The 72,089-nt window shown below is 35.1% G+C and overlaps 2 protein-coding genes and 1 pseudogene across 6 annotated transcripts; 2 read left to right on the plus strand and 1 right to left on the minus strand.

The window, feature by feature from the left end:
- The first annotated feature begins 20,940 nt into the window (after nt 1-20,940).
- LOC141660921 (uncharacterized) lies at nt 20,941-21,664 on the plus strand (annotated as a pseudogene).
- Nucleotides 21,665-23,503: 1,839 nt separating this feature from the next.
- Nucleotides 23,504-26,779, plus strand: LOC141725136 (putative glucose-6-phosphate 1-epimerase). Of its 3 annotated transcripts, none has more exons than XM_074527562.1 (9): nt 23,504-23,635; nt 24,342-24,506; nt 24,958-25,032; nt 25,253-25,309; nt 25,391-25,548; nt 25,648-25,779; nt 25,969-26,071; nt 26,204-26,303; nt 26,418-26,779. In XM_074527562.1, the coding sequence occupies exons 2-9, from the start codon at nt 24,429-24,431 to the stop codon at nt 26,630-26,632; spliced, it is 918 nt and encodes a 305-aa protein (XP_074383663.1). In that variant the 5' UTR covers nt 23,504-23,635; nt 24,342-24,428; the 3' UTR covers nt 26,633-26,779. The 3 variants fall into 3 exon arrangements, with proteins under 3 accessions (XP_074383663.1, XP_074383661.1, XP_074383662.1); XM_074527560.1 differs by lacking the exon at nt 23,504-23,635 and adding an exon at nt 24,115-24,132; XM_074527561.1 differs by lacking the exon at nt 23,504-23,635 and adding an exon at nt 24,115-24,132 and having other exon boundaries at nt 26,505-26,779.
- Nucleotides 26,780-28,810: 2,031 nt separating this feature from the next.
- Nucleotides 28,811-32,710, minus strand: LOC141725138 (BTB/POZ domain-containing protein At1g67900-like). 3 transcript variants are annotated; one of them, XM_074527565.1, is made up of 5 exons: nt 32,167-32,710; nt 31,506-31,593; nt 31,352-31,421; nt 30,017-31,255; nt 28,811-29,551 (listed from the first exon to the last, which is right to left on the minus strand). In XM_074527565.1, exons 2-5 carry the CDS (start codon nt 31,562-31,564, stop codon nt 29,069-29,071), a joined length of 1,851 nt encoding a protein of 616 aa, XP_074383666.1. In that variant the 5' UTR covers nt 31,565-31,593; nt 32,167-32,710; the 3' UTR covers nt 28,811-29,068. The 3 variants fall into 3 exon arrangements, with proteins under 3 accessions (XP_074383666.1, XP_074383665.1, XP_074383664.1); XM_074527564.1 differs by having other exon boundaries at nt 31,506-31,597; XM_074527563.1 differs by having other exon boundaries at nt 31,506-31,740.
- Nucleotides 32,711-72,089: the final 39,379 nt, after the last annotated feature.

Consider the following 72,089-nt stretch of genomic DNA (forward strand, 5'->3'; position numbering starts at 1 on the left):
AGGAATAGAGCTACTACTAGGTTCCACCCCCACATTTGTCATCTTTTCCACATGATCAGGAATAGAACTTGATGTGTGAGTAGGATCTTCCTCAGAAGTCGTTTCAGGTATTCCAGTCTTCATAGGGTAGACATCCTCAAAGAATGTCGCATCTCGAAATTCAACTATCGTGTTTGCCACTATACCATCTATGTTAGATTTTAACACTAAAAATCTCATAGCTGTAGTGGTTTCAAGATAGCCCAGAAAGATACAGTCAACAGTCTTTGGACCTAGTTTCTTTCTCTTGTGTTCAGGAACAAGCACCTTAGCAAGGCACCCCCACACACGAAGATACTTAAGACTAGTCATCCTGCCTTTCCATAACTCCAAGGGTGTTTTATCCATGTGTTTCAGAGGGACTCTATTCAAAATATGGCAAGCCGTATTTAGAGCCTCTCCCCACATGTATTTAGGCAACCCAGAGTTAATAAGCATACTATTAATCATATCTTTAAACGTTCTGTTCTTTCGCTCAGCAACCCCATTAGACTCAGGTGTGTATGGTGGAGTAACTTCATGAACTATACCATTGTTTGCACAAAATTCATTAAAAGCATTACTCGTATACTCACCACCTCTATCAGATCTCAATCTTTTAAGTAACTTACTAGTTTGTTTTTCTACTTCAGTTTTATATATAATGAATTTACTAAGTGCTTCATCCTTATGTCTAAGTAAATAAACATAACAATATCTACTACTATCATCTATAAAAGTAATGAAGTATCTAAACTGGTCCTTGGTCAACACACCACCAAATTCACAAATATCAGTGTGTACTAAATCTAACAAGTCTGAATCCCTAACAACGTTATGAAAAGGTTTCCTTATCTGTTTAGCAGACACACATACTTGACATTTAGAATTCTTTTCTATGGTATATTTTGGAATCAACTCTAAGTTCATCATGTTCTTAAGAGCACCAAAGTTCAAATGACCTAGTCTAGCATGCCATATATTTGAGGATTCAATACAATTAACAGTAGGAATAACATTATTATTCAAACTTCCCAAAACGGGATCCGCATTAATAACAAATAAACCATTTGACAAGTAACCCTTGCCAAAGAATGTACCAGTGTGAATAAGAACTACTTTATTACACTTGAACGAAATTTCAAAACCACTAGAAACTAAACAGCTTCCACTTATTATATTTCTACGCATGTCGGGAACATGATGCACTCTCGTCAGAGATAGAATACGTCCTGAAGGGAACTTCAGATCCACGTTTCCAACTCCATGTACTTGAGCAGCACTAGCATTCCCCTTCTTCACAGTCAGGCTATGACTCTGTTGATAAGATACAAATAAACTAATATCAGCACAAATATGTACATTAGCTCCAGTATCTATCAACCATTCATTTGACAGATAGGTAGAAAATATCACAGGGTTGTAGGATACATACCGGTCAACGTTGGTTTCAGAAGCCGTAGCCTCACCAACAACCATGTTCACTACAGGCCCACTTGCGGTTCCAAGCACAACATTTGCTTGTGCTACCTCGGTTTTCTTCGCTTTCTTCGTAGGGCAGTCCTTACTCCAGTGCCCAACCTGCCCACAAGACCAGCATGGTTTGTTTGCCTTGGGTTTCTTGGCCTTGTCCTTGTCACTCTTAGGTTTATTACTATTAGCTTTCTTAGCAAAAGCCTTCCTCTTTTGTCCTACAGTTGCTATATTTACCTTCGAGGTACCGTGTTCAGTTGGCATCACATGTCCCTGTTTGGACTTGTGTTGTTCTTGTACCGAGATGTCCAGCATAAGGTTGGTCCAGGTGATCTCTCCTTTCTGTCTTTTCAGGGAGAGAGAGAACTCTTCCCAAGACTTCGGGAGTTTTTCAATCACACTCATCACCTTGAACTTCTCCGGGAGATTCATTCCAGACTCCTTCAAAGCATGCACTATCATCTCGAACTCATGCACCTGCTCAGTCATGGACTTATTGTCCACCAGCTTGAACTCGAGGAACCTTGCCACATAATACTTTTCTAGACCTTGTGAGTCAGTATTATGTGTCTGGTCCAGCTTCTCCCATAAGAGTTTTGCAGAGTAGGCATCAGAAGAATAGACATCAAACAAAGTGTTTGTTAGTGCCGCAAGAATGGCCGCTCTAGCCACTCCATCCTTCTCAGCCCACTTCGCAAAAGCCTTAACTGTGTCAGCCTTCTCTTGATCCACTACTGGTTTCTCATATTCCACAACCGGCCACAGACCCTTTATAGTCAACCACAGCTTCATCCTTTTCTGCCAGCGAGAAAAGCCAATGCCACCGTTGAATTTCTCCGGTAAACCGGTTAGTTCAACAGCCTGTGGGAAACTATAGGTGGTCCAATCAATGGCCCCAGCAGTTACACCCGAACTGCTACCACCACCAACGATAACCTCACTTTCGTTAACCATTATGCTAAATTCTAAATAACTAGTAATCTCTTCAAGAATGTTGAGAATCTCACTAACAAGTATAGCAACATAGAGGCAAGTGTATAAAGAATTTAACAAGTTTAGGCCAAGACCACAGTTAACAAAATAAAACATGCAGGTAAACAAAATCAGTAACTGAAATAACGAAGAGAGAAAGAAAGATGTACCCAAAACCATAGCTTTCAACAGTGACTGAAATAAAGGTTTACAGATATAAAATGCCAAGAAAATAATCACAGCTGAGTCACCAGGCCTTGCTCGAAGTCCTGGCTGCTCTTGAAGAGATTATTGCCCCCTACCTGCTGCGTTTGGGATGTGCGCAATATCTCCACCAGGATAAAACAGCTCGAAGTTTATGTTAACAGCAGCAACAAAACCTCCACTTCGACCAGCACCTCAGTCGCCGGAAAATATCAGCACTTCAGTTCTTGTGGGAGAGAAATGCAGAGAGGTTGAAGAGAAGAGATGAGAATGTAGTGTGTTGTATAATTTATTCATTCAGTTTAGCCTCTATTTATAGGAGAGGAAAAATGAAACTGTCAACACACTTAATGTCTGAATTAAACTGCTTCATTAATAAAAAATAAAAACTGATCAGATTTTGAATTCATTAATGAAAAAATCAAAACTGATCAGCTTTTGAATTTAAATTATTTGTAACAGCTTTTCACATTAACACCCACATTATTATCAGAACTTAAGTTAAGTTCTGATTTAACTCATCAGTACTTAAGTTCTGATTCGACTCATCAGTACTTAAGTTCTGATTCTGATATCAGAACTTGTTAAGTTCTGATTTTATTCATCAGTTCTTAAGTTCTGATTCTAATATCATAACTTGTTATAGATCAGATTATTTGCAGGTTCAATATATTTAGATATTTCAGAACCCAGCCCAATAATCCAATCACCGATAAATAAATTCGAATTAAAATAATTCTCAAATAAATAAAATCCTCGCCCAGGTCGCCTCGCGTACGCGAGACGCCGAGACATTCGCCCAAATCGCCCTTCGACCCGGCCCGGTCCGGTGCGTGGCGGGGCGGGCGCGCACGTGTGTGTGTGTGTGTGTGCGCGTGAAGCACACAACAACACAATGGACCATCACACACCTTAGTAGTTGTATACTACTCATGTGGGTAATACCATATAAAGCACACAACCCCCTTTATTTATTTCAATGTGGGACAAACATTCTCAAATTTTCCAAGCTTTTCCAAACTACTTTCAACTCTCATTTCATATGGATTTCATTAAGAAAATTCTTAAAACCATACATGAAAATTTAAGTTCAAATATCATTGAACAATTTCCAATCATTAGATTTTAGGATTAACATCAAGAACATAATTAAATTAAGCTCTAAAATCCTAATTTTCTAACAGAAGAAATTCATATGGAAAACCCTTTTTCATGCTCAACACAACAGGAGCTGGAGCAAGAAGAAGCAATTCGGGAACTTGAGGGAGTGTATAAGGATTTTTCTGACCCTAATGACAGTGAAGAATATGTTATGAATGCAAGTGATAGTGATGATGAGAGTTTTCATTCAGATGCTTCCAACTAGGATGATAATGATGATGATCTTGTATTTTAGAAGAATGTGGATAAAACAGTTCATGAAGACTTTGAGTACAATGAAGAACCTTTTGAACAAGGTGAGAGAGATGAGAAAGTGGAGTCAGATGAATCTACTGTGTATGCAGGGAGTGATGATGAGAGGATGGCAGCCAATTCCACGATGATGATGAGCCAAACTATCCAGTTTTTAATGAGGAAGTTGATATGGAGAGGCCAGTTTTTGAGCTTGGGATGATGTTTAAATCTTCTCAGATTTTCAAAAGGCAGTGAGGACTCATGCTATCCTTGAGAGGAGGCCTGTTACACTAGTCAAGAATTTTGGAAGGAAAGTGAAGTACATTTGTGAAAAACCTTGTGAGTGGAGAGTTTATGCTTCTCCAATGAAGAAGACTTCTACATATCAGATCAAAACAATTATCAAGAAACACACTTGCATGTCAACCTTCCAGCAACAATAAATTAATTCTACATGGCTAGCAGAGTTTTATGAAAAGGAGATAAGAATGAACCCTACCTGGCCAGTTAGTGCTTTTCATAAGAAATTTTTCAGTGATTTGAAATGTCATGTGTCAAAGTTTGCAGTGTAAAGAGCAAAAAAAAGAGCACTTCTGAAGATCAATGGAACTCATTCAGCTCAGTTTGGTCAAGTGTGGGACTATGTACATGAAATAAAGAGGGTACTTCCAGAAAGTACAGTAAAGATTCTATGTGAGGATCCTGAGCCTGGGACAGAATCTGGTAGATTTATGAGGATGTATGTATGTCTGGGGCCTTTGAAGACTGCATTCACACAGTTTTGTAGGCATCTAGTTAGGCTAGATGGTTGTCATCTCAAAGGGCCCTTTGGTGGACAACTTTTAGCAGCAATTGGGGTAGATGCCAATGATGGCATGTATCCTATTGTCTGGGCTTATGTTGAGTCAAAGACTACCGAATCTTGGACATGGTTCTTGCAATTCCTTGCAGAAAACCTCAAAATACAAACAAATGCTGAAACTGAGTGGACCTTTATCTCTGATAGGCAAAAGGTGTGTATGTACTTAGTCTTGTTTCAATATTTTTGCACTTTACATGTATAAAATAGTAATTGTTCATAATAATCTTTGCAGGGACTGATTAATGCATTGGAGCTAGTGGTGCCAAATGCAGAACACAGATTCCGTGTTATGCATTTGTACCAAAATATGCATAAATATTTTAAGGGAGTTGCCTTTAGACAGTTGCTATGGAAATCTGCAAGAGCTACAATTGAATGGGAGCTTAACTTGCATATGAATAAGATGAAAGAGGTAACAAGTTGTATATTATGTATCTTGTTAGTTGTAGCTATATAGGAATTAACATATTATGTCCATTATGTAGATTGCTCCTAAGTGCTATGACTGGCTAATGGCAAAACCAAAAACCCAATGGACAAGATCAGCTTTTAGGACACTTGTTCACAGTGATATGTTTGTTAAAAATCACTGTGAAGTGTTCAACAGCAGTATAAGACAATATAGAGACTTGCCAATAATTACCTTGTTCAGGGAGCTTCACAAAGCTGTAATGAAGAGAATCCAAGTTAGGAGAGACAAGCTAGCTGCTAAGGATACTATCATTTGTCCATCTGCATTAAAAAAACTTGAGAAGTAAGTGTATTGGTTTAATCATTAACTGCATTCTGTTACTTTTTCTTTATGATTGCTAAGAACATCAATGTATACAGGGCTATTCACTTTGCTGGGAATTGTGTTGTTGCTTGGTCTGGAGGCTCATCTTACTTGGTGACATGTACAGAGGGGGGGACATGAATTGGTTGTGGATTTGTCGAAGAAATCATGTAGCTGCAGAAAGTGGGATCTCACAAGGATCCCATGCTATCATGCAGTGGCATGCATTGCTCTTAAAAATAAGCCATGGGATCTCCATATACACCCTTGCTACTCCAAGGATTTGTACATGAAGGTAAATTACTACCTTATTCTTTGAATGCATTTAAGTCAATTCAATGCATTTAACTTATTTTTTTTATCAGTTGTATAATTGTACTTTGGAGCCTATTTTTGGGCCTGAATTCTGGAAAAGGGCTAATGAGCCAAGGCCTAGGCCTCCTAATGTTAAGACTCCTATAGGAAGGCCCAAGAAGAAAAGGTCAACCAAGAATGACATTTTCAAAGATCCAACAAAACTAAGTAAAGTGGGAACAATCATTAACTGCACATACTGTAAAGCTCAAGGCCACAATGCAAGAACTTGTACTGCAAAGGTAAAGTTTTTAGTGTTCATTTTTTTTTTTTAATTTTCCTATTCACTGTTTCTACTGATATTATTCATTATATGTTCCCCTGTTGCACATAAAAATGACTTGATGAATAAGATGAAAGAGAGTGGGACTATACATGTTATTACTAGATCAACAGTTGTCTGCAAGACTTGTAAACAATCAGGCCATAACTCCGGGACATGTCCATCTAAGGTAAAATTTTCCTCTCACTGATCATATCATGGAAAGTAAAGAAGAGCATATTTCTGAGCAATTGTGTGTTATTTTGAAGAAATAGGGCACATCCTCTACAACAAATGTGATTGTTCCGGCCAGAGGACAGGACCAACAAACCATTCCTCAGATGATGGAGCATCATCAACAACAAGCTGAGGTTCAACGAACTCAAGGCAGCTCAACATCAGCCTTCCAAACCCACAGTAAGAAGATAACTCCGAAAAGAAAGAGAAGAAATGAGTAGGCTGGAAGGGTGAATTTTTTTGTGTAGTTGCAATCATTTTCTGCAAATAATGTTATTCTTTGTTTAAAATATTGTGGCCTTGACCTAAGTATGAAGGAGTACAATTGTCGGTTGGGATGGTATTCATTGCCGAATTGATTGTCATGGTTGATTGTAACTACTAAGGTTGACAGAATGTGTAGTAGCTGGTAAACTTTGTGTATTTTGGGCATGACAAACTTACGAATATGTAATATATTTCCTGTTATGGATGCTTTCTGTTTATTATTTACTTCTTATTATTTACTTTCTTTCCATTTTAATTACCAAAATAATAAGACCATTACATTTCAAAAATAACATAAAATGAAGATATTAAATTAGTATTCATTTTAAACAACAAACAACCATTTAAGTTACACCTCTTCTAGATGAGGTTGTGACAAGAACGTATACAACATACAAAATAAAGCTAAGATAATAAAAGCTTGTTTCCATTTTCTGCTCTGCAACTTCACAGCCTCAATTTCCATTTGTAAACACCTACATCGACTACAACCATCAACCCATCGGAAAAAACCACACCCACGGCTGCCTTCAACATATCCCACGAATCTTCTTCCCGGGTTTGCATCTGTTCGAGCTGTTCTCTCCACCGCCCACTTCCCACAAAAACACCTGTATGCCATATTCCACAAAACAAGCTAATTTATTTAAAAAGGAATTGAAAGTGATGTTTGTATACTTGAGTGAGGTCAAATACACTGGATATATGTATATATAGCAGATTCTGTAAGTAGATAGCCGTTAGATTAATGTTCAGACAATTATACCCTTGCAAACTTAACGTCTGTCTAACCCAGTTAACAGAATGCAATCGTGCGTTAAAAAAAAAATTCGAGCCACTTTTGTGATATTTTCAGTAGTTGGGTATCTTTTGTGCAAAAAAAATTTAGTTCAGGCCACTTTACTGCAATTAAGTCTTTTTTTTATATATTATCTATATTTTAAAATTATAGCAACCACTTAGATTTTATGGTATCCCCTTGGACATGCTCTTAGCTTGGGCGAAGATGGAGGACTCGCTAAGCAAGTTTGTTAATATATGTAGACCTGACAACGTTTCGTGTCATATACAAACGTTTCGTGTACTTTCGTGTTTTCTTGTACCAAAACTTAAACCCGAACCCGACCCGAATTTGGAATCGTGTACCAATTTGGTGACACTAACCCGAAACTAATATATAAAGTACACATATTATATAAGAAAAAAATTAATTGTTAAAAATGCAATATATAATTAAATGGTCTCGAATAATGAACAACAAAATTCCTAATAAAAAAACATGAAACAAATGAAAATGTTCTTGTCTACAACGAACTACAAATTGTTCAACATTCAAAAGAAATTAAAAATATAAAATCAACGACTTGATCTTACTTGTTTTTTTTTGCATGCACGACCACGAATCTAAAAATAAATAGCATAGATTTAGTTTACCATTAAAATGTTTCAAAAAGAAATTAACAAATTTAGTTTACCGAAAACAAATGTCTTAAAAACCATGAATGTCCAAGTCTAAAAGTGAAATAGTGAAGTGCTCGCATAGTCAATGAATAATAAAATATAATTTAGTATTTAAAAAAATATATATGTTATAAATTCACATTTGATATGTAGTATATATATGTATATTATATATTTTTTAAAATTTAACTATTTATTTATTCCGTGTACTTTCGTTTCGTGTCGTGTACCTAGATCGGAAACCCAAACCCGATACTAATTATATTCATGTTTTTTCGTGTTCGTGTATATTCGTGTTCGTATACCAAATTTTCAAATTCATACACTAATTATTCATTTCATTTCGTACCGTGTTCACGTGTCTTATATCAGGATTGTCAGGTCTAAATACATGCAACCAAGATAAAAAGAAAACTGGTTTCTAACAGACATGAGTCCATATTGTACGTACAGGAAAAACTTTTATTCATCTGTTTGTTAAATAAAAACAGAACATCATTTTGACAGCGGCGGTGGAGACAGTGTTTTCGAAGTGTATTAGGATTAGAGTCAGGAATGAAATTCGTTGTTTCGTGTAATTGAAGCAGAATCCATGCATAGAGAGAATAGGTTTATTTTTCATTGTTTTTTTTGCTAATTTTATTTTTCATTGTTACTATAAAAAAAAACTATCCCACGTCCAACAAATTTAAGGGTTCTGACGAACTCTGTTCGTTGATCATCGATAGCTGAAGCGGCTGGGTTTGTTGGAAAATGTACGATATGGCTAAACTTGAGAGAAAATTAGAGAATTTTTGTGCTGATGATTCCCCAACCGGATATTATTACACGAGTTTTAAGCATGATGAGTTTGACAAGACCGAGCTTGATGAAAAGGTTACTGATGTCTATATAACAGAGGAGAAATTGGTTGATTGTCTTTCATTTGCAGGCCAACAATTGAAGGTTCTTCATGTGAGTTACTCGTTATTGTTATGCATTAAACTTAAAAATAACATATGTGTTATCTATGTCTTATAGCTGGTACATTTAGCAGTTTAATTTATGATTCTTTTGATAGAAAAACAAATACAAATCAGGATATTCAAATGACACGGGAGGGCTTAAATATGATTTATGGGACTGATTTATCAATCAGAAGCTACTTGGCTTAAATATCAAATGACTGGAGCACACATTATATACTCTAGACTTGGTTTTAATACATGAATGAAGATAAATAAGATTTTCTAGTATCATCTATTGCATAGACTTTTCACATCCTAGTACATGAACTTTAATAACATATAGATTCATGAATCAAGTTTATATTTTCAACACCCCCTCTTAAACTTGATCTTCTTTGTGAACTCCAATCCAAGTACGCAATCTTGTAAAATCTTCAAATTTCAGCGCCTTGGTGAATATATCTGCAATCTGGTCATTTGTTCTCACATAAGTCAGCTCCACCTCCTTCCTTTCAACACATTCTCTGATGAAGTGGTATCTAGTGTCGATATGTTTGCTTCTGTCACGAAATGTTGGATTCTTTGCTAACTCAATGGCAGGTTTGTTATTAATATATATAGTAATAGATTTTCCCTGAGGCACATGAATCATTCTTAATAGTTTTCTTAACCAAATGGCATGACAGACACACGATGCAGCAGAAATGTATTCAACTTCACAAGTAGACAAGGTCACTACTGGTTGTTTCTTTGAACACCAAGTAAAAGCAGTATTACCCAGAAAAAATATGAAACCAGTTGTGCTTCTTCGGTTGTCAACATCACCACCCCAATCACTGTCACTATATCCATAAAGTATAAAATCTGTTGATGGAAAATAAGTAAGACCATAATCAAGAGTACCTTTAATATATCGAAGTATCCTTTTAGCCATTTTCATGTGTGAAATTGTTTGTGCTTCCATATAACGACTAATTAGACCAACACCATACAAAATATCAGGCCTCGTGCAAGTCAGATATCTTAAGCTTCCAACAATGCTCCTGTAAAGAAATTGATCAACCTTCTTACTTCCATCAATTTTTAACAGTTTTGTTCCACACGGTATCGGGGTGCTTACAGGACCACAACCCTCCATCTTGAATTTTTCCAGAACCTTCTTCGCATAAGCTTTTTGACATATAAAATTTTTATCTTCACTTTGCTTTACTTCTATTCCCAGATAATATGACATGAGACCTAGATCAGTCATGTCAAATTCTTGAATCTTTACCTTCTTGAATTCTTCAAACATTTTTTCATTATTTCCTGTACAAATCAGGTCATCCTTATATAAACATACAAGCATAAAACCAACGGTTTTATCAGTTTTGACATAAAGTGCATGCTCATCCGGACATTTGATAAATCCTTGATCTCGAAAATATTTGTCAATTCTACTGTACCATGCTCTGGGAGCTTGCTTTAAGCCATATAACGCCTTTTTTAATTTCAGCACTTTGTCTTCATGACCTTTAACAACAAATCCCTGGGGTTGTTGGATGCAAACTTCTTCTTCGAGATTACCATTTAAAAACGCAGATTTTACATCCATTTGAAATAGCTTCCATTTGTGCTGAGCTGCTAGTGAAATAATCAATCGAATAGTCACTAGGCGCGCAACAGGGGAAAAGACCTCGTCATAGTCAATACCATGTTTTTGACTATAGCCCTTTGCAACAAGATGGGCTTTGAATTTCTCCACTTCTCCAAGTTCATTTTTCTTTACTTTGTACACCCATTTTATCCCAATCGCTTTTTGCCCTTTCGGAAGTGCTGCTAATTCCCACGTATCAATTCTTTTAATAGCTTGAATCTCCTCATTCATTGCCTGTTTCCATTCTTTCTTTAAATTTGCATCTTCAAAATTTAATGGCTCTGTATCAGCAAATAGACAAAAATACTTGGATTTTCATCAACAAATAAATTTGGAGTATTGATCTCACTGCTTTCATCATATATGTCAGAAGGATTTCTCATTCGAATATGGCCATTAGAATCATAATCAGATTCTTGATTATGTGGAGAATCTGGTGGTGTAATCACATCTCTATTTTCAAATGCAACTTCTTCTTGCTGAGGAAATATTATGTACTCGTCATTTTGAGGCACATCCCACAACCATGATTTACTTTCATCAAAATGAGCATCCCTGCTGACGACAAGTTTTCCAGTATGCGGATTGTAAAATTATAGCCCTTGGTACCAGGTTCATAGCCAATTAAAATGAATTTCTTACTTTTAAAATTAAGTTTTGTTCTTTTCTCGTCTGGAACATGTGTATAAACAATACTCCCGAATAGCCGTGAGTGAGAAATATCAGGTTTTTTCCAATCAATGCTTGTTCAGGTGTCAAACCATGAACACTCTTCAAGGCAGATCGGTTGGATAAATACACCGCACATTCCACTGCCTCAGCCCGGAATTCCATCGGCAAATTTTTACTCTTAAGCATGCTTCAGACCATATTTAGTATGGTTCTATTCTTTCATTCCACAACCCCGTTCTGTTGTGGAGATCTTGGAACAGTGAGTAGACGCTTAATCCCATTTTTCACGCAAAATTGATTGAATTCTTTAGAGGTGAATTCCCCACCTTGATCACTCCTTAATGATTTAATGAAGCAGCCACTTTCTTTCTCAACCAAAGCTTTAAAATTTTTAAATGCTTCAAAAACTTCATCCTTTGTCTTTAGAAAATAAACCCAAGTTTTGCGAGAGAAATCATCAATAAATAATAAAAAATAATTAGATTTACCATATGAAGATGGTTTGATTGGTCCGCAAACATCGGCGTGAACATGTTCCTTGGCAGCCCTATAATTGGCTTCATGAGGGAAACTTCTTCTTGTTTGCTTGCCAAAAAGACAACCTTCACATAAGTGATTGTGATTATTGATCTTGGGTAGTCCAAACACCATATTCTCGTTTGATAGAGTTCTGAGACCACCAAAATTGAGATGGCCTAGTCTCAAATGCCAAAGCCATGAAATATCTTTTGTACAAGTCTTTAAACACTTTGGATAATCAACATCAAAATCAAGCAAAAACATTCTATTTTTCTCCATTGGTACTTTTGCAATTAATCTTCTTGAGCCATCCATTAAAGTAAGATAAATATCTTTTAAGTACATTTCATAACCATGTTCAAGAAATTGTCCAAGACTTAAAATATTAGATTTCAGACCAGGCACATAATAAACTTGAGAAATTAAAAGATGAGTTCCATTTTTTGAACGAACAAGAACATCACCTTTGCCTTTGATAGGAGCTTTTGTATCATCACCGAAAACAATATTTTCTTTCACAGATTATTTAGAATGGAGAATAATTCTTTGTTACCAATCATATGATTTGCAGCACCCGTATCAAGGTATCACACTTTTTCTTTCCTTTCTTCTTTTGATGCCACCAACAACAATAATTCTTCATCCTCTTTTGCTTCTACATAATGTGCCCTTTCTTCATTTTTGTTCCTGTATTCGGAGGCATTTTTGCTCCTGCATTCGGAGTCATAATGTTAGGTCCCAATGTGTTTGTAGAAGGGGGAGTTGAATACAAACAGTACCGAATAATCGAATTAAATGCGGAATAAAAATGTGAAACAAAATTCAAGTTAAATAATAATATTATTAAACTTGAAAGGTGTTACAACAACTGTATCGATTACAAGAAATTAATCTCAAATTAATTATCACAAATCTAGAATAGATTCGACATGAACTTTTTCTATTTTTGCAATAAAAAGATTCAAATGCTAAACGCAATTTGAGATTAAGTTCTAGGGATTTTGATCCGCTAGATAGTTACACAAGAACAAGATAAAGATTTCTAGTGGTTTGGATTTAACTTTACAAACTAGAAATTATGATATTGAAATATGCAGATGAAAAGATGATATATTGGTCTTTTTGTTCTTGAGTTGTTTTCTGGATGATTAGAAAGTCTTCTGCTTCTGTTCTTTTATATCAACCAGCAGAATAGAATTGAACTGGAATGACAATCCTTTTTTCTCAGCAAGACAATCCTTTTGAACTAGCAAGACAATCAGAATGAACTGGCAAGACAATCCTCCTCCTAGTGTAACTTTCGGTATGACAATTGAAATGACTTGGCATGACAATCGGTATGACAATCCAGATTGTCATGCCAGTTCAATTTTAATTGTCTTGCTGAATTAAACTAATTTTAATCCAAAAACAATTCTGAAAAATCTTAATATTAATTCAGAATTAATTAATCAATTAATTCAATTAATAAATAAATTAATCTTTGCATATATAATTTATTTTCTTAATTAAATTATATGACTTAATTAATTAATAGAGAATTAATACTACTCTTGAACTGCAACCATTCTTCTGCAAATCTTCTGAAAATCACTGAAAATTATGAATCAATTCCACCACTTCAATGTTGACACTCGATGTACTGTCTGGTTCATGAGTGACTAACTTCTGTGATGTTTCTTCATGTCTTGACTTTGATACTTGATTTTCTTCAGATTAAATCCTTGTAATTCTTTGATACCCTGACGAGATCTCTGTCACTTGATTAAATCCACAACCTTGATTTATATCACTGAGGCTTGATCAATTTCTTGAACTTCTTCCAGTGAATTAATTTCTCAAGTCTGTAGATGAACCTTGTTTCTGAATCCTTTGACAGATGTTACTTTGCGAGATCTCTTTGACGGTAGATCCACTATTTACTTATTACATTCTTATTTGAGTTGAGTTAAATCCTCGAATATACAAATAGGCTATGACATATGCCTTACAATCTCCCCCTATTTGTTTGTTAGACAATAACACACAAATACCTAGAGGATAACTCAACTAACAAATAAGAAAAAGATATAAACAAAAATATAAAGTAAATAGCAGAAAAGTTCTAGATTACATTTAACATTTTCCAGATTCCAAATAGATGTTCCTCTAGACTGAACATATCTTCAAGTAGTTTCATCTTCTTTTGTACAACCATATTTCCTTTTGAGAAGCGCATATCTCTCTTGCTTCTCCCCCTATGAGAATCAACTGATTAAAGAAGATCACCTTCGTTTACCACCTCTCCCGTACAATAGGATCCGCAGACAAAAACCAATGGTACTCCCCTTTTGGAAAATAGCTTCTTCCTTTACTAGAAAATCACCTTGTGTTTACCACCTCTCCCGTACAATAGGATCCGTAGTTACAAACAACAATGGTGTGGTGTAGTGTACATATGTAGGATCTTTTTCTTTCTCCCTGCTATTTCTCCCCCTTAGTTGAGGAATCCTTCAAACTATTACTTAAGCTTTTATCTCCCCCTTAAAGAAGGAATGTATGCCGTCGTCTGAAGGAGTGCTCATATTTCACTTGGTTGGAAAAGAAATAACAAGTAGTTTTTCTTTCTTCCTCACTGTGAGTGTGTGATTCTGTTTAGTGTACCTCACATGTGTTTCACTCTTCTCTCCACTCGTGTTTACACTCATTCTCATAAGTGTATCACTCTTCTCTCATAGCTCCAACATTCAGCTGTACCTGCAAGGAAAATCACCTTAGCCATCCTTAAGGAGGTCACAGGTGGTGCAATGGGAGTTCACAAATTCCCATCCTTGTTAAACTCGTCAGATGAATCTGAGTCATAATTTACAAGTTGTTAGTTTCCCTTTTAGGGTTCCAGATTTGAATTCTGGGAAGGTAAATAATGATCCAAAGAATTTAGCATAAAGATCAAGGATCCCTTCTAATGTCTGTGAAGACATTTCCTTGTGACTCATCAGGTAATATCTGAATCATTGTCAACAAGTTGCCGATCTGCACCTATGTCAGATCCACTATCCGCAGATGCATCCAGGGGATTTAAGCCTGGGGAGGTAGACACTGACCACTGACATATGGCTTTTGGATCAGTATCCTCTCCTAACACATGTAAAGGCAATTGGTCCATTAACGAAGCTTGAACAATCGAATCTGACCTTAAAATGGTCGAAACTCTAGTTTCCGTCAACTCATCCTTTGTGTGTGTGACCTCTCCTTGTGCATCAAAAATTGTTTATGTTTGAAGTGGTGACACTACATCGGATACCTTGGCCGACAGGCAAATTTCAATAGACACACCCTGTTGAGAGAATGAATCTAGTAACTATTTTGTGCCTTTTCAGCCATTACATCTTTTTGAGAAGATGTATGGGGGCTAGCAGTTGTCTCAGTTTAAATACTACTCATCTATGTAGGAGACAGAGCTACTGGGTTGACTACAAAACCTTCCTTATGTGGTGCACTAAGGCACTATCTCCCTCACGCTCATTTATACTACATTTAGTGGTAAGAGAGTGTTGTCTTTACAATCTGGGATAGAAGTTGTGGGTTTTCAACCTCATGACTGTCAATGAAAGAAAGTCATTGGAGACTGAACCTGTATCTTAGAACATATGGCAATAGAGAGATAAAATGTACTTAAGATATATAATAAATGAAAATTATACATTTTATCTTTTGAGATAAATGATGTATAATAGTGATTTCAAAGGATTTTACATGAAATAAGAAATCACTAATGTAGAAAGAAGTTTGATTTTCAATGATAACATTACCAGCTTACAAGCAGCCATATCCCTCGGATAAACCTTTCCTGTTATCTCCAAAGGTAACCAGTGGGCCAGCTTTCTCAACCATATTTGATAGCAGGGCTCTATCTCCGGTCATATGTCTTGATGGTCCACTGTCAAGAATCTACACTACCGGTTCCACCTGTTTACTGCCCTGCACTTCAAATGGATTAGACCTTCTTCGGAACCCAAACTTGGTTGGGCCCGGCATACTTGTAGAACTGTCCTTTGTCAGGCAAAACAACATTTTTAATTTTAATGGTCTCAACTTTCTCAATGACTGAACATTTGACCTTATAAACAGCCTTAACAAATTTCTGTTTAGGCTTTGGCACAAATGTCTCCTTTCTAGCCTTAGAAGGACTAGCAGTCTTAGACCTATCATGTTTCTTATTATTCACATGCTGACCAGGAGTAGTCTTATCACTAGAAATATGCTTACCATTAAAATAAGCATACATCAAATTAAAAGCACAAGACATACAATTAGCAACACCACATGCTTTATGAGAGTGATTAATAGCAGGCAATTTATGCATGGTAGACATGGCATTTTTGTTATCCAACTCATGTGTGTCTGAGTTAGTCTCAGTTGCTTTCACAACTTTGACTAGAACTTTCGACACACTTGACTCGGAAACAACCTTCTCATTAGCATGATCTTCAGCACGTATTTCTTCTTGAATAACAGAAGAGGTCGCATCAAATGGTTCAGCAATTGATGCTTTATAGAGGGGTTCATCAACACCCTTAAGCACATGTGGTACTTCCCTGCCTTTAGCACAGACATGAGGAGGGGAGTTTATGCCTAATTCTCCAATAGCAGCATTGTAATCATAACATATTCCAGATGTTTGATTAACAACTTGCTTACTGTAGAACTCTTTAGCCTTCGAACAAGAATTGAAGTAGGCTCTAACCTTAGTCTCAAGACCGGTGATCTTGTCTTTGAGAATAGTTTCGAGTTGTCTATAACAGTTAACTCTATTCTCTAAAAAAGATACTTGTTCTTTTAATTTGTCTTGATTAATGTGCACAAGTCTTAATTCATTGACCTCTTTCTCAAGGTCTTTGATCTATTGACTTAACAGTTCATTATCACGATGAGCACAATCTAAGTTACCTCCTAGATGATAAACTAATTCAGCATCAGTATATTTTACCTCTTTTCTTGACGATGAAGCTTTTCCATCAATAGTCATAAGAGCAAGATTCCCTTCTTCTTCATCTTCACTATTAGTATCATCCCAGCTTCTTCCCTTTGCCAGATAAGCCCTTTCAGAGTTACTCTTCTGATTTGAATCATAAGAGTTTTTCCTTACTTGCTTTGGCTTCCTACATTCTGTGGCAAAGTGTCCCAACTCATTGCAGTTATAGCATCTAATGGTGCTCCGATCAACCATCCCTATTTTGTATCCACCACTGCTGGTGTTAGAGGATGAAGATCCACCTTTCTGGAATTTGTTGTAGTTGGACTTGTACTTGAACTTGGGATTTCTCTTGAATCTGACATTGGAAAATCTCTTGACAATTTGGGCCATTGACTCATCTTCCAATTGCTCCAGCTCTTCCAAGGAATAAAAATCATCACGGGATTGATTTGTAGTAGGAGGATCATATTCTGCTACTAACACATTTTCCTCAGCCTTGGAAAACTGTACCATTCTCTCTAACTGTTGAGATTGTTGTTGTTGTTGACCTTCAGCTACAAGAGCAGTAGATGTGCTAACCATTCTATCTTTCCCATAGACTTCCTTCTGCTGAATCTGCTCCAACTCGTAGGTTTTTAACACACCATAGAGTCTATCCAAAGAAATCTCACTCAGATCTCTAGCTTCTCTAATGGCAGTGGTTCTATGTTCAAGATGAGTTGGCAGTGTTAAAAGGAACTTTTTGTTGACCTCCCTGATTGAATAATATTTTTCATTTATGTTCAGGTTGTTGATCAACGCATTGTACCTCTCAAACACTTCAGTAATTCCTTCTCCTGGATTTGATTTAAAATGTTCATACTCAGAGGTTAGGATCTCCAACTTGTTCTCCCTAACTTCCTCTGTGCCTTCATTGATCACCTCAATAGTTTCCCACATGTGTTTGGAATTTTTACAGTTCATCACATGTCTGTTCATCAAGGGATCAAGGGAATTAATTAATATTAATTGAAGGCTGGCATCCAAGGAGGCTTCTTCCTTTTCAGTAGGAGTAAAATCTTCAGGCTCTTTTGGATAGGTTCTAGCTTTGGTAATCACAACATCATCTACTATCACCTCTAGTCCAATAACCATCGGAATTTTTGGACCCTTCCTTAACAAGTTCAGATATTTGGGATTGGCAACTTGTAAAAATAAAAGCATCTTCTTCTTCCACATGATGTAATTTTCTTTATCAAATAGTGAAATTTTAACGGTTCCATCTTTTTGTGAAGTCATTATGAATTTTTGAATAAATAAAAATTCAAGGAGTTGAAAAATCACAAAAGTCTAGGATCTTGATTTGTTCGTTAATCAGAAGGCTCTGATACCAATTGTTAGGTCCCAATGTGTTTGTAGAAGAGGGGGTTGAATACAAACAGTACCGAATAATCGAATTAAATGCGGAATAAAAATGTGAAACAAAATTCAAGTTAAATAAGAATATTATTAAACTTGAAAGGTGTTACAACAACTGAATCGATTACAAGGAATTAATCTCAAATTAATTATCACAAATCTAGAATAAATTCGACATGAACTTTTTCTATTTTTGCAATAAAAAGATTCAAATGCTAAACACAATTTGAGATTAAGTTCTAGGGATTTTGATCCGCTAGATAGTTACACAAGAACAAGATAAAGATTTCTAGTGGTTTGGATTTAACTTTACAAACTAGAAATTATGATCTTGAAATATGTAGATGAAAAGATGATATATTGGTCGGCTGCTTTTTCTTTTTGTTCTTGAGTTGTTTTCTGGATGATTAGAAAGTCTTCTGCTACTGTTCTTTTATATCAACCAGCAGAATAGAATTGAACTGGAATGACAATCCTTTTTGCTCAGCAAGACAATCCTTTTGAACTAGCAAGACAATCAGAATGAACTGGAAAGACAATCCTCCTCCCAGTGTAACTTTCGGTATGACAATTGAAATGACTTGGCATGACAATCGGTATGACAATCCAGATTGTCATGCCAGTTAAATTTCAATTGTCTTGCTGAATTAAACTGATTTTAATCCAAAAAAAATTCTGAAAAATCTTAATATTAATTCAGAATTAATTAATCAATTAATTCAATTAATAAATAAATTAATCTTTGCAGATATAATTTATTTTCTTAATTAAATTATATGACTTAATTAATTAATAGAGAATTAATACTACTCTTGAACTGCAACCATTCTTCTGCAAATCTTCTGAAAATCACTGAAAATTATGAATCAATTCCACCACTTCAATGTTGACACTTGATATATTTTCTGGTTCATGAGTGACTAACTTCCGTGATGTTTCTTCGTGTCTTGACTTTGATACTTGATTTTCTTCAGATTAAATCCTTGTAATTCTTTGATACCCTGACGAGATCTCTGTCACTTGATTAAATCCACAACCTTGATTTATATCACTGAGGCTTGATCAATTTCTTGAACTTCTTCCAGTGAATTAATTCCTCAAGTCTGTAGATGAACCTTGTTTCTGAATCATTTGACAGATGTTACTTTGCGAGATCTCTTTGACGGTAGATCCACTATTTACTTATTACATTCTTATTTGAGTTGAGTTAAATCCTCGAATATACAAATAGGCTATGACATATGCCTTACACATAATGGCCGTATTTTTGACAAGTATAACATTGAACAAAAGACTTGTCATACCTATTTCTTCCACCTCTTTTGGTGTTGAAGTTACCACGCCCTCTTGCATAATTTTTTGATCTATCATTGTTGGTGAAAACTTTTTCTCCATGTCTGCCACGCCCACGAACAGAAATACCACCGCGACCATGACCTCTTCCACGTCCACCAATATGTCCTCTACCATACGATTGTTGTGCTTTGTCTTTATCTTCAATAGAAACATTTGTTTTCAGGACTTGAGAGTCTGACTCTTCTTTCTTAATCAATCTCTCAGCATATGCTTGCAAAGATCCCATAAGCTGATCCACGGTCATGGTTTATGTATCATTTGATTCTTCTATAGAGATACCAACAAGTTACAATTTTGAGTTTAAGGATCTTAGTATCTTTTCATTTATACGAACATCATCAATCTTTTCTCCATATTGCTTCATTTAGTTTACAACAGAAGAACCCCTTGTGAAGTAATCTGGGGCCGATTCACTTTCCTTCGTATGTAGTGCTTCGAATTCACCTCGTAGAGTTTGAAGCCGGACCTTCTTAACTTTATTAATACCCTTAAAGTTATTCTGAAGAATTTCCCAAGCATCTTTTGCTCTTGTTGCAGAAGCAACTTTTTCAAAGATGGCTTCATCCAGGCCCATGTGTATAATAGAGAGAGCATGTTGATCTTGTTTGCGAACTTTTGCCAAAGCATTTTTCTGATTCTGATTCAAGGTTTCTTCATTTTCTGGTTCATTGTAGCCCTTATCTACTATCTCTCATACCTCCTGTGAGCCCAGCAGAGCTTTCATGCGAAGACACCAGTGTCCATAATTCTCCTTGGTAAGTTTAGGAACCGGGAAAGTGTTCATTTTACCGGCTCTGATGTCACTGATAAAAAAACAAATACAAATCAGGATATTTAAATGACACGGGAGGGCTTAAATATGATTTATGGGACTGATTTATCAATCAGAAGCTACTTGGCTTAAATAACAAATGACTGTAGCACACATTATATACTCCAGACTTGGTTTTAATACATGAATGAAAATAAATAAGATTTTCTAGAATCATCTATTGCATAGACTTTTCACATCCCAGTACATGAACTTTAGTAACATAGAGATTAATGAATCAAGTTTATATTTTCAACATCTTTTGTGTGCTTGCCTGTGTTGCACCCGTGGAACAGAGTGTTGATGAAATCGTCGCATGGACACATAGGTTGGCGAAGCTTGATCTGTCTTGTAATGTAACCTATTGGCCACTTTGCCAGACTCCATCACCATGCTTACAAATCTTAAAGTTTTAGATGTCTCAAGAAACAATCTTAATGCTCTTCCTGAAAGCATCTCACAGTGCAGGTAAAAAGTAGATTGGCTGTTGGCCTATCTTTCGATTTCTTCTTCTCAATGGTCGTTGCTTGTAACCAGGTCACTGGAAGAGTTTGATGCAAGCTTTAATGAGCTCATTTTCTTACCAAACAACTTTGGCGGTGGGATTTTCAATCTTAAGAGACTCTCAATCCAACTGAATAAGATCAGCAACCTTCCAGCATCAATTAGTGAAATGGTATCTTTGACATATGTGGACGTTCACTTTAATGAGCTTCATGGTCTTCCATACTCTATTGGGAAATTGAAGAATCTTGAGGTCTTGAACTTGAGTAGCAACTTTTAACTATTTGACCAGTATTCCTGACACGATTGGAGAATTGTCAAATCTCAGGGAGCTTGACATTAGTAACAATCAGGTTCGAGCTCTTCCTAATACTATTTCCCAGCTTGTAAATATAAGCAAGCTTAATTTAGATCAAAACCCGCTAGTGACCCCTCCAGCAGATATTATTGCCAAAGGGATTGAAGCTGTCATGATATTCATGATTAGTAGGTATAATAACAATTCGGCTGCTGCTAAACGTGTAAATGCTGCAAACGATGGTAAAGGTCGGTCTTCTGAATGGCATGAAGCACTTCTACGTTAAAATAACTTGGCACACACATATATTTAGGTGTATCTCCTTAGAAAATTACTGCTGGCAGCTGCATCTCCTGACCATGTATATGTAAATTAATACAAATATTTTACTAGCAGATTGCACTTTTGTTATTGTATCTTTGTCTTTGTAATATAATACCACTGTTTTTTTATAACCCCCTCGTTACTCATTACAATGCCTCTCAGAGCTGCAACTAAGTTCTCCACTTTCTTGTCTATCCTCTGAATGTTTTACATTGTACCTATTTGGCCATAATCATTCGTTAACTATGATGTTGGAATAATAACAAGGATTCTTTTGCTTGGCCTATATCTGGATACAAATTATAAAAGTTCACTTTGAAGTAGTATACGTTTACTAGCTTAGCTGCACAACAGACTACATGTACCAATTCCAGGCCTTTAAAAGAACTTTGACGGCTTAGGGGTGAGCAAAAAAAAGTCAAACCGACCGAACCGGACCGGACCCAACCGACCAAACCGCTTTTACAGTTTTTTCGGCGGGTTCAACTTGGTCTAGGTTTGATGTGAATAAAAACCGTTATTTTACGGTTCGACCTGATTTTCATCTCCAAACTGGACCTTTAAGGTCGAACCGGACCGTTTCAATATATATTAATATATTTATTATAATTATATACCATTTTTATGTATATATATATATATTAATTACTTAAATTTATTTTATACTTTATATATTTATTTTATAATTAATATCTTGAAATTTGTATTTTGCATGTAATATTTGTATTCTAAATTTTAAAAAATAATTAAATTTTATAATTATGTATTTAGTTAGGTTTCAAATCGTTACCGACCGGAACGGGCCGTTAACTCGCGGTCTGGCCTGGTCCGGTCCGAAATTTCAAACGATCTGGTCCGGTTTGATATTCTGTAAAAGCGTTATACATGGTCCGGTCCGGTTTGATAGTAAAAAACCGACCAAACCGAATGTTGCACACCTTAATTTGACGCAATAGAAGACGTGCGTTTGGCATTGCAGCATAACTCTGTCTGGCAGGTTTGCATCATGTCCAAGGTCTAACATGAAAGAGCTATTAGTGCTTGAAGAGTGATAATAGCTACTTACAGAGTGATAACCAAGAAGCAAGAATCTTTGACTGCCACCTCTATGGCATGGATGAGATACTTGAATATGGAGCAGGACTCTTGCTTCTTAATACTGGATCAGTTCTTAGTTCTTACCTTCGTCTCTTGCTACTTAATCCTGGTATCAGTTCTCACCTTGGTCATTTCTTCATCGTATATGTCCCAATGTCTTGGACTTGGAGGACTGAACAAGGAGGAATAGCCAAAGATAATAGTCTTTATCTACACAATAAGTCGTAATATTATTTTCCACAACACTGAGCAGCCACAGCTCTTCGTGTAGATTGCAACGACTAACATGACATGGAACTCGCCTCGAATCCAGACCAGATATGACACGATTACCGCAACAAAATTCACAAATGACTTGGCACAACTCAATTAATTTATATATGATCCTAAATTTTTTTTTTTGAAGTATTCATTTACATTAATTTTTTAAAATTTTCTATTCGAATTCAAACTTCAAAAATTTAAATTCTCACGCACACATTCGTTAAAGAATAAAAGAATGGAATGAAGGCCCTCCTAATCAGTTATCTAAACTGCACTCATTACCAAAACCGAAAGAGAAAAAGATTCTGATAGGGTTAATCTGAAAGAGACGCAAATGAAAGGGATATAAAAGAGAAAGAATCCAAGAAAACAGACAATTATGGGTCACCCTTTCCTCCTCAATGCTATTATCCTTTGCCACGCCCAACTCTCTTACAGTACTAATACTATTTATATGTGTTTGCATTTTTCTGGTTAATGACTACTCTTTTTAACAACCTTTCAACTTTCTATTGGCTTACACTCATCTTCACACATCTTATTCATCACCATAAAGAAAATAATCACAAAGGTATTTACTTTTTCTTGGCTTTCCATTTACATCAATTCTATGGTCATTGGTTTTGCTGTTTGTTTGATGTTACAATTTCCTTAATATATATGTTTATAAAATTGAATTAAGTTCATGCAAAAGTTGACGAGATATAATACTACCAAATTTTTGAAAGGTGGAAACTTTGTCATTTTTCTTAAAGTTGGGCTGGAGTGGCAGACGTATCATAATCTCAAGAGGGGAACATGATTATGATTGTAGCAGTGTTCTAGAACTAGGCATACATAGTTGGCGCCTAATAATATCAAATTATTAGGCGTCTTTGCAACCAAACAAGAACGGGAAACGGAAATTAATTGTAGAAAGGGTCTGTGAGATGCTTGACTGTTGAAAGAGGAGACTGCTTGCTTAGCGTTTTACTGTATGAATGCGAATATATTGGCCTAGGTGGTACTGATAAAAATAATTATATCCAATTAATGTTCCAATTAACCATTTCGATTAATCACTAAATGGTACGTAAACCTCCTAGCTTTAATTAAAATATTGCATACAGTGTAAATGAAGTCAAGTGAGACATAGTGTTGTGGATAGGAGGACTTGTAAGTGATTGGATTATCCATTGTGACACCTATTGGTGATATAAATGGACACTAGATACAATGATGATGACGTATTGTGTTAAATTGTTAATTACATGACTAGTTTTTATTTATATTTATAGCTGGAGGACGAAAGAAAAGAAGGTTTTAAAAGGAAGCAGATTGTGGATAGAGTGAGGTGGAGGATTTTTATATCCTTGTTGAAGCAAATGCCTTTTCGTTTCATCAACGATCACTCTGGCTTGCCCTGTGTTTTCTTGTCTGAGCCTGGTGGTTCTTCTGCTCAGGTTGCTTTCTTGTTTTCTTTCATGTACATTTACAATGCATGCTCATATTGTAATGGCAATGTTGTAGTTCTTTCGTAATTAATCTGTCTTCAATATGTGAGCGAGTCACCTATATTATTTGCCGATCACCTATTTTATGTACAACTGGTCTACTTATTACATGTTGAGCAAAGCAACTTCTTGCGCCTTGCAAAAAGTAATGGAATTCTAACTGATTAAGGTGTATAGAACTGTCTGTCCGAGACAGTTCTTGGCAATTATGGAAATATAATTTTCTCATGATTTACTAGAATATTTTTTGTACTGTGATTACCAGATTCTTGAAAGGTTATCTAGTAAATTAATTGCAAATCTCATCCTTTCCTGCTAAACTATAACAGCTAATAATATGATGTAATATTTGCATTCTGTGAATGGTAGATACTATTATGTCCGTGAGACCTCTGTGCAGGTACTTCTTTATGGTGGGCAAGTTATTTCATGGAAAAATGAGCAAGGAGATGAACTACTCTTTAAGAGCAGCAAGGTGAACATAATTTATTCAGCTTATAAAGTTGATATAGGGTTAATGCATATAGTAGGCTCTCTGATAAAATATTGCTCAAATGTGAGCAAAGCCATTGGATATTATTACAAGCACAGTTTTTCCTTGGCAAAAAGGGGCAGATACATTATTAGAAGCAAATTTATCTCAAAAATCTAAAGTGCCTAAAGTTCTTTGTGTTTGTGTGCCTCTACCATCACAGCCAACCGGAAAATCTCCTAAATCAATCAAGGGAGGGATATCGATTTGTTTTCCGCAGGTCGGATTGGCTCATACGTCTACTTTTTATCTTTTACCTTGATAATACATTTCCTGATATTTTTTTACCACTAATTGCTAGCTCGGGACTTCAGGAGCATCAGAGAAGCAAGGATCCTCAAGGAGCAAATTATGGTCATTGGATAACTGCCCGATGCATCTGGTTCCCACGGGAAGCCCATCATCAGTGGACCTTATTTTAAAGCCGACAGCCAATGATACAATTATATGGCCGTGCAGGTATTCAGCGTTTTGTTTGGATGAGTCGTGGAATATTTGGTGTGCAGTAAAGGAAAATACGTATCTGAGTATTGATCTACATGAAATGGTATTCTGCAGCTTTGAACTACGGATTCTTATTTCTCTAAGCCCTGGAAAGCTGAGTATTGTCCCCCAGGTGAAAAATACTGATAACAGGTCTCTGTCATTCACCTTTGCAGTGCGCAACTACTTGTCTGTATCCGACATCAGGTAATTTAAGTTATAATACAGTCCACTGTTCCACGTTACTGTTATTGTCAACTTTGCAAATGTTTGCTCAGAGACTATTAACAAACTTTCCACTAGCTAAATAACTGTAACTCTTTATGATATAAGGTCTTCTTGTTTAAAATCATAAGTTTTGCACAATACTCTCTTGGATGTTTGTTCATATTGCAGTGAAGTACGCGTGGAAGGATTGGAGACACTTGATTACTTAGATAATTTGCTTCACAGAGAGAGGTTTACAGAACAAGCAGATGCTCTAACTTTTGATGGAGAGGTTTCTTTCTCTTCTTGGCTAGACAGTTACGAGTGCAATTTATCTGGTTCCAAGTATCACATACTGTCAACAGTGTGATCCTATTATCTTTAAAATAGTAGACTGAAATTAATCAATTATGTCATTTGACAGGTTGATCGAATTTACCTGGAAACACAAACCAACATTGCCATTATAGACCATGAAAAAAAAAGAACCTTTGTACTGAGGAAAGATGGCCTCCCGGATGCTGGTCAGTATAGTTGTTAATAACACACCACAATTATATCATTTTACTTCATTTCTCTGTTAAGTAAGTATGTAGAAGTAATCTAAGTTTACGCAATGATGATTACGTGGAATGCAGTAGTGTGGAATCCATGGGTAAAGGCTACTAAGGGGTTCTCTGATTTGGGAGACAATGACTACAAGCAAATGTTGTGTGTGAATTCAGGTGCACTTGAGAAGCCAATCATCCTGAAACCAAAAGAAGAATGGAAAGGGTGTCAAGAGCTTTCTACAGTCTCCTCAAGTTACTGCAGTGGCCAGTTGGATCCTCAAATGATTCTTCAGTGGTTGTAGACTCTAAGCTGGCTTAGTGGCTTTCATTACTCCATATCTGTTTGATTATGAATAGAACTCTTCATAATTCATATTATCATATGATTCAGTTATGTGAAAATTATTACTTGAGCATGCTCTCTATCCAAAACTCCCATTCTTTCCTCACATTCGGCTTTCTCAATTGCCTTTTTTCATATATCTTAGCAAAATTCAGCTATTATATGTACAATACAGTCATTTGTTCACCTCACCTATTTCTTAAGAGTTTTAACATCTAAAATCTCCCTGTAGATTTCATCCCAAAACTGGAGTCATATATTTATCGTCCAAACCAATGACGGGGTTCCAATTACTACTGTTAAAGAGATAAAATTGTTCCTAGTAGCTCTGTACATGTGTTGATGTCTTACACAGTGATGTGGCATCTAGCTCAGTTTAGTAAATTATTTATGAATATTATTTACTCAATGCAATTTGCAAAAACAGCCCTCCCTTAAAGCTTCTCGTATTTACCAGTTCTGTCATCTTTTCCGACCTAAATATTCCTTTGAGTTCTTCTGTGCAATGTAGCCACTAGTTTACAACCAGGTGCACATACTGGACATTAGATTAATACATGTGTAATTTACCAACAGTCAAACATGACCCCCCAAAGTAAACTTGCTTATTGCGTTGATTTAAATTCAGAAACCAAATTAAAAGTAACTGCATGACCAGTTGGTAATTAACAGAGTATCTGCACCAAGGGCTTTCTGTGATCTGTAGAAATATCATCAAAATGCCTCCTTACTAATAAGAAAAATGAGTCAGATATAAAAATTCTTTGTTTACCACGTAACTATCAAATTCCATATCTTTCATATCTTTTCTCTGTCCACCTTCCTCATAAATTATTTTTTTTCAAAGTCATTATGCTTGGAAAAATAATAGTTCTGCTTTTCTAATCAAGTTTTTTTTTTTACTTTAATTTTTTAGCTGGAAAATACAGTCTAACTTTATTGAACACTTGAGAGTACTTTAATCTGTATAGGCTATCATGCATGCTCCTTGTTTATTTAAAGAAGAAAAAAAAAGACTTCATTTACCAAGTTCTTTTCTTGTTCTCATTAGATAAAAAAATTGCTACCTAGCTAGCCGGCCATCACCACAGTCCCAAGTTTAAGACTTGAAGGTAACGCACACACATGTTCATAAGATTTAACTAGTTGAAATATGTTATGTTATGTTATGCTACATTATTAGGAAAGAATTGTCAATTTGTTATACATCATGTGTACATTGTAGGTAAAGAATCCTTGTATTCAGTAATTGAGACATGATGGAAAATAGTGAAGACAGTAGAGGTGGAAACAAGAGAGTGGAGAATCAATATCCCATATCAGTACCAGTAACATCACCAACAGGATCATCATCTGGGCTTACAAGGCAAGTGAGTATTACAAAGAGCAGCAACACTACTTGTCTCTGTTCTCCAACAACACATGCAGGTTCTTACAGGTGTAGGCTACATCGCATTCCCAACCTCCACAGAACTAAGAGCATGGATCAATGATCTTGATGCACCCCTGCAGCATTCACACTACAAGTCCGATCCTCCGAAAAGTACTTCCAAGGGACTATGAAACTAAAACCCACTGAAGCAACTCTTATAGAACTAGCAGAACCGGTGGTGTTTCTTTTTCTATTTCTCTACAAGTTATGTTGCAATAATATTGAGCAGTTTGATCTGTTAATTGTTTTATGTATTCTATGAATGCTACTACTTGCTGCATGTACTTTTCACTCTGTTTTAGGTCATTTTTTTTGTATTCCTACTCTCTAGTCTCTTCTTCATATCTTTTTGCAGCTCCTCGCTCTGCATTTCTTTTCCTATAAGCACGTCTAGGATGTCGTCAATTGTCATCGTTTTGTTATCTTATAAGTCTCACCCGACCTATATAAAATCTCCCAATTATCCAATAAGAACAATGGGACACACACACACACAATATATATTCAATTGAGTAACAGTACAGGCACTAGCAATGTTCTTGTCTTCTACAGACATAAGTGCGTTAAGAATATTGTCATATAGATATAGACAAAAGAATCTAACTCAGATTAAATTAGATTGCAGTAGATCCGGAAAATCTAAAATCTAAAATTTACTTGAATAAAGCCAGTCAAAACATGATTCTGATCTAAAGCCAAATGAATTATGACAGGTGCAATAATTATATATTGACAAACACCAAGCTTGACCCTTCCAATGTATATGTCTTAAAAAAAGCCTCCTTTTGAGATTTATCTAATGTTATCTTGTATTACTCTTCCATTATTAACAAAGATTACACCAATAATGCGACTGTTTGTTCTAACCATTACAAGAACAAGGAAAAACAAAAACAAAACGATAGGCATGACAAGATACCCTTCAGATGACCGCCAGTTTATCAGCTAGAAATTATATGCAACTTAAATTTTTCCGCTTGCCTGCCTGTTGATGGTCCAGAACCTACTGAACATTCCTCTTGGACGACTTGGAATTGAACGATTTTCCTTTACTTGAGATGATTTCACTTCCCCATAATTATTGTTTAACTCATCCTTTTCCGCCAACTTCATTTTTAAAGTAGAAATACTGGAATTTGGTGTTTTAAGGCCTGACACGCTCCACTGGTCATCTGGTGGCAAAGTTTTGTTACCAAGTAATGAATCGAGAAGCCTTGATGGATCATCCTGTGCACCTAGAAGGGCCTTGATATTGCTAGGAAGATTGATCACTTGGCCAGTAGCTATAGCAGCTCGAGCTTGCTTGAAGAAGAGGACTTGAACTACTACACGAAGTGGGAGTAATTCGTTTTGTGCTGCATGTGTGCAGGCTTCTATTGATAACTTCTTGCAATCCAGAACTCGGCATAGACGCTTCCTTCCACTTTTATTGAGCTCTGGATGTCCCTGAATGTTTCATGTATAAAAATTGAGGACAGGCTTCTAGTATTTGTAACGATAATTACTATTATAGAGATCGCTCTATATGAGAAGGAACTGCAATGCTGATTGTCTTACATATAATAGTTGTTTTCATACCAAGACCAATCAATTACTAGTCACAATCCGTCAAAAAAAATTACTAGACACAAAATGTTAGCTCTTTCTTTTTAAGTGCTGAATCAAGGGTAGTTATCTTCATTTATCCTAACAATTTAGGCGAAAAGTCCAATCATGTAGAATAACATTATAAACTAGAACAACTTAAATGAACATACTTGAAATCGAATCCTAAATAGCATGACTAATGCAAACAGATTTAAAGGTTCTATACACTTGTTTGCTGACATGGTGACGCACCATATGAGTTTTATTACTATACAATTAATAAAATTAAACCATCAAAAAACTCAACCCTATTTATAGTTATACCTTGAGATAGATGTCAATGGCTCTGTATAGATCATCATGTCCGAGTCTTGCAAACTCAGGAATAGCCTCAGCAATTGCAATAAACTTTAGAAGTGCCAAATTAGCATCACAAGCAACCACCTGCAGATAGCCATCCATAAGCCTTGCAACTCTCAGTTTAGAGCTATGAGATGCTGAAGATGACCTCCTACTTTCCTGAAACTCGGATATATTTTCAGCTGATCGAGACCTCCTCCTATGAAAATCCCCCTTGGCTCTTGGAGGACTAGTTGGGGGACTCTGCCCTTGTAGCATGAACTGCTCTAATATGGTAATGATTATGTCAACATCATATTGCTCTTTGCATGTATTCGACATATTAGGAATTAGAAGATCACCAACTGTTGCTTCCTCTAATTGCATTCCTATTCGTTTAGCCAATTCTCTCATGGACGAAGAAGAAACTTCAAGTATATTGGCTGCCTTCAAAAGTTTAAGCAAGAAGCTGCAGGGAACAGCATATCTGTCCACTGGAAGCAAGTTGATTAGTGATTCTAAGAAAAACCTATGCTTTATAGACTCCTTGGCAGTTTTAACTTGCTTCTTATTGTTCAAGGTTTTTGATATCTCTGGCAGCCATCTAGAAGCATATATCCGCAATGCATCTCCGACAATGTTAGAGGGAATTTTACCACTAGATTTTATGGCTACCATTGTTCTCCAATAAAAATCGATGCCCAACTCTGCAACATCTTCAGCCCACCAGCCCTTGCTTATAGTTTTTGACCTATCCTCTGCTCCATTACATGACATGGCATCGTCCTTACCTCTTCTGGAATAGCTGTGTGATAAATTCACCTTCGTGGGGTTGGAAAGAACTTTTGAAGCAATAGCTTCAATGCTTCTGCTAGTGATACCAAGATCTTCTGCCCGCATGTTGAATGCTTTGGTGCTTTTTAGGGTCACAATGGAGTCCTTCCATCCATGAAGGATACAGGAATTAAGGAAAATTTCTAGTTTATGAGTCAAGTTACCCTTTTCAACATCCTCAGTCATATGTAAATATTCAGCTGCACATCGAGCTGATACAATATTGTAGGCACTGATAGTTATAGTGATACTATAACAAAACTTTGCACATAATTCAAATGCCTCAATTCCACCAGGGAAGTCCGGAAGTACAAGAACTTGTTTTGATGAAGATTCAGGTGATTCAGAGCATAGCTGCTGAAGATGCAAACACTTTGACAGAAGAGGAAACTGCAAAACAAAAAAACTATACTTTTATCAAACTAAACAAAATCAAGAAACATACAGTTTAAAAACTAAAATCATTTTAGAACTTGTGAGCCAAACCTTATGAAGCACAAATCTAGTATCTTCAACTTGCACCGTAAGGTCACTAGATATCTCTGAGGAGACTGACCTGCAATATCAAGAAAGAAGCTAACTTATCTAATTACTAACATAAAATCAGTGAGTTGGCATAACTATCTGATATTAAGCTTACCTTACACCCTCATTAGTACAGAAAGTATCCGGCCGGGTTCCGAGTTTCATAAACTTCATGTCCAAAACTCCTTTATTTTCTTATCCAACTGCCTTCATAAAAATTATGTGGTCAGCACCCATGCTTGAAGAACATGGCTGAAACTTCTGAGCACTGAATATTTGAGCTTAAAGATAGTAACCACAAAAGGCTATTCTTCAATTTCTTGACCGCAGATTAGAGCTGTCAATTTCTTCTGAATTTGAATTTCAAATTCAATAAGCTAGTAGGAATGGGATCTAGCCCCCAAATGCTTCAACCAATAAGCATTTCAGAAAGGCACACAAACACATAAAGATGATACGAAGAATCTAATTTAATCTAGTTCCATACCCCCATTTGATATAGACATGCAGAAATCAAATACCAATATCACAGCTAATAAAACAAAACAAGAGTTAACCATGAACCAGAAACTAAACGAATCCAAAAACTCCCCACCCCTGAAAGTAGACTTGAACGATGGTAACATGTACGCAGACCCTTGAAACGTTTTAACCATAAACCAAATGCAAACAAGCTTAAATTCAAAGACACGACCCTCGACAAAATTTAACCATATACCCCCTATGCAAATAAGCTGAAATTATAAAGACCCAAACTTTACACATCTACAACTAACCTTATGTACCAAGATTCTTCTACACTCCGAAAAAACTACTAATCAAGAACCTGAAAAAGAAACAAAATTGCAACCCTTTTGATAAATTGGAGAAAGCTTCTTTTTTAAGCATGTAATGAAATTGTCTTAGCTTTAGCTTCCATGCCAATGTCCTTATCCTAAGCCCACTTGTTCCCTTGTGTCTAATCATTCGCATGCCATTTCCTTTCGCCTTGTACAAATATTTTATTCAACCCACAGTTAATTTTATTAGTATAATTCCAGACATCGTACGCCACTCTTTAAAAGAAATGAACATTTATAAAGACTATAGATTATGATTAGATCATCTGATGAGAAGGGAATGTTATGACCATTAATAAATTTTTAACGTAAAAGTATAATTATATTATTGAAGGGGGACGATGATTTGGTTAAAAGAATAATGAAAGGTAGCATGCATATTGAGAAAGAAGGCTAGGAATGAGATGGCAACTATGAGTGGTGTTTCTTTAAAATGTACGTACAATTATACTCTCTCAACCTCACCTCATTCAAGCTCATGATGATGATAGTTTTGATATTGAAGTTACTTGCAGCTTAGTTTTGACCTTAAGCTGTACTTAAATGACAGAACTGCCCTTTCATGCATTGAAGAGTCTGTGACTGCCTTTTCGAATAGAGTTTTTATAATTGCAGCTATTCCGAGAATAGTAGGAGAGTGTGATGTAATTAGGCCACTAATACGTGAACACGGAACGAAACGACACGAATAATTAGTGTTTGGGTTCAAAAATTTGGTACACGAACACGAAAAAACACGGATATAATTAGTGTCGGATCTGGGCTTCCAATATAGATACACGACATGGAACGGAAGTACACAGAATAAATAAATAGTTAATTTTTAAAAAAAAATTATAATATATATATATATATTACATACAAAATATGCTATTTATTTTCAGATTCGTGGTGATCGTGGATGCAAAAAGGAACAAGGAAGATCAAGTAGTTGACTTTATGATTTTAATTTCTTTTGAATATCGAACAATTTATAATTTGTTGTACGCAAAAACTTTTTCACTTGTTTCGTACTTTTGTATTCAGAACTTTGTTGTTCACTATTTAAGACCATTTGATTATTTATTGCATTTTTTAATATTTAATTTTTTTCGTATATAATCTGTGTACTTTAGTGTACCAAAACGGATAGATACGAATATATTAGTGTCGGGTTAGTGTCACCAAATTGATACACGAATCCAAATCCGAGTCGGGTTCAGGTTTAAGGTTTGATACACGAAAACATGAAAGTACACAGAATGTGTGTACACGACACAGAACGTTGCCAGTCTAGATGTGATAGACTAATGGTAACTGGTTGTCCGAGAAGAAAGCAAGTACGTTAGCGGTTGAAGATTAGTTTTGTCGTTGCCCTGCATTCTTTGATCTATAAGCAAAGTAGCAAACTTAATTTGGATCAAAAATTAAGTAGGTAATTAAAATTTACAAATCATTCAAAAGATATTGCACAAATTTGTATCAAATATATCTGAAAAGGACTCGTATTAACGAAGTTAATGGTTATTCTACATAAGAAATAATTTTCTATTATATACTCGATGTGGTACTTGGGTTGATGTCACCCAATAATCCTTCCCTCAAAACAAGAACACATGATTCGTGGTCTTATACCCGTCACTAATCTGTCTATATCTTGCACAATCACGATTCACCTCGCAGAACTCCCTGCTTGAACACCATCAAGAACACTCGACAAATCTTCAATCGTCACTGAGAGGGGAACCCCTACATCATACAACCACATCCCATTACTCTCCCAAGATCCAGTTTCCAACCATGGGCTCTGATACCACTTGTTAGGCACCGAGCAAGACTTTAACTCCACAATAGTATTATATTATCTGTTGTACGTGAGGCCTACACGAATTTATATTGAGTATATCCCAAAAGGCTTCATATTATGTACTATATACTTTTCTATTATCTACTCAATCTGGTACTTGAGTTGATACGCGACACTCTTTCAGTTGGCAAACAAAAAATATCTACTTATGTGTGTTATTCGTTTTACTTCTAATATTGTTTGTGTTATAATTTATATATAACTTGGGGTGGTGGAACTTGGTTTCAGTTCTAAATAATAAATTTCTTTCACGTATGTTATTCCGATAAATCAAATTGTGTCCCTGGTTCGGGACCTGACAATTAATATGAGAGTCTGAATCAGATTTGGGTGGTAAACTAATTTGAGGTGTTTCCGGGTTATTGTCTTGTGTGGTGCACACAAGGTGTTTGGTAAAATTCTTGAGAGATACTATTTGTGAAACATGTTAGGTATTCTAACATTATGATATTTTTATGAATATTTAATGTTAATTATTTTTTAATATCAATGAGTTATAACTTATAATCAAAATTAGTTTGTGTGAGTTTATTTTTTATTTTATGATTAAAAAAAATTAAGAGTAGTACTTTTATAAAAAGAATGATGGTTAAAAAAAGAGAAATACAAAGACTCAGGATTTGTAAAAAAAAAGCATACGTTACTTCTATCAAAAATGGGAGAAGAAGAGAAAAGAAGATTGAGAGAAGATGAGAGTGTAAAAGAGATTAAAAAAGAGAAGACAAGAAGAGAGAGATGAACAACAAAGCTTAATCAAAGGTTAAAATTTTAGAGTTCAAGGAGATTAGCAAACCCAATGGGACACTAAGGAATTTTGATTTCGAGGAATTAAGTTTCTTTTGATTGTGATTTTAGAATTTGTAGGTTAGCGTTCATAATTACTAAACTCGAGGTACAAATATCTTTCTTATACTCTTTCTTTTTGTATCCGATTGTGTTGATGTATATTGTACAATCTGAATTTTGTTAAAATTGCATCGGATTCATTATTCTTCGAATTATTGTGATTTTATTGTCGTTGAAAATGTAATTTGATTATCTTTGTTTTTTATTCTTTAAGTTTTCTGAAATTCTGCTTTTAAGAATGTTAAAATATGCCCTTTGTGTAGTTTGGTGAGTTAAGTTCTACATGTACATTCTAACTTCGTAAATTCATATTAAATTAAAAATTTGTTCAATATTATGATCTATACCATTGTGGAAATATATTTTCGACCTATACGTTTTGTATTCATATTCCGCTATGAAATTCAGTGATATGAATGTCTTAAAAATCAAATTACCACAGTAATCATAAGTTGATTTTGTTCCACAGTCTGTAATTTTATTTTAGCTAAAGTTGAATATTTAATTATTTTAGTCTAAAAGAGTAGTATATATTATTTTGTTTTAGTTTGATGTCATTAGATCGACCAAAAAATTATTTTTCAAATTTTAGTTTTATTTTCGCCCGGCTCAATGATACATTTTTTTAAACCGCATCAGTATTATTATTATTTTGTTTTAACCCTATACTGTAAATTAAATTAACTATATTAGTTTCTTTTTACTTTTTATTTTAGCCCAGATTAATAACAAAATTTCTATTAAGCCCGGGTAAATAGTACATGTTTTTTTCTTTTTTCCTGTGATCATTATATGTACCGATGAATTATTTTACATTTTAATTTTATTTTAAAATAGTTCAATAGTGTAATTTTTTTCAACCCGAATATTATTTCTTTTGATTAGGGTGGTGTTTGTCAAAATACGGATGTTTATTTTTGTCTTCGTCTCCAGATTTGCCTCTGTTTTCGTCCGTCCGCCGACCTAATGTGTTAGGCCTTAATCCTGAGTTTTTAAGTGAATGAAGCCATAATGTAAGTACTAAAGTTTTGGAGTTAAATTATGTGAAATTTGCATTCGTGGTTATCCGTAAAAATAAAACTACTTTATTTATGTTATACTTGTTTTACTTTAATTTTAAAACTCGGGAGTAAGGGGTTAATTTTTCTTGAAATTCTACTTATTTAATTATATGTTATTGATTTCTATTTTAAATTTAATTTATAAACAAATTTAAGTGAAGACAATTAGATAAATTCTGCGTACACCAAAAAATAGGTACTTTACCAAAACCTTGAATATTACCGTGTGATGTAAGAATATTTTTTAATATTATATACTTATTATAAAATTAATTTTTTGGTTCACGTCATAGTATACGAATTATGTATAGTCCCATATTAATTTTTTTATCACTAATAAATAATTTACATTATTGTGTTTCAACCCGAGTCCTAAAACACCAACCAAATTCAACTATTTATTTTTAGTTTAATTTTATTTTTAACCAGGATTAATTGTATAATTTTGTTTAAGTCGGATGAATATTAAATATTATTTCTCTTTTATTTCAGGTACTAATAACAAAATTTTCAATATTTTGTTTTGATGGAATAAATATAGACAGAAAATGTATAAGGTTTTGAGGTTTCAAATTTAATAATATTAGCTAAATCCTTAATTAATTAAATTAATATTATATAAATTAGTCATAATATAAGTAATTTATTGTAATTACACAACTATCAAATTTTTAATATTAAAAATTTGACCACCAAAAATCCCAAAGTCATCGTAAAAGCTAGTTGGACATCTTTAAGCACCAAGATATGGCCTCTACTAATTGCTGCTATCCAAAGTTTTTTTTTTTTTTTTGAATAAAACTGCCATCCAAAGTTGTGCAGTAACGATGTATAATAGGGATTTTACGATAGATTAATATAATATATAATGTAAAGGTAATTTTAAAGCAATGGTACTTAGATAAAATTAGTGTGTGCCAAAAAATATGTACCATACCAACATTTCTTCTATTTTTTTAATGTTTCTTTTATTAGAATAATTTAAAATCTGTGGAATACACGAATCTATTTTTTTTTTTAATATTATAGAATTATTTTTAATAGTTTTAGTTTTAATTCAGATCATAGTATACAAATTATGTTTGGTCCAACGTTAATTTTATTTAATCTCGAATCAATAGTTTTCGTTATCCGCTTAAAATGTTTTAACCCGAGGTACATCAAACAACCAAATCTAACTAATTACTTTTAGTTTGATTTTAATTTTTTTACGCCACTGATAATTTTGTTTTTTCCCGGATTAATAGCATATATAATTTAATTTTAATTGGTCAAATTATATTTTAATTTTAATTATATTTCAGCTTGAATCAAAATGCATAATCTATATTTTTTTAGTAATAATATATACAATTTTATTTTATCTCATTTTCAAAAAATAGGCACGGAGCCACGGATTATAATAGGTACATAATCAAACCACAATTCATGTTTAAAACCATTTTAACAATGTGGGTGGTTTTCGCATTCGGGCTCTGCAAAGTTGTTTATGATACTTGTCTGGGCTCATTATTTTGGAATGTTAAACGTCGTATGGACTTACTGTTCATGGATCCAGGTTGTGTATCATCCCATCCCTTGATTAACATGAGTAAATTATACCTATGCAATAAGTGATTTACAATCTGGGCATCTAACTCGTCATGTAGTCATGTGTAACAAGGGTCGATTTCTATTCAGTTTCTATATAGAAATATGAATATGTTTATTGAAAGGATATTAATATATATTGGGTAACACACAATAAAAATTACGTACCAATTGGTTTTTTAGATTTACATTATTTATAAAAATTATAAGGGTAATTATATTAAATCAGCGTATACTAAAAAACATGTATCGTATCAAAATTTTTAATGTTTTGTCTTTTATATAATAGTCTTAGATTTGGGTAGTATTGTGTTTATTATTTTGCTAGCCCTCTCAAAATTTGGGTGGTGTTGCTTTGTGCTATGCAAGCCTTGTTTGTGTAGATCATCCCATATATTCGTTAGTATGTTATTTTGAGTATTATTTGTAAGTGTACGATTAAGTGTAAGAAAATGATTACAATTTATTAGTTATTTTTTCCCTTATATTATTTATGATCATTATTTGTAAGCGGTAAATATATCGGGAAAGTTTACGTTATTTTGATTAGAATACGTATATTTTATTCATATTGTGAAATTCAGTATCATTGTATTTCATCTTCCCCTGTTTTAGCATCACTGGTTGTTTCGTTATTCGATTTATGTTCATATTGGCATCTTCTCTGATCTTTATTCATCGTGTACATAGTTTGTATATGAGCCTTTCGCTCACTTCCGGCCCTTTGTTCTCTTTGTTTTCCTCAAGCAGTTGGTTTTCTAATTTAAGTGGCTTACTTAAGAGGAATAGTGCGAGTTACGGATTTTGAAGAGTTTGGTATTTGTATTAGATTTCTGTTACAGTTTATTCAAGGGTTGTAATCTAGTTATTTATTTATTCAAGGTTCGTAAGTTATGAATAGCTATTTCATGTTTTATGCTTCGTTTTGATGTATAGATCGTGTTAAATAAATTTACGGTTTAGGAGAAACGATTGTTTTAGTAAACGACGTTTCACGAAACCACCCCAACCTTATGTGTAATTTTGAAACTATTTTTGAGTCCAGCAAAAGACTTGTTGAATCATAAAACTTTTATTTAAAGTGTTAGAGACAGTTGGTAAGGTCCCCACGAACGTTTCGTATTAAAAGATTATTTTTCGATTTTATAATAATGATAGCGTCGAGGGCGTGCAAACGAGACTATTAATCAATGACTTGAAAATAAGCGTTAATATATATATATATATATATATATATATATATATATATATATATATATATATATATATATAGGAGGCTACTCCAATAGAAATCAATTTAGAATAGAAACTAGAAACCAAATATTTTTTTTTAAAATTAATTCGAAATATAACACATATGGTATACAAATCGATCGTTGAGAGATGTAGAAAAATATAGTGAAATCGGATTTTTAAAAAAACTTACGGTTTGACGGGAAAAATCAAATTAAAAACGAAGGGGAAAAGTTGAAATTAGGTGTGGGAGGGTGCAGAGTAGTTGGGTGGGGTGATTTAGGGGGAGACCATTAGATTAGGTATATATAATGACTTAGATTGCTTCCTAGTTTCTATTTTAATTTTAGTTTGTATTTGATCATTCCCCTATATATATATATATGAGAGTTAAGTCTTAGCTTCTTAAGTGATCATTGACTAATCCCGAGTAATATTATTGTTTATAGATTATCGGACCAACCCGAGACCCACTACCACCCCCGGACAATCAGGCAAGTTTTCAAACCCTTATTGCTATTGTTGTTGTGATCAAGGATTTATGTTTTATAATGTGATACAAATGCATGCATATTTTGAAATCATGTTTTACGATAATTGAAGTATGATTTAAATGTTGGACTTATGTGCTATAATACATATGATATCTAGAAGCTAGATTTTTACGAATACCCTTAGTATAAGGCATACAATTTGAACATTTTATTTTGAACCAGGAGACGATGTTCCCGAATATGTTACGTATGGTTTTCGATAACTGTTAATCGAAAAAAGTTTATTTGATAGTTTTAAATTCTAAAGTGAATATTATTTTGATTATTAAGTAAAGATTTTACTTATAAATATTTATATTATTTATTAAATGGATATTAGTTTTGAATATTCATTTAAGGATTTAAACTCCGATTATTTTATTTAAATATATTCTTTAAACAATAATTTATTTAAGGAATAATAATATATTCATTAAATATTTTTAAATGAGATTGAAAAATAATTTATATTATTTAAATCATCTTTAGCCTTCAATATTTTCGAAGATTATTTTCGAACTTTATTAAAAATATTTTAAAAGTAAGGAGAGGATCCAAACCCCGTTTTCAAATTTAAATCTTTCTTTACGAAGGAGATTTAAATATTAGCTCAAAATATAGGGGATCCTGCTCAAAAATGGGTTTTTGTTAGGAATATATGTGTATTAGTTTGATGATAAGTTAAACAAAACACTTAAGTAGAAATCTAGTATTTGTAGCCTCCACGGATAAGACCACTTTGGCTTTCCGTTGATGGAGTAGCTTTACTTAGAAATAAGTTTAGTATTGTAGCACATTTCAGTCTTTGTAAATGAGTTATAATTCTTAGAAGTTGTAGGAAATTATAAGTCATGTTGACTACTAGTGGATATGCAAATAGGAGGGCTAATTGTAAATATTTGATGCCTTGTAATTTTGTATAAATGAAGTAGTATCAACTGATAAATTAAAGACCTTCAACGGATGAGAAACAAAGTCTCAACGGATGTCTCTAAAGCTTCAACGGATAACAACCATCAACGGATGAATGCATCAACAGATAAAGCTTCAACTGCTAAAGCATCAACGGATAAAGCCTCCAACGGATGAAAGCTTCAATGGATGCTCAGTTCCATAGCAGTTGATAGTGACAATTCATAATCTGACAGAGGCACATGGGTTGACAGAGACAATTGGAATGTGGTAGCCTCTTGGAGGAATCAAGAAAAAGCAGCATTTCCATTCTGGTGCAAACAAGGAAGTATTCAAAGATTCACAGATTATCTTAGATTACATTGGACAGAGAAATGAAGAAGAAACATGTGAAGAACTATTTTATAATTATATTTTATCTTTGTCTTCACTTGAAAAACTTGGTGATATATAAACCAAGTGGCAGCTAGTAATTATGTGTGAATTTTCAAGAGCTGTTTAGAAAAATTCAGAGAGAAAATCATCTAGTTTGTACTAGGAAGCAGCTGTGAACAATTCTTTGTATCACAGATTTTCTGAAATACACATCTCTGGTGGAACAACAAATCCACCAGAAAAGTTTTTAAAGCCTCTGTGTTCTTTACTTTTGTGTTTTGAATATAAATCTGTCTGCACTTGCTTAAAGCAATTCACACACATCTGTTCATCATACACTTAGCTTTTGAAACTACTCAAAACTTGAAAAAGTTTTGAGATTTACATTCAACCCCCCTTCTGTAAATCTCATTGTTAGTTCCTTGGGAATAACAATTGGTATCAGAGCAAGCTTTTAACATACAAAGAGTTTAAAGATCTATTCTACTAACATCATGAGTAAGAAGGATATTGGAGTGAAGATTCTAATCCTGGAAAGAGATAATTATCATCACTGGAAAGTGAAGATGCATCTACATCTTCTTTCTCAAGATAAAAGCTATATAAACTGCATTGAGAATGGTCCTCACGTCCTTCATAAAGTAGCCACAGCTGCTACTGCCACAGTTGCTATTGGACAGTCTATTCCCAAGCCAAGAGCAGAATGGACTCCTGAAGATATTGAAGAGGTTCACAAGGACAAGAAGGCCATGAACATTCTGTTTAATGGCCTAGACAAAGATATGTTTGATAATGTCATTAAAAGCCTCTCTGCTAAGGAAATTTGGGATACTGTACAACTTATTTGTGAAGGTACTGAGCAAGTTAGAGAAAACAAAATGCAGCTTCTCATTCAACAATATGAATATTTTCATTCTGAAGAAGGAGAATCATTGAATGATACTTTCAATAGATTTCAGAAACTGTTGAATGGATTGAAGCTGTATGACAGAGTGTACCAAGTCAAGGATTTCAACTTAAAATTTCTAAGGTCTCTACCAAAGGAATGGAAGCCTATGACTGTTTCACTAAGGAATTCTCAAGATTATAAGGACTTCACACTTGAAAGATTATATGGAATTTTAAAGACCTATAAACTTGAGATGGAGCAAGATGAGCTGTTGGAGAAGGGAAAGAAAAAAAGGTGGATCAGTTGCACTTGTAGCTAAAAATGAGAGAATTGAAGCCAGGAATGAAGAAAAGACAATGCCAAGTCTCAAAATTGGCACAAACAAATCAGAATCAAGCAAGGGAAAAGAGCAAGCAGCTGAGGTTGAAGACAATTCCAGTCAAGATGACTCTGATGATGTTGATGAACATCTGGCCTTTCTGTCCAGAAGATTTGCAAAGATGAAATTCAAGAAAAACTTTAGAGCCACTAAGCCAAACAAGAACATGGTGGACAAGTCTAAGTTCAAGTGTTATAACTGTGGCACAAGTGGACACTTTGCAAGTGAGTGCAGAAAGCCAACTTCTAAAAAGAACAAATTTGAGCAAGTGGATTACAAAAAGAAATATTTCAAATTGCTCAAATAAAAGGAAAGGGCTTTTCTGACTCAGGAAAATGACTGGGCAGCTGATGGAGCCAATGAAGATGATGATATGGATTATGTCAACCTAGCCCTAATGGCTAATTCTGATGAGAATGAAACTAGTTCATCAAGCAACCAGGTAATCACTACTGACCTCTCTCAGCTTTCTAAAGATGAATGCAATGAAGCTATAAATGATATATCTACTGAATTGTATCATTTACGTGTTTCGCTTAAATCACTGACTAAAGAGAACATGAGAATTAAAGAGAATAATCTGTTTTTAAGTGATAGGAATGCTATGTTAGAGGGTAAGGTAATTGAGTTTGAAAAGATTAAAATCAAATGCTTATCTGTTGAGAGTGAACTAGAAGAGTCTGTTAAGAAAGTAGAAATTTTTTCTAAACAACTAGAACATGAGCAAGAGGTAACCAAGGCCTGGAAAACATCTAGGGATGTTAATGCTCAAATTGCCAAAGTTCAAGGAATTGAATCCTTCTGTGAGAATGCCTGGAAGAAAAATAAAAAGGAAATAGAATTGATTGATGGACTATCAACGAATGTGGAATCAACGGATGATGAAAGTCATTCGTTGAAGGAAGAAAAGGAGCATCCGTTGAAGGCTGATCAGTTGAAACAGGCAAATGTTTCTAAAAAGGATAATTTGAAAAATCTCAGTAAGAAGTTTGGTTCAACTTCCAAGAACTTTGTCAAAGAAGAAGCTAGCACATCCAAAGATGCTAGTAAGGTGAATATAGGACATATGACTTTAGATCAATTGAAGAATAGGCTTAAGTTGGTTGAGGATAAAAAGGAAACTAAAAGAAAATCCAATAGAAATGGGAAAGTAGGTATTAACAAACACAACAACTACACACCTGATAAGTATGCTCCTAGAAAAAGTTGTGTCCATTGTAGTAGTGTTAATCATCTATCTGTTAACTGCAAATCTGTTAAGAATGCTCCCATGCCTTTAACTCCTTCCATGCCTAACATGTCTATGTCACCATTGCATGCCATGCCTGTTTTGTCTCAGCAGAATTCTCATGCTCATTTTACAAACATGCCATATGTTAATAATCCTTATTTTGCTGCATTTAGTATGCCTCAAATGTCATACAACATGCCTATGTGGAATAACATGTTTGCACAATCTATGCCTTATCAAATTCAACCAAATGTGCTAAATGATTCTGTGACTAACCCTACACTTCAACCAACTACATCTGAGACCAAGGTTGACTTAAAGTTACCTAAGTCAAAAGGTGCAGGAAGTATGAAGTCTAGGAAAAAGATTAACAAGGCTGGACCCAATGAAACTTGGGTACCAAAATCAACTTGATTTGATTTTGTTGTGTGCAGGGAAAAAGAAGGAATATATTGTACTTGGACAGTGGTTATTCAAGGCACATGATAGGAGATTTCACCCTGCTCACAGAGTTCAAGGAGAGAGCTGGCCCTAGCATAACCTTTGGAGATGGCAACAAAGGGTTCACTATGGGATATGTCTTGATTTCAAAGGAAAATGTCATCATTGATGAAGTTGCACTAGTTGATGGTCTCAAACACAATCTATTGAGCATCAGTCAACTATATGACAGAGGGAATACTGTTTCCTTCAATTCTGAAGCCTGTGTTGTTACCAGTAAGAAGACAACAAAGTGGTTCTAACTGGAGTTAGAAAAGGGAATGTGTACTTGGCTGACTTCAACTCTACAGATGCAGAATCAATCACTTATCTTTTCAGCAAAGCAAGTCAAGATGAAAGTTGGCTATGGCACAAGAAGCTGTCCCATTTGAATTTCAAGACAATGAATGATCTAGTTAAAAAGGACTTAGTTAGAGGAATGCCTCTAGTGGAATTCTCAAGGGATGGACTGTGTGATGCTTGTCAGAAAGGAAAGCAAAAGAGAGCATCATTCAGTAAGAAGCTTGAATCAGCAATTGATGAACCATTACAACTACTACACATGGATCTTTTTGGACCAGTCAATGTATTGTCAATTTCAGGGAAAAGATATTGCCTAGTGATTGTAGATGATTTCTCAAAGTTTTATGGACATATCTTCTTGGATCAAAGGATGAAGCTAGTGAAATCATTATCAATCATATCAAGCAAGTCAACAATCATCCATATTTCAAAGTAAGGAATATCAGGAGTGACAATGGAACTGAGTTCAGGAATTCTACCATGAGGTTCTTCTGTGAAGAAAATGGGATCATGCATGAGTTCTCAGCTCCAAGGACTCCACAACAAAATGGTGCGGTGGAAAGGAAGAACAGATCACTAATTGAAGCTGCAAGAACAATGCTTGAAGAGTCAAAACTCCCAACATACTTTTGGGCTGAGGCTGTTAACTGTGCATGTTACACTCAGAATATTTCTCTAATTAATCAAGCAAAAGGCATGACTCCCTATCAATTGTTCAAGAGAAGAAAACCAACCTTAAACTTCCTTCATGTCTTTGGTTGCAAATGCTACATTCTATGGAACCAACCTGATCACAAAGGCAAGTTTGATGCAAAGGCTGATGAAGGGATATTTATTGGTTATTCTACTGGAAAATCATATAGGGTCTACAATCTAAGAACCAACATTGTTATGGAATCTGTGCATGTTATGTTTGATGATAAAAAGATTGATGGACTAACAGATGAGGGTTACCATGAAGGACTCAAATTTGACAACATTGAGATATATTGTGATGACAGTGAAGATGAGACTGATGGAGAAGACACTTCAAAAAGGATTCAAAATTTGCCTTTGGATAATGCACAAAATGCTGCATCAGTTGAAAGTCATAACTCAGCATCCGTTGACAGAAGTAATACAGCATCCGTTGAAAGACAAAGTGCATCATCCGTTGAAGTACATAATGGAGCATCCGTTGATCATAGTTCATCAACGGATAATCAAATTACATCATCAGTTGATACAACTCCCAGTTCCTTGCAAAGGACCAATAACTCAGGGGGAGTTTCAACTAATCAACACTCTATCTCACATCATGACAACACTGAGGCCACCTCATCTAGAGCTAATCTACCACCTCAAAGGAAATGGACCAAGAATCATCCATTTGAACTAATCATTGGTGATGCAACATCTAAGGTGCAAACTAGAAGGGCTACTCAAGATGAATGTCTATACAGTAGTTTTCTATCACAGGAGGAACCTAAGAGAGTGGAAGAAGCTCTATTGGATCCAGATTGGGTTGTAGCTATACAAGAGGAGCTAAACCAATTTGTGAGGAACAAAGTATGAAAGCTGGTATCCAAGCCAAAGAACAAAAGTTCTATTGACACAAAATGGGTATTCAGAAATAAGATGGATGAAAATGGCATTGTTATAATAAATAAATCTAGATTGGTTGCCAAGGGCTACTCTCAACAAGAGGGAATAGATTTTGATGAGACATTTGCTTCTGTTGCAAGACTTGAAGCCATCAGAATTTTTCTAGCCTATGCAGCCCATGCCAATTTCAAAGTCTATCAAATGGATGTCAAGAGTGCATTTTTGAATGGAGAATTGGAGAAAGAAGTCTATGTGAGTCAACCTCCAGGGTTTGAAGATCCAATTTTTCCAGACTATGTGTATTATCTGTTGAAAGCACTCTATGGACTAAAGCAAGCACTAGAGCCTGGTATGAGACTTTGTCAAAATTTCTTCTAGATAATCACTTCATAAGAGGTACTGTTGACAAAACTCTTTTCTTTAGAAATGTTAATGGCTCTACTATTCTTGTTCAACTTTATATAGATGATATTATATTTGGTTCTACAGATGATAAACTTTGTAAAAAGTTTGCTAATTTAATGCAAAGTAAATATGAGATGAGCATGATAGGAGAGCTAACTTATTTTCTTGGTTTACAAGTTTAACAAGTTAGTGGTGGAATTTTCATTAGTCAAACTAAATATATTTATGATCTTTTAAAGAAGTTTGACTTAATGGAATGTTCATCTGCAAAAACTCCCATGGCTACTGCCACTAAGCTTGAATTAAACAAGGCTGAAAAGTCTGTGGACATTACAAGTTATAGAGGCATGGTTGGCTCACTTCTATATTTAACTGCTAGTAGACCTGATATAATGTTTTCTACATGTCTTTGTGCTAGATTTCAAGCTGATCCTAGAGAATATCACTTAGTTGCTATTAAAAGAATTTTCAGATATCTCAAAGGGACTCCAAATCTAGGAATTTGGTACCCTAGAGAGTCTGGTTTGGATCTAATTGGCTACTCAGATGCAGATTATGCAGGTTGCAAAATAGACAGGAAAAGTACAACTGGCACCTGTCAATTTCTAGGGAATAAGCTTGTGTCATGGTTCAGTAAGAAGCAAAATTCTGTTTCTACATCAACAGCTGAGGCTGAGTACATTGCTGCTGGTAGTTGCTGTGCATAGATATTATGGATGAGGAATCAACTATTTGACTATGGGCTAAATATTGACAAAATTCCAATATTCTGTGACAACACAACTGCCATTGCCATTACTCCAGTGTAGCATTCAAGAACCAAGCACATTGACATCAAGTACCACTTCATAAGGGAACATGTGATGAATTGTACAATGGAACTTCATTTGGTTCCAAGTGAAAAACAAATTGCAGACATATTTACCAAGCCACTTGATGAATCAACATTCACAAGATTGGTAAGTGAGCTAGGTATGCTTAATTATTCCTAAATTTATGTCCTAATTGTAATTGGTTATGCAGCCTGAAATGAATTTGTTGCAAGAGCAAAATTGGCTTTAAGTAAAGTTTATCCTATCAATGGAAATTTTCTATCCGTTGAAAGCCAAAGTTGTTCCATCAACGGATGTTCATTATCCGTTGAAAGACAAATACATTTCTGGAAATTTTATCCTTCAACGGATAAAACTGTGTTAATCTTCAACGGATGACCGTTTACCTCATCCGTTGAACTGTCACATCAGTCGTTTTGAGTGAGTCACAGCCGTTGATTCTATTTTCTTAACCGTTGATACATATATATATACAGTTATATGTATTTGTATTAAAGGCAGTTTTTAGAATACATACAGTTTTTCTTTTATTCTCAAAAGGCTGTAATTTACTTAAAAAATATTGTTTAATCATTCTCTTTATATTTTAATTTGAGAAAGTATAAAAGCCCCTTTGAATTCTTATTTTCACTTTACGCTTTCTTGAATTTTCAAAAGCTTTTCCTCTCTTTCTCTCCCAAAACTCTCAACTTTTCTCTGCAACTTCTACCCACAACAATGGCACCAGTAGTAAAGATAATGTTCCAATCTGGGTTTGTCTATGAGAAAAACAATTTCATCGCTTTGGTGGAAAAGAATGAAGCCCACTCAGATTATCACAAGATGATGGATTTTATCAAGAACTGTAAACTGAGTTATGCAATGTTGGAAGCCTCAATGATTTACTGTAAGGTAGTTGAGGAGATTTGGACAACTGCTGAGTTCAACCCCACTGATATGACCATCTCCTTCTCTCTCAAAGGTAAGGAATACTGTATTAACTCTGATGATGTACAGTCCTATTTTAAATTACCTGAAAACAATGCCATGACACCACACACTTATAATGATGTATCTAGCATGTTAGATTCCATAGGCTATTCCCTTGATTCTACTAGTTTAGGCAGTATTAAGAGAAAAGGCCTTAGGAAAGAATGTAGTTTTCTCAGTGATGCCTTTATCAAGGTTTTCTCTGGGAAAATTAGTAATTTTGATGCAATAACTTCAGCTCTTGTTAATATGCTCTATATGCTGGTTTCTGATATGTACTATAATTTTAGCAACTATGTTATGCTAGAATTGGGTACTAGGTTAGGTAACAAAGCTAATAGAACTCATAACATCTATTATGCTAGATTCTTTATGTTATTGGCTAATCAAGTTGCTGAAGGTTTGGTCATAAATAATGAGAGTAATAAACTCAAATGCTGGGTACAAGAGAAGAGGGTCCTTGCAGACCTTTTAAGGATTGACCTCAACAGTAAGGTACCATTAGTATATTTACCAATCATGGATGCACCTCAGGTAAGTGAGGTAAATACTTCTTCAACTCCTACTACTTCCAACCCCAACATTTCTTTGCCTTCAAGTGTGGCCATGGGATCTGTGTCAATGCCCCAACAGATTCCTACCAAGGCCACCAAACCTAAAATTTCAAAACCCAAGTCAAAGAAAGCCACCTCTATTGTCTCTCAAAAGACAACAGTTGTAACAACTACCATAAACCCTGAGGGGAGTGCACAGGGTGTTAGTGGTGAGAGGAGGGGTGAACATAAAGAAAACCCCCAGAATAAGGTAGGAGAGGTGAGTGGTACCCAAGCTAGCCAAGCCACAGTTTCTCAAAAGACTGTTGTGGTTGAAAAAGATTCAAACTCATCCCTAGTTGCACCCTCCCAAAAGGGTGTAGCTATTGAAAATAGTCCCCAACTAGGGACACAGAACAAAAGAGGGAGGGACACTGAAGCCACACACTCACCTATAAAAGCCTTCACAAGAAGAAAGAAGGTCAAAACCCTAGTTTCCACAATGGGTGCACACACTGCACAGATACAATCACTTGTATCTATGACTTCACAAATTCAGCTTGATGTGACTCCAACAAATGTGGAGTCACAACCCCTTTCTCTCAAAATTGACACACACCAACCACCAAATTCTCCATCACCATCTCTGGATGTGGACATGATTTTCACATCAATTCCCGATTCTCCCTCTTTACAACTCAGGGAGGAGCCCCACTCAAGTACTGGTGATCATCATCTTTTAGATGATTTATTGGATGATCAGCCAATTCTTTCAGACCTAGTTGAAGAATCTGTATCACTTAATTTAAAATCAATCCACACAGATTCAATAATTATGTCACTTTCAGTTTCTACTTCTTTTCCTTCTTCAATGGATATCCCTCATCCGTTGACAAATGGTTGTTCTTCAACGAATAAGCTTAACATCAGTTATCCGTTGATACCATCAGTTTTAACTTCAACGGATATTCTTTATCCGTTGATGGTCTCTACACAAACAACTTAATTGACTCCAAGTGTAGAAGACATGGTTACTGTACAATCACTTCTAGGGCTGAGGGAAGGGAGTGAAAACTTGAGTGAGAGGCTGGGTTGCTCCCAGGCAAAAGGAGAGCTTGAGAGTCTAAATATGCATGCTATTTCTTCCAGCATGGCAAAAGAAAGTGAGAGGAGTACCACCTTAGTAGGTGAAGGTGAGGGTGTGAGGAGTGTGAGCCAGGGGGAGCCCCTGATGCAAGAAAAGAGAGAAATTGAGAGAAAAGCAGGTACATGAGATATAAGGGTGGATCCAGCCATTGCTAGTGAGTCAATGATTGTGGATGATGCTGACAAGGAAAGACAATTTCAACAACATTACAAAGCTGTAATTGATAACATTTCCTTGGATGCTGACACTTTTACTCATCCTGTGTCAGCCTATCAACTGTTGGCTACTCAGGGCAAAGAGGAGGCAGAAAAGACTTTAAACCTAGTACATACTTCAGAATCTCTACAAAGGAATAAAGATGCTGTCAATATGATGCCTTCTATAGCTGGAGAGCCATCTGAAGAATTTGGAGTAAATTCTAATGATGATGACTCTGGTTCTTTTGATGGAAGCATGAACTTAGGGGGAGATGAAGGCCCAAGTTCTATTCTAGAGTTACCTGAATGGGCATTGACAAAGGAGTCTACACCAGGGCATTTCAATGTATCCTTAGTCAAACAAGTCATGTCTATCCAAAAGGCAATTCAGGAAACTTCAAATGCTGGTACCAAGGCCATTCTCCAAGCCCACTTAGATTCTCTACATCTCATGAAGCTACAACAATTAAGATATAATCTAAGTGTGGATGAACTCAAAAAGGATATAGCTGACTTAAAGTCCTACAATACTGAGAAGCTGGATGCAATCATGCCTTTTGGTACCATGCATGAACTATTACTGAGACTGAGAAGAGAATCAGATGCTGAAAAGAAGATGGCCAAATTTGAGGAAAGAGTTCAAATTATTGAAGACTCTATGGTGACCATTCTTTAAAATCAACAATCTCAGACTAGTCTCCTAGTGCAACTGGCTAAAGCACAGGGCTTGACCCCTCTCCTTGATGATAATAAAAATGGGGAGAATAAAGGAGAAGGGGAGCCATATACACACATTCAAATATCCAACGTGCTAGTTCCTGCCATCACTACTTCTCCAACACTTCAAATCAAAGGAAAGCTTGATGGAATTGATCTAATCCAGCTAGCAGCAGCTGAGATAAAAGTGAAAGAGCAAAGGAGGAAAATTGATGAAAGGATGCAACAAATGTTTGGTTCTACAACTGTAAAATCTCTATCTGTGAAACATAGCACAAAAGTTGAGCCAATCATTATGGAGCACAAGCCAGTAAGGAGGAATAAGGTTGGAGAAACCTCTTCAAGGAACCTGAAGTCCATGGTACTCAGACCAACCACTAGATTCAACAAGGCCTCTACAAAGAACCCTCTAACTCCTGCTCAGCTAAAAGAAGTGGATTTTCCTCTTCCAAAGCCTGATGAAGACAAAATTTTGAGTGGTAATATCATAAAGCACAAAGAGACCAAGGATGTAGTGGAAAGAATAAATATGGCTATCATCTATAGAGAGGGAAAGAGTATCTGTGTGATTCAAGGACATCCAAAATTCTCAATAGCCAAGAGGGAAGAGACCATGAGGTTAAAGGAAGAAGCTAAAAAGCTGAAGGCTGACAAAAGAGCACAAGCAAAGCTTGAAAAATAGCTAAAGTCAAGTCTAATTGAAGAAAAGAAGAAGATTGAAGACAAGAGTGAAGGAAACAAGACTGAAAGCATAAATATGGATATGGGGAATATGGTTGGTGAAAGTGTGGAAGAAGAAAGTGAGGAAAGAAAGGAATGGCAGAAAGAAGGTTAGGGCAAAAAGGAAGAGTGAAGATGACACTGAAGTAATTTAATCAAAATTCAAACCACAACCTTCTATTACTGAACCTTTTGTTGATGATCCCAGTATAAATATCCATGGTGAACCAATCATCCCTAAGGAGGAACCTATTGATTGGGACAACATCAAATTACCTACCTTCTTAACTACTTCTCCACCACCAAAGGAACTGAAAAGAAAATCCAAATCAATACATCCCCCAACCTTAAGTAAATTCACTCAGAAACACAAACCTAAGCCTAAGCCACAAACCTCAAAGGATGATTATATTTATATTTATGATATAAAAGAATATACAGATATTGAACTCTACCTGGATGAGCTGGAGGAAGTAAGGGGAATAAATGCCTATGGACAGCTACCAGAAAGGCTAGTGTTTAAGTATAAAGGAAGTGTGGGAAGGACCTGGCCTCTTCAAAGAATTCTACATGAGGGCTATTCTACCTTGATTAGAGTCTACTCAGCTATAAAAAAGGACACTGGTTTTACCAGGACTGCCAAAACTGAAATTTTTAACAAGATTGCCAGCATAAGGAAGACTTGGTGGGAGTCAAATTCCTTGCCAAGAACATTACTCATCCCAGAGCATGGAACTAAAATTCATAAATCACCTCATTGGTTGATGGAGTTCAGAGACAATAAAGGAGTCAGAAGATTTTTCAGACTTGAAGACCAGCTTAAGATTGCCAGTAATGAAACTCTCAAGGACATGCAATCTAAGTTGGATATCAGTGATGAAGATGAAGCTGAATTCTACAGACAACTCCAACTCCAAGTAGAGGAAAATGACAGGAGGCTAGGGAAGAAAATAAGTGAACAAAGGAAAAGAATGATTTGCTCAGGCTAAAGGAGCACCCTTGGAAACACTGTAAATCTTCAACTCTATCTCAGTACATACACTTTTGCAGCACTTTTGAATTTCTACTTAGTTTCAACTCATATATTTGTTAAGTGTTTTGTTATCAGCAAGTTAACCTTGAATTTATGCCTACAATTCTAGTAGACATAAATAGGGGGAGATTGTTAGGAATATATGTATAATAGTTTGATGATAAGTTGAACAAAACACTTAAGTAGAAATCTAGTATTTGTAGCCTCAACAGATAAGACCACTTTGGCTATCCGTTGATGGAGTAGCTTTACTTAGAAATAAGTTTAGTATTGTAGCACATTTCAGTCTTTCTAAATGAGTTATAATTCTTAGAAGTTGTAGGAAATTATAAGTCATGTTGACTACTAGTGGATATGCAAATAGGAGGGCTAATTATAAATATTTGATGCCTTGTAATTTTGTATAAATGAAGTAGTATCAACTGATAAATTAAAGACCTTCAACGGATGAGAAACAAAGCCTCAACGGATGTCTCTAAAGCTTCAACGGATAACAACCATCAACGGATGAATGCATCAACAGATAAAGCTTCAACTGCTAAAGCATCAACGGATAAAGCCTCCAACGGATGAAAGCTTCAATGGATGCTCAGTTCCATAGCAGTTGATAGTGACAATTCATAATCTGACAGAGGCACATGGGTTAACAGAGACAATTGGAATGTGGTAGCCTCTTGGAGGAATCAAGAAAAAGCAGCATTTCCATTCTGGTACAAACAAGGAAGTATTCAAAGATTCATAGATTATCTTAGATTACATTGGACAGAGAAATGAAGAAGAAACATGTGAAGAACTATTTTATAATTATATTTTATCTTTGTCTTCACTTGAAAAACTTGGTGATATATAAGCCAAGTTGCAGCTAGTAATTAGGTATGAATTTTCAAGAGTTGTTTAGAAAAATTCAAAGAGAAAATCATCTAGTTTGTACTAGGAAGCAGCTGTGAACAATTCTTTGTATCAAAGATTTTCTGAAATACACATCTCTGGTGGAACAACAAATCCACCAGAAAAGTTTTTAAAGCCTTTGTGTTCTTTACTTTTGTGTTTTGAATATACATCTGTCCGCACTTGCTTAAAGCAATTCACACACATCTGTTCATCATACACTTAGCTTTTGAAACTGCTCAAAACTTGAAAAAGTTTTGAGATTTACATTCAACCCCTCTTCTGTAAATCTCATTGTTAGTTCCTTGGGAATAACAGTTTTATATTCACAACAAAGTTGCCGAACAACAAAGAAAGAGAGTTTTGGTTACTTACCCAATATTCGGGAAGTAAGCCGAGGAACAAGTTTAATCCATTAACAAACATCTCTTGGGAAAGATTGGTGAGTCTCCTTTCCAACTGGATACGACTTCTTTGTGTAGTCTTATCAACAAGTTTTACTTGGGGAAAAGGGAGTCGAACTTTATGTTTCATAGTCATGGATTCTAATCGAACCAGGAGTTGGCGTAAGAGACCGAGTAGTGCCAATCCAGCATTAATTATTATGCCCAAATGGCCAGGAAGTTCCGTAAAGGCGGTTCATTCCTACGGAGTCCAGCGATCGGTGGACAAGTAAATTCGACTGTTCTACCCTACATATAAGAATTAAGCGGGGTTGTACGACTGTGACTGATTATCCTAAGTTGCACAACCTAGCATGGTAACACTCCAAAAAGTAGTTCATCATCCAGATTGGATATATTCTGTAACATTATCGAGAGCACCTGATTGGAAATCTGCAGCTGGGTGATCGAGGAGTGTTGACAGGGTCAAGCGTTCAAAATGATGTTTTGAAAATGAAGTATCTCATAACTTCACCATTTAATTGATATCCCGAGATTTGATTTTACTTGAGGGAACAGAGGTCCTCACGGGTTTTTATGAAAATGATTTATACAAAATCACCTTGTAACTTCATCTATATGATTTACATTTGAAACCTTGTTTATACTTTGCACAACAGAAGTTTTCAAGGATTCTTACGAAAAGATATATGTATATATATATTAAGTACCTCGTAACTTCATCTTTTAAAATATATTGAGACCTTGTTATATCACATGTCAAAGATGTTCATAAACTAAATAAAAAAGATATTTTGCATTGTTGATCAATTATATATTATCTTGTGGGCTGTGTGGCTCACTCTTGCTTTATTTATTTATCACACAACAACAGTTAAATAAGATGGCCAGACTCAAGTGCATCCCACGCAAGACCATATGAAACGCCCCGCGACTACCCGCTGAGATCATGGCCGCTATTGTTGAAGAGGTAGATCTACATATAGACTAGGCTTTCCGCTTTTGGGAATCAAACTTATTTATTATGACTTGTATAAGATAATGGCAAGGAACTTATAAACTTATTAACTAATCATATCGGGTTTGTAATAACTTACAGCTTGTGGATCTTATGACTGATACTTATCCCAATTTCATCTCCGGACTATAACGTGTTGTGGATTGTATAGTATTGCGTGGTCATAACATGCAATTATTTATTTTTGATTTAAGTTAAGTGTTATCAATGGAAATGGAGACCGTTACAACCTAGATCCCCGACCCCGGATCCGCGGGTGTTACAACTACAGTAGTTAGTATTGATTGTTTTGATTGATTCGGTGTAGTTCTATGAAGTTTCTGCAAATTTTCTTGTTCTGCAAATTTTCTCGATCTTTTACTTGAATCTTTAAAATAAATTCTATATTAATTTCTAATTGATTCATCTTTTATTTTAGTTGCTGATTGTTAAATATTCTCAAAAGTTCTTGATTGTTTTGTTTTTATACTGAATTTATTTGATCGATCTGTTTATCATATTTTCTCGATCATTCGTTCAAAATTCTTATAAATGTTGTTAAAATTCTGAGAAATGGCAACTACTGATCTTTCTCAATATCCAAGATCACCTTAATATACTCATCCTTCTAGTAATCCTAGTATAAAGTTAGTTACGCTCAAATTTGATGGAATTTCTTATAATGATTGGAATCGTTCAATGCTGATAAGTCTCTCTGCTAGAAATGAGATTAATTTCATATATGAAACTATATCAAAACATGTTCCTACTAATCGTGCTTACAAAGAAATGGAACGTTACAATTCTATCCTAGTTTCTTGGTTGTTAGGGGTTCTAGATCAAAATATAGCAAGAAGTGCGTTGTATTTTACATCTGTTAAAGACAATTGGGTTAATTTAAATGAGAGTTTTGGTCAATCTTCAAGAACATTATTGTTTGAGTTGCAACGATCTTTAAGTGATCTAAAATAAGGTTCATACTCTGTATCAACTTATAATATGAAGATCAATAAAATTTTGGTTCAAATGACTCTAAAGATCCAATTCGATCATGTTTTTGCACTCTCTGTACTTGTAAGCTTACTCAATGGCTTGTAAAATTACAACATGAAAGGAGATTGATTGAGCTCTTAATGAAGTTGAATGTTAATTTTAATATGATAATGGGAGACATTCTGATTATGAGTCTTTTAACCACAATTTCTCATGCTTATAGAATTATTATGAAAGAAGTAAACCATAGAAAACGTAATAATGGATCTGCTGACATTGCTATTGACGGAATCGCATTTGTTGCCAATGAAATTTTTTATCAAGACAAGTTAAGATCTTCTAATGCAAATGATAAGACATTTCAAAATTATTCCAAGAACAAGGCTATGCCTTCTTATTTTTGTGACCATTGCAAGGTGCCTAGGAATTATTCAGAGGTGTTGAAAAATTAATAGATATCCTCAGTCATTTAAAAATGATAAGGATAAGAAATTCATAGCTGTTGTGATTCTGAATAAAGATGCAAATACTGGTCCATCTAACGATAATCAGTTGTTCACTCAAGCACAATATCAATAGGTTGACGCAACCAATTGGAAATGAGAAAAATTAACACAGTACAGAAGATGGGTCTTATACTGAAAATATAAAATTTGCTAATGATGTAGGTAGTTTTGCTTTACTTTTTCAGGAAACTATTGCTTCACTTCATCTACCGGATCAACATGGATTATGAATATTGGAGCCACAAATCACATGTGTTGTGAAATTTCTCTATTTTCTTATTACAAAGTTGTTGTTGGTCCTAATATTTACATTACTATTTAATATGGAAAGTCCGTATAAGTCACAATCAGGAGAAGTAAAACACTTAAAATGAAATCATTCTTCTAGATATATTATTTGTTCCAAACATGGCCGACCCTGAGATTAGCAAGACCCTAGTCGAAATCAGTATATGGGGTATTACATGCAATTTTACAAATATTTACTTAAGAAAATTTTAAATTTTAGGAACCTTTAGTACATGGGCACTAGGCGCAAGTCTTTCTCGGCTATAGTTGGGGCCGCCCCTAGTTTTATAGTTTAAATTCAATTTGATATCAATACCAAAACTTTGTAAAGATTTGAAGTGTTCAGTCACATTCACTAATATTGAATATTTTCTTCGGGCCCTTTAATGAGGATATAGCTTCTTGGTAATTTCAAGCATGAATTATATTACTCAAAGAAATATTTGAAAGAAAAAATATCAAATAAAGTACAGAGTCATGCACATTCAGTAACATCTGAAGTTCAACTCAACAAAGTGAAATTGTGGCATTTCAGACTAGGGCATCTGTCAGTTCATGTTTCTCATCGTATCAAGACTCTATTTGATAATCCTTGTAAACTTGAGTGCATTAGTTAAATTTGTCCTGCAACTAGATATATTAAAAAATTCTTTTCCTGTAAGTTTTTTAAATTGTTCATATAGACATATAGGAAAATTTCAAGGAAGTTACTCACTCTGGTTGTTAGTATTTCCTTATACTTGTGGATAATTTTAGTCGAATGACTTGGATTTACTTAATGTCACAAAAATCTGGAGTTATTTCTATTATTGAAGGTTTTATATCTTTTGCCAATACTCAATTCAGTTCTGATATTCGAATTATAAGTACTGATAATGCTTTAGAGTTTACTAATAGAAAACTTCATAATTTTTTTCTTGATAAAGGAATTCTACATTAAAAGACATTTGTGGAAAAAAACACAAACACCTCTTAAAAATTTCTAGAGCTTTATATATTCAATCCAAACTACCATTGACATATTGGGGAGATTTCTTATTGTGTGTTATATGTTAGCTATTAAGTGCAACATAGAGGGGGGGGGTGCAGGTTTCAATTTGCAGAGATATTGTGTTAAACAGAAATAAAACAGCAAGCACAATATTTCAAAACTCACTTAATTTGTATTAATTAAGTTTGTATTACTACAAATTGCGAGTTCTTAAAAATATAAGAACTCGGCTTCTTTCTTGAGAGAATACAAGAAAATTTAGATTTGTTTGTTTACTACTAAAAATAAAGGACCAGTGTGTACTTTATAGATTAGTAAACACTGGTTTACACAACATGCAATAAGATGTAAAACCCTATTCTAAGAAATCCCCGATTCTTTATATTTTTGGCTTAGTAAATCTTTGGATAATCTTGCAAGTCTGTGACTGTCCTTGGTCAATTAATCTTGGCCCTTGATCTTATATTCTTCCAGCTGCTTCGTAGACTTTCCAATCTAATGAATAGATCGTTTGTTGATTGATAGTCTTGAATATTTAACTTGTATGCATTCTGTATTTGAGAGGCATATCGAGATCTCCAGTTTGTTCTATAGAGTAGTGACATCTCGATAAGTGTAATGACTTATCGAGATCTCTGAGTTCTCTATCGGTATAATTGACTTGTCGAGGTCTCTAGATAATTACATGGAAAATGACTTGTCGATATGTCTGAGATCTCTACATGTAGAATCGATATCTCTGAGATCTCTATAAGCATTTTGACTTGTCGATATCTCTGAGATTTGTAATGAGAAATTGACTTGTCAATATCTCCAATCTTCACATCTTTATTTGACTTGTCGATAACTCTGAGTTCTCTACATGCAGAAATGACTTGTCGATATATCCAATCTTCACATCTTCATTTGACTTGTCGATATCTCTGAGATTTCTCTATAAGCCATTTTGGACTTCTCGATAAATCATTCTGGAGTTCTCGAATGACTTCCCGATATGACTTGATATGTGACTTGTCGATATCTTAACTTAGAACATTTTCCATAAAACAATTTTATTCAACTCCAAGCTTCTACACTTTTCTCTTTTGAGGCATGATCATGGCTTGATCTTCTTCCAGAGTTTATTCCTTAGCTTGGATATGTTTACAGAAAAGTACTCCAGTCTAATCTTCTAACCTTTTTACAGACTCAAGCAATACAATACAAAATACAGAATTGATTATAAAACAACTAAATCTCAGGGTTGTCAATGTGACGTAATCTTGTTATTGTATAGGTATATTTTGCACAACAATCTCCCCCAATTTGTGAGAAGATTACTTTTCAAAAATTCATGCTTGATAACAAGACTAACCCTAAGCTAAAATAAATTACATAAATTTGACAGATTGACAAATACAATTTTTATACATTTGAAGATTACATAGGTTCAAAAGTTACATCCATCAAGTGAATTTTTCATAGCCTGATTGTTTCCTAATGAGGTCATTTAGATTTACTAGCACTTGGAGTTCTTCTATTATTTCATTCCCTCTTAGAGTTTCTACAAGCTTGATCCATTCATCTAATGTGTAACCATTGAGGTAACCAACTCCGACTCTTGTGAATTTGCCAACTTGTATGTTCAGAAAATGTCCATCCTTTGATATTCTACTCATCTCCCTTTCCTTGAGCTCATTTGATCTCTTCTCAAACATCTCTATCTCTTTTGCATATTTTCTCTCCCTTTTTTTTTCAGTCTTCAATCTTGCATGTCTTTCATCCCTCTCCCTCAACCTTTCAGACTTTACAGCCTTCCACATTCTTGTACTTGTATCCTTATCCTTCATCAAGCTAATTACCCTCTTCAATTCTGTAGTTGTGAAAGTTTACATTACTGTCCTGCTAAGAAAAATGAGGGTGTCATCCATGTAGTAGATTCTGACTTTTGCTAAAGATACAACATAAACTTTTACAATTTCTTCAGATAGTTGTTGGAAAAAGTCATCATATGTGATGCATATGTTTAGAGGCAAGAAGTCAGTTTGATTGAAACAGTTCCAGATGATCCCAACACCGGCTTTCATTTTCCTTAGTTTTCTCCCTGCAGTCTTGTAGTGAGTTATGGTTGGAGTCTTGAATGAAGGTAGGTTTATGATTTTCTTTAGTGTGTCATGGATTGATCTGATTGGTATCTTGAGTAGGGTGTTTGCAGTTTATTTATACAAGTATTTTGTCTTTTGAGGTAGGTTTGATTGATATAATGTTTGGCTAGGTTTGGTGGTTTGAGTTTGTGATATTTGAATTTGTTGGACATGTTTCTTGGAACCTTCTCCGTCTTCCTTTCTCTTCCTTCTGATTTCATTCCCCTTCTTTATATCATCCTTATTTTCTTCTAACTTGCTTCTAGTTACCTTTGTAGATTGACTTGGATTTGAGCCAGAAGGTTTTTGCTCATCATTTTTCTGTTCATCATCATCATTGTCATCTTTTTTGTTGAATTGAGTAGTTGGCAACATGGTTTCAACATTCTGTTGATATCTTCCCAAAATCCTGATCACTTCCTCATCTTCAACAGCCTTGTTCTTATTTCTCTTTAGGTCAGTTTCCAATGTCATGATGATTCTTAGACTACCCCTCACACAGTTCTTGGGGATTATGAGATGTTTGCACTTCCTGGTTGTTGAACAGATGTAGGCCACCCCTTGCTTGGATGGAGATAGGCTTGAGGAAAAACAGCTATCTGAGCTTTTTTGAGTTCATTCAACAATTGGGTGTCCTCTAGAATCACTAGATTAACTATGTCAATTATTACATTAAGCTCAGATGCTCTCATGGATTGAAGATTTGAGAGAGACACCTGTAGACATCTGTCCAAGCCACAATCATTTACATTGGCCACTATCCTTTTCCCCAAAATGTTGTCAATCTTTACAATCACCACTCTCAGAAAGTTAATGTTGTTGGCCAAAGCTCTCTTGTAAGTGATGTAGTTGTTGTGAAGAGAGACTCTTGATACCATTAATAGCTCATTGAACTCCTTGTCTTAACAGGATTCTTCTACATCTTTTTGGAGTCTGTCTTTTCCAACATCTTGAAATTTGTTTACTTGTGTAGAACTTTGACCTGAGTGAGATATAGATTTTTCAGCTTCCTTAGATTGTTGAATTCTAGCTTCTATCTCCCCCTTCATCTTGGTAGCAGGCAGGAGTAGAGGAGTTGGAATTTCTGGCCTCACAACTTCAGGAAATGCAGGTAAAGGAACATTCAATGCACCCATAATAGCTCCTAAAGAGACATAATTCTGCATTTGGAGATGTTTGTGGGAGTCTACTAGGGTCCTGATATCATTTTGCTGACTCCGCACTAGGGTACTGAGAGCAGTAACCTGAGCTATGAGTGAATCGTTGGAGGCTTGAAGATTTGAGACTTGTTGTTGAAGAGATTGAATTTGGAGATTTATGGATGTAGAGATTGGTTGGTTTGAGCTTGAGGAGAGAGGAGCACCAAAAGTTGCTTGAATTGATCCATTGATTCCCTCCATCAAAAGAGCTAAGGGTTCATATCTGGCTTGATGAAGTTGATCCAATTTGACCCTTGTGTCATTGTTACGAGTGATTTGTCTCTGGATAACTTCATGAAGAGCCATAAATGATTGCTTTAGATTTTTGATGCTCTGCTCCATACTGGTTACATCAAACCTGGCCATTTGATCATCAAATTTGTTGAATTTATTCTTGAACTCTACTTGAGTGGGCACGAGGTCATCCAGTTTATCTTTCACCAATCTCCTGATTCTGTCTTGATTGTAATATCCGGGATATATCGTGTAATTATTTTTTCTATTATATAATTATTATGTGTGTTCAGTATCTATTCTGTGAGCTAATTGTTAAGTGTTATCTGTACTTGAATATTCAAAAATAATATTAATTGAGTATTTTAATTTTTATATGTCCAAAATAAAATATAGATAATTGTCATATCTTCCTAATTATTTTTATGTTGGTTTATGGATTTATAAGAATCATATGAAATTTCTAAAATCTTTTTCCGGGTAATTAAAATCTATTTTATAAAAACGGGAACCAACCGACGTCAACCGTTGTTACGTTTTTGGAACCCGAAACTCTTTCGAGAACTCCTTCCTAACCTAATTGTAATATTCCGAGCATATTCCATGTTTCGACTTTTTCGATCCGGCTTAGGGTTTGTCCTGCGCGGGTCCCGGCGCAACATTTTCGATACAATATTCGTTTCGGTAAATCAATAAAACCCGTATTTTCGATAAACGGGAGCTTTTTATTAAACTATCACAATTATCACTTCGTAATACGTGTAACCAGGCGCTGAGACCAAGACCGCAATACAAATTGTACTGATTTGGATAATTATCCCGAAAACCGATACCGTTTGGATCAGTTTTTACAAATAAACGTACCGTTTTATATCCGGAATGATCCAACGGGATACAAATTTTTCGTAATTATAAATAGCCTTTTACCGTATTTTATTTCGTATCAAAATCATTTGCAGATAGTTAATTATATAATTTTCAGAGAAAAGCCCTAATTTCCTAAAACTGTTCTAAGAATCAAACAACAAAACGAAGGCGTTACCGATCTCTGTTTTCAAAGCTTGAGTAACCAAAACGAAGGATTTGAAGTGTTCTATCAGATTCTGAGCTTTGTTTCACTGCAGAAATCAAGGTTATTTTTCTAAAAATTTATTTATTTTTGAATTTATTTTATTAAAAATATGAATTTTTGTTCGGATGATTGTTTGTATGATTTGATGATTGCATGTTGTAGAGCTTGTTTTCCTGATGATTTTCATATGTCATACGTCTGATTTGGAGTTCAATAACATGTTCAAATTTGTGTTTGATTTTCGAATTTCAAAATTAGGGTTTATAACCCGTATGAATGTTCTTAATTGAAATTTGGGGGTTTCTTATTCTGTGATAGATTGATGTTGTGTTATAGTGGGTTGTGTTCTCTGTGAAATTTGCAATCTAGTCGTATAAGTTTCATGAACCAACGAGGTCTGTAGAGAAGGGAGTTGTGTTTTGAAGTTTTCCGATGTTCGCCGGAAACTGGAAAACTTCAGGACCAAATTCCGGCCAACTCAGGGATTGTTAGGATGAATTGATTGCATGGTTGTGTTCCTGATGTTGTGTAGATGTGATCTGGAGGTGTTGATGGGGTGAGGACGCCGGGAACGTGTTCTCCGGCGAACCCGACTGTTTTCCGGCGAAGAGCTGGAAAATTACAGTTTAGTACCCCAACTTTTGAAAACGATGCAGTTAGGTCCCTGAAGTTTCCAGACTTTGCAAATTTAGGATTCCTGTTTATAAAATGTTTAAAAATCATATTTTCTATTTATTTTTATTATAAAAATTCATTTTTAAATTCTGAAAATTCTAAAAATTATTATTTTAATTCTGAAAATTATTTTTAATTCACAAATAAATTAATTAGTTAATTAATTTCAGTTAATTTATAATTGATTAATTGGTCAATTAATTCGAAAATTAATTGATTAATTGATTTAATTAATTATTAATTGATTTTAATTAGTTATTTAATTAGATTTAATTATTTAAAAATGATTTAAAAATTCTGAAAAATAGTTTCGAGCTTTAAAATATTATTCTAAATTATTTCCAAGGCTCGATAATTATTCTAAAATTATTTCGGAGCCAGAATGGGCCAACCGAACCCTGTTTATTAACCCGAAATTGATCCAACGACCCGTTTTAATTCCGAAAAATGTTTTAAAAACCATTTTAAATACCAGAAAGCCTATTTATGACCCGAGACTTCTTTATAAATAATATATCATTGATTACGTGATGTATTATGTGCTACATGTGACTTGTTAATTGACTATCGGTCTATATATTCAGTGTTTACTTGATTATTGCATAACTTTCAATCCGTTAATCGGATTTGGGTAAAACGAAGGGTAGATAGAAGTAAGTGTTGAATAGAATTCCATGAGTAAATTATTGATAGATGCTTATGATATGTGAGCAGAAGAGGCAAGATGTAAGAAAGGGAAACAGGTAGTTGAGGAGTAAAACGGTTGTGATTGGAAGCGAGTGCAGTGTAGTAAGCTAATACCAGGCAAGTGTTCTGAACTTTCTCGTGATATTGTAGTACTTGATAATCCTGTGATATTGCAAGTGCTTTGAAGCACAAAAACCTAAATCCTGATTTCAGTTATTGTCCTTGAGCCATGAATCATATTCTTTCTAATCCATTGATTATTGTATACCCAAACAAGAACCACAAATCTACGATACTACTCTACAAATACATACAAACTAAATACCAAATACTGAAATGAACTATTATATACTCAACCCATGGTATCTTATACTTTGAAAGACCGAATCCTTGAAACCTTGAAACGTTGATTCCTTTGTTATCCAATTCTTTCATTACCCAGCATCCAAGCTTTTAAATTGCCTTATTGATCCTTACAAGGATTGAAACCCTTTCATTGTTAAACATTTATTGTTGTTAATGATTTCGGTTATTGTTTATTATTGCATACTCTGTTATTATGTTAGAATTGGATTGTTTTTATAAAATTGTGGACCAGATTCGTGGTCAGACCATATAATGGTCAAGTTAGGCCAATGTGCCTTGGATCCAGTAGTTAAAGCAATGCTGTGTGCCTTGCTCGGGGTTAGTGCGTGACTGATCAGCAGCCTAACCTTGGTTTTTGAATTAAAAGTATAATATCCAATTCTAAATCATAATCCATTGTTCACTTGATATCATAACCATATTCACCTGATGATCATTATTCTCAATTTTATCATTGTGACTTGCTGAGCTAGTTAGCTCATTTGTGCGATGTTGTTTATATTGTTTCCAGTTAAAAAGGAACCAGTTGGTAAAGAGGATCCCCAGTCCAGCGCGAGAGCTAGGGGTTCAGGTTTAGAAAGCTGAGCTAGTAGGCTTCTTTTGGAATAATTTAAGTTTGTAAAAGTTTGTAATAATGTTTAATACTCAGTTTGAATTTAAAATAGTTGGGATTTGAACGGTTTGTAATATATTAGTGTGTTTGGCTTGTGTGCATACTTTAACCTGTTGCGGTCCGTGGTGATTGGTAAGTAGGGTCATTGCATATATTATTATTATCTTTATTATTGTTATAAGCAGGTTATAATGAAGGTGTGTGTGTGGACCCAAAACTTCTGACCCGGGTTTGGAGGGCACCACATTGATGACTATTCAGAGTCTGTTGTAGTGCTTTACCAATAAGGTGACAAGTTTTGAGTTGGGCCTTGTAGACTTCTGTAATAGCATCATAAATATCTTGTGGACTGAGATTCTTGGCATTGCTTCCTAGGATAGTGACATAATCTTATCTAAATTTAGCCAAAACATCATCCATTTTCAAGCTAAGTAGCTGTTGGGTGATGTTTGTAAGGCCAAATAGTTGGTCCACAAGAAGATCATTCATGGTTATTGGCTGAGTTTAAGCATCCTGCAACAATTTTGAGATGAGATGTGAAGGTTGTTGAGTAGGGTTGGATGTAGATAGGATATCTGTTCGGTTTGAGGTGGAGGGTTGAGAGGTGGAAGGTAACCCTGTGATTGGAATCACAGTTGAACTCATAGTAGAAACTGTGTTTATGACAATGTGTTGCTCACCAATAATGGGAACCTTCATTGGAATTGGAGGGGATTTAACCAGGTTACTATCATGTACCATGGCCTCAAACTCTTGTTCTTATTGCAAAGAACTGGCACCTGAATGTGCTTGATTTATCTCCCCAATAGTTGTATCATTAACAATTGGATTCCTAGCTTCAATTGACAAAGAAATTTCAGCCAGGGTTTTGAGGGGAGTTGCCCTACATGAGGCACCTCCAATTGAATTGGAGAGGATTTAGATAGCTCCCCCTCACGAGTACTACCATAAAACCTTTCAATCTGTGAAGATTGATTTGCACATGAAGGTGCATTTGGTACTACCACAGGGTCTTTAGTAAAAACTGAAGAAACCCCTATATTTTTGTTGGTGCCATCAAGGTCTACCCCAGCTTGTGGCCTCTTACCAACTGAGTGTGGTTCCTGGTTGGTGAGCACAGTCTCTTGAACCGTGTCACTTGATTTTGACAACACTTGAGAAGTGGATTCCAGTGTTTCATTATAAGTAGAAGAAATTTGAGAGATAAGAGTTGTGATATCAGAATTGAGTGTTGGAAGCTCCCCTGAATAGAAGAGGGAGCTTCAAATGATATGCTCTCAATTTGTGTACCATCCTTATTCCTTCTTTCATAAACTTGAATGAGTTCAAGTTGTGGTGCGGACTCTTTACAAGATGCACTACGGAGAGTGCTATGTTCAATAGAGACACCATATTAATAGGATTCCTCTAGAGTCTGTTTTAATCCATCTTTTACAACTGAATCCTTTTGCGAAGATAGAGAGGTGGCCAAATGAGTGGTCAACTCAATTTTCTTGGTCTTCTTTGGTTTTTTGACCAGGTGAGACTCAGGTTCTATTTGTTCCTCACCACTCTCAACAATTACTGTTAATGGTGCATTCTTTCTCTTTTTTAACTCACTCCACCCAGTTGAGAGGATGAAGTGGTTGGTTTCCTAGCTTCCAATGGTAGAGAAGGAAGGGTCTCAATTTGGGAAGGCCCCTGTTGGTGTTCCTGTGTTTGTTCTTCCACATGTATATGAGTCATAACTTTACTAGATGTGACTGTAGACCTCATGTCAGGCATAGGGTAAGGGTAAGTCTTGAATCTCTCCAACATAAATAGAGTGTATCTAAGACTTAAAGGTACCTTATTCTTTGTAATAAGTGAGCCAAATAGTATTTTGGACACCTATCTACAATTGCCTATCTTTGTTCTATCAATAACATTAAGTAAATGAATGTTTTGAACTCTATAATTTAAAGTAGACATTATAAACCTAAGAAAGAAAATTTTCTTACATCTTGTAGCCAAAGGCATTGTTAGCCTTGTGCTGAGTTCCCCCATAATCAAGAGCCCCACATTTAGATGTCTATTGTGAGCCATTGAAAACAATATCTTCTGGACCACACTTGAGGTGTTGTCATAGCATGTCTTTCTTTAGGTGAAAGCTCTCACAATGGAATCAAACAGGAATAACCATTCCCTCCTCAAATGTTTCTTGTTCAAGATGGCAAGGTTGATCCTTTCATTGTAATTGATGAGGTGCACGAATTTAGATAATTCTTGTTGAGTAGGCACCTCCACAAAGTTGTCAGTAGGGATGCCCAAAGCCAGGTTCATATCATTCTCAGTAAATTCCACATTTTGTCCTTGGATTGAGCAGTTAATCACCATGGATACAGCTTAGTTCTCATGCACAACTGTCCTAACCACAGCTAAGTTCCAAAAATCATTGAGAAAATTTAGATACATAATAGGATTTGCAGCTAGAGCACCTGCAAAGTATGTCTCAGATAGGAACTTGAAAAAGCTCTTGAAGCTGTCAGGAGCTTGATTAACATCAGTAAAAGCTAGGTAGTTAGTTCCCTCTTTGGGGATGAAAGCTCTAACAATGTTTTTGATGCCATTGTAAGTGTTTGAATTTGAGTGCGTAAGAGATTTGAAAGAGAAAGAGTTTGAAAGGAGAGAGAACGGTTAAGGTTTGCAAAAACTAGGTCACTTGAGATCTCGAAAATGTAAAGAGGGGTTATGTCGAGATATCTGGGTATTTATAGAAAAAGGTAAGTGACTTGTTGAGAAGTAGGAATAAACGGTTGAGATTTGCTTATTGAGAAGTCAAATGTGAGAATATATACATATCTATATGTCACTTTCCTGACTCTTATCGAGAACTCGATAGTGACTTATCAAGATGTCAAATAAATACTCAGTTTGTCCTGAATGGACTGAATTTTTCCAATTTTTATTTGAATAAATCAAAATAAAATTAGAATGATTTTATATCAAAAGTATCTTACTAAAATAATTTATAAATTAAATTAATTCAGTTCTGAGTTATCGAGAAGTCTAAAATGTATACTTATAGAGAACTCTATGAATTAACATATATCAATATCTCTACAAGACTTATCGATAAGTCATAATGAGACTTGTCGAGAAGTTCTTCGAGAATTCAAGAAAATGACTTGTCGAGAACTATATTGAGAAGTCTCAAAATGACTTATCGAGAAGCCAATTAGACTTATCGAGAACTCAGTTCTCTATATACTTTTGTTGCTTTTAATTCTTTCTTATGCTAATTTCACATATTGAAAATGTAAATTAACAATTGAACAGTTTTCTTAGAATTTCAAAAAATCAAAGATAAGATTTGAATTATGAAAAATATATATGCAGAGAATTCTGTAATATTTATAACTCATATTGCAGTTAATTTCCAATCAAACCAAATTAATTTTGATTCATTGGAAATTAATCTGTTGCAATACATTAGCTGAGTTCTTTCCTTTAGGATGAAGAATTTAACATTCCAGTTTCACCAACAAGTCTGGTGAAAGTTTCTTCATCCAAAGGTTTAGTAAAAATGACAGCTAATTGTTTTTCAGTTGGAACAAAAATGATCTCAATAATACCATTTACAGCATGTTCTCTAATAAAATGGTACCTTACATCAATATGCTTTATTCTAGAATGATTAAATGGATTGGCAACAATAGAAATAGCACTATTATTGTCACACTTAATTGGAATTATGTGTAACACTAGGCCATAATCCATTAGCTGATTTCTACTCAAAAGCATTTGAGCACAACAACTTCCAGCATCTATGTATTCAGCCTCAGTTGTGGAAGTTGACACAAATTATTGTTTCTTACTATACCAAGATACAAGTCTTTGTCCAAGAAATTGACAACTTTCACTAGTGCTCATTCTGTCAACCCTACATCCAGCAAAATCTGCATATGTGTATCCAACAACTTCAAATCCAGTTCCCTTAGGATACCACAATCTCAAGTTTGGTGTTCCCTTCAAGTATCTGAAAATTCTCTTTACAACCATCAAATGTGATTCCTTTAGATTTGATTGAAATCTTGCATATAGACATGTTGCAAATATAATGTATGGTGTACTACCAGTCAAATACAACAAAGATCCAATCATTTCTCTATAACCTGAAATGCCTACACTTTTTCCTTTCTTATCTTCATCCAACTTTGTAGCTGTAGATATAGGTGTTAATGCAGGTGAACAATCAACCATTCCAAACTTCTTCAATAAATCTTTAACATACTTGGTTTGGCTGATGAAAATTATGGCGCCCTTCAAACCCGGGTCAGAAGTTTGGGGTCCACACACACACCTTATTAATAACCTGCTTATGCCAATGATAAAAATAATAATAATATGCAGTGACCCTACTTACCAACTACCATGGACCGCAACAGGTTAAAGTATGCACACAAGCCAAACACACCTACTTATATTACAAATGTTCAAATCCCAACTAATCCAAACTCAGAACTGAGTATTAAACATTATTACAAACTTAAATTATTCCAAAAGAAGCCTACTAGCTTAGCTCGATCAACCTGAACCCCTAGCTCTCGCGCTGGACTGGGGATCCTCAGTACCAACCGGTTCCTTTTTAACTGGAAAGAACATAAACAACATCGCACAAATGAGCTAACTAGCTCAGCAAGTCACAATGACAAAACTGAGAATAATGATCATCAGGTAAATATGGTTATGATATCAAGTGAATAATGGATTATGATTTAGAATTGGATATTATATTTTTATTTTAAAAACCAAGGTTAGGCTGCTGATCAGTCACGCACTAATCCCGAGCAAAGCACACATCACTGCTCTAACAACTGGATCCAAGGCACACATTGGCCTAACTTGACCATTATATGGTCTGACCACGAATCTGGTCCACAATTTTATAAAAACAATCCAATTCTACCATAATAACGGAATAAGCAGTAATAAACCATGAACAAGATCATTAACAATAGTGGACGTTCAATAATGAAAATGGTTCCAATCTGTATAAGGATCAATATGGCATTTCCAAAGCTTGGATATTAGGTAGTAAAAGAATTGGATAACAAAGGAATCAATATTTCAGGGTTCTAAGAATTTGGTCTTTCAAAGCATAAGATACAATGGTTTGAATGTGTAAGCAATTTGGTTCAGTGTTTAATATTTAGTTTGTATGTATTTGTGGAGTAGTATCGTAAATTTGAGGTTCGTATTTGGGTATACAATAATCAATGGTCTAGAAAGAATCAGGTTTACGGCTCAAGATCAATAACTGGAATCAAGGTTTAGGGATCAGTGCTTCAAATCACTCGCAATGTAAAACCATAATATCAATCAATACAATATCTCGAGAAAGTTCAGAACACTTGTCTGGTACTAGCTTACTACACTGCACTCGCTTCCAATCACAACCGTCTTATTCCTCAACTACCTGTTTCCCTTTCCTACGTCTTGCCTCTTCTGCTCACATATCATAAGCATCTATCAATATTTAACTCATATGATTCTATTCAACACATACTTCTATTTACTATCGCGCCCTTCAAACCCATGTCAGAAGTTTGGGGTCCACAACACAAACACAATATATGAACCTGTATAAGAAATATTATTGATAATGAACCTGCTTCACAAAACCACGGATCGCAACAGGTTAAAGTATAAAAACAAGCCACAACCTTAATTTATTACATCGTACCAATCTTAACTAATTTAACTTACAATTGATAATAAAATCATTCTTATAATCTAACTATCTCTTTACCGCATGAAACTTCTGCTAGCTCGATCCAGCTCAACTGGAACCTTAGCCCGCACTTTGGACTGAGGAACTTCACTATCATCCATATTCTTTTCAACTGTAAAATATATAAAAGAATCGCAAGGGTGAGCTAACCAGCTCAGCAAGTCATGATAACGATAACTGAAGTTAAACAATGATCAAATGAGCAGATTCAAAGGAATCAAGTTTCTTTTTAACTAATCATTAGAATTGGATATTCATTTTAAGTTTCAAAAACCAAGGTTAGGCTGCTGATCAGTCACGCACTAACCCTGAGCAAGCACACAGCACTGCTCTAATTACTGGATCCAAGGCACACATTGGCCTAACTTGACCATTGGTATGTTCTGACCACGAATCTGGTCCACATATATAAAAACTATCCAATCCTAAAGTAGTTCAATATGATAAACGATATAATTCAATAAAACAAGTTCATACTCAATGATAGTTAAACACTTGAATAAAAACATAAGGAGGCTTATGGATATCTCAAGGGAATTTTAGGGTATGTATAATAAATGGTTTTCAATTTGTACCAACATTCAGTATTAGGTCAGAAATGATTTTTCAAAGTATAGTTCTTTGATGTTATAAAAAATGGTTGCAGTATAAAAATTTCAGTGTTTTCAAACAATTTTGTTTCAGTGTTTGGTGTTTGGTAGTTAAACATTTGGGAAATAGTATCATATTTGTGTGGTTTGGTGTCTGAGGATCAATAAAGGATGGTTTCCAATGAACAAGGCTTACGGCTCAAGATCAAGAAAGAATCAGGGTTCAAGGGTAAATAGTTTAAGCACATGCATTATAAAACAGGATTTATGTTTAATAATAACAACATGTTATGAAACAGTTCGAAACCATTGATACTATATCTTGAAGAAAAGTTCAGAAATACTTGCCTTACAAGGCTTTACAACTATTAATGATCAATTCTGAGCCGACTTTGCTGCTCAGGCTCTAATGTCCAATCACTAGATCCCATTGGATTCGATTTCGACACTCAGGTCTTCCTTTGGAACTCTACGGAGCTCGTCGACTGACTACTAGGTTATCTTTAGTCCATCGTCCACTTTCAGGTTCCCGACTATAACCTACAGGGTCGAAATACCCTACGTTAGACGTCTAGGTATGCTTGACATATCCTCAATATTAATTCTTACCCAACGATATTCAAATCCGACTAATAATTATTTATATTAGAATAACATAGAAAACAATTAGGGTTCACATTTTCGAAATCAATCCAGTGTTCATTTTCAGAAAATACGTATACTCGTCATTTTACGAAATCAGGGTTACTGTGTTTTGGTCAAAACATACAACACAATATCCAATCAGGTTCTGTATGAACATACGTATATGTATTTACTTATACTCGCCCGACGTCCCGATAATCCTTGGATACACTCCCGTGTTTTTTTTTGTAGTTCGATTTTTTTCCCGGAAATCGGGCAACGTCTCCTTTGTTTATCGGACTACCCGTCGAACATCAATCGACGTCAAATCCCAAACACAATAATCGTAACAATTATCCAATCACATTCCAATTCCACAAATCCCAACCACTGATTTAAACCAACTATTTATTATTATTCACGTTTTTACATTTATTTCTTTTAAAATATTAGGACTCAGAGTTATATCATCACCGTCCACCGTCGGCTCGCCGAGGCTCATCGCCGACGACGGTAAAATTTACGGGTACCCGATTAATTCCGGGTTTCCAACGTAAATTCTACCGATTAAATTAATAATAATTCCCGCACAAAGTATTTAATATCACTAATTTTACTCAATTAATTCCTGTATAATACCAACATTCCAAATTAAACAAGCCCCAATATACTACAATTCGAACAACAGACACAGCCAAACAACATCAGTCACTCGCACACACGCGCACGACACGCGTGCAACACACACACACACACTCCCAAGAACACACACACTCAAGCACAATATACACACACATAATAATCACACACACATCAAATATTTGTATACACGAATATGTATGTATATATACATATCAACAGAAGCAAAAACGGAACCACTCAGGCCAGCAATCGAAAAGAAAAACGGGGGCCGGAAAATTACCACGACGGCTGCAAAATCGCCGGAGAACGGAAAAACCGGGGAAAACAAGCGGTGACTATGAAATTAGAAGAGAAAGGAAACGGAACAAAAGAGATAAAGGGATGAAGGAAGAGTTGTGAG

Source organism: Apium graveolens, chromosome 5 (assembly GCF_009905375.1).
Source record: "Apium graveolens cultivar Ventura chromosome 5, ASM990537v1, whole genome shotgun sequence".
Taxonomy (NCBI): Eukaryota; Viridiplantae; Streptophyta; class Magnoliopsida; order Apiales; family Apiaceae; genus Apium; species Apium graveolens.

Bases quoted from the DNA above. Each gene is read 5' to 3' on its own strand.
- LOC141725136 (XM_074527560.1), top strand. The intron at 24,507-24,957 runs GTTGCTTTCTTG...ACCTCTGTGCAG, and splicing joins CTGGTGGTTCTTCTGCTCAG to GTACTTCTTTATGGTGGGCA. The intron at 26,304-26,417 runs GTCAGTATAGTT...CGTGGAATGCAG, and splicing joins AGATGGCCTCCCGGATGCTG to TAGTGTGGAATCCATGGGTA.
- LOC141725138 (XM_074527565.1), bottom strand. From the start codon at position 31,564: ATGAAGTTTATGAAACTCGGAACCCGGCCGGATACTTTCTGTACTAAT. The intron at 31,422-31,505 runs GTAAGCTTAATA...TTGATATTGCAG, and splicing joins TGTACTAATGAGGGTGTAAG to GTCAGTCTCCTCAGAGATAT. The intron at 29,552-30,016 runs GTATAACTATAA...TGAAACATTCAG, and splicing joins CCATTGACATCTATCTCAAG to GGACATCCAGAGCTCAATAA.